The sequence below is a fragment of the Populus nigra genome, chromosome 1 (assembly GCF_951802175.1).
Source record: "Populus nigra chromosome 1, ddPopNigr1.1, whole genome shotgun sequence".
In the NCBI taxonomy this organism is placed as follows: Eukaryota; Viridiplantae; Streptophyta; class Magnoliopsida; order Malpighiales; family Salicaceae; genus Populus; species Populus nigra.
The window spans coordinates 3,594,297-3,665,540 of NC_084852.1; the positions used below are offsets into that span (position 1 = coordinate 3,594,297).

Here is a 71,244-nt window from a genome sequence, read left to right on the forward strand (position 1 = left end):
CACAAAAAAATAAATTAAAAATACCTTTCCCAATCCATATCTACTTTTTTTTTTGGCTTGATTAAATACCCAAACAATCTCAATCGAACTCCTACTTTCAATACAAATTTATTAATTTCAAGATTGATAGTTTTTTATGGTGGAAAGATGGTAAATCAAAACTTCTCTCTCCTCTCTCAACTCTTACGAATTAAAATAAATAAAATAAAATTTTAGAATCAAAATATCAAAACCCAACATCATAGAGATCGAAAACAAAAAAATAAAAAAAATTAAAGAATCAAACAAGTGAAAAACATACAATAAATGTGTTAGTCCTTTTAATTTATTAGTTATTGTCAAGAAATGAGTTTGCAATATTTTGAGGTATTTAAGCTCAACATCCCAACACAAACTCAACTTGAAATTGACATACGTTACTGTTTGTTTATATAATTAGACTGTGTTTTTTATTTTATTTTTGATTTTTTTATAGTTTAAATTAGTGTTTATTGTATTTTTGAATTATTTTGAGTACTAATATTCTATATAAAAAATATTATTTTAATATATTTTTAAATATAAAATATTTTAAAAAATAATTTCCATCACAATTTCAAAGCCATAGAGTTACAATAATTATGTATATAAAAAAGAATGTAAGGCTCGAACCCAAGTATTGAAAGTGGGAATTGAAAGTTTTTACCTCACACGCTTGCATAAGGGATAAGGAAAGTGAGTGTTTTAAAAAACTATAGAAAGAAGTAGAGGTGTTCAAAAAAAATTAAAAAACTGATTAAATGGACAAAACTGGAAAAAAATAACTAAAAAAACTGAACTGTGAAAAAAATTGATTAAAATTTTTAAAAAACCGACCGGTTCTGTTTTGGTTTTTTAAGCCTGGAACCGGAAAAACCAAATCGAACCGAACCCGAACCGAACCCGAACCGAAAAAAACCAGGAAAAAACTGAGCCAAACCGAGCTCAAACAAAAAAAACCGAGCCAAAACTGAAAAAACCGAGCCAAAACTGAAAAAAACCGATCAAAACTAGTTTGAACCGGTTTTTGCTCTAAAAAACCGAACCGAACCGAACCGAAACCGGTCGGTTTGAACCGGTTTTGGTTCTGTGAACCGGTTTCGGTTCTGTTTCGTTTTTTTTTTTAATTTGATTTAATTATTTTTTTTAATAAAAACTGAATCAAATTGAAAATGAAAAATCCTGAAAAAAGTATTATAGAAAGTGAAATTGGAGAAATATAAGAAAATATTTTCAATGAAAAATAATTCGAAGGGCATTATAGTGAGGGAATTGTAACGGCTAGTTAGTCTAGTACCGTTGGAACTTGGATGAAGATATCTGTTAAAAAAAAAAAAAAACGCAAACAGCACGCTCCCCAAAGCAGCGGCTTCTCTCTCGTTCTCAATCTTTCTTCCCATTTCTTAACGGAGAAAGAAAAGAAAATTAAGCAAAAAATGGAAAAAAATCTACTTTAACTACATTTTCCACTCCTTTCTTTAACTTAACACACATTTCCCATACATAGAAGAAGGGAACCTACTGGCGTGCTAGGGTTTTTTCTTTCTTACAGGACAACACGGGTTTGTTTTGTGTACCAGGTTCGGTATTTACAACAATGAATATCTTCAAGAAAAAAACTTCTCCTAAAGGTACTTTTTTATTTTGTTATAAAGACATTTTTAAGTGGGTTTTGTTTAAAATTAGTGATTGTGTTGTAAAATCTTAAACTTTTTCAGTTTTGATGGAGTGGAGGGTGCTCTTGTTTATTTGGGTTTCAAGGGCTGCTTTGAATATGTTGCTGGGTGTTTATATATTATAATCTATTGTCAATGATTTTCTTGTTTAGTTTAAGTTTTTGAATGGAGGATCAGAGTTTAATTTGTTTGCTTTGCTAGTTTTGATGCTCAATTTGCTTGTTTTGGGTTTTGAATATATGTTGTAAGTTATTGAAAAGTGAGATTTATGAAGGCTTTTTTTTTTTTTTAATTCAACAGAGGCTCTCAGGACTAGCAAGAGAGAAATGACTGTTGCCACAAGAGGTATTTTTGCTGTCATAATTTTTTGTAGTCTAATGTTACCAAGGAGAATGCATGATTACTTCGGTCAATTGATTTATTAGCATGGTTGGAAACATTCTTTGTTAAAAGAATAACAAACCCATCATGGGTTTTTGATTTCCAGGGATTGAACGTGAAATTGCATCTCTTCAGTTGGAGGTATGTCGCTGTTTCTAGAATGGTTTGGGATAAAATTTTACTACTGGTCTCTTTATTTTTATTTTCTATTAGCTGAGCTTTGCAATGCATTTTCAGGAGAAGAAATTGGTGGCAGAGATAAAACAAACAGCAAAAACTGGAAATGAGGCAAGTCTGTTAAATGTTCTTTGTAGTTATGAAATGGACAACGGATGCAGATAGTTATAATCATGGGCTGGGGTTTGCATTATTGACCTACTTTGATCAGGTCTCAATCTTGGGCTACTATTATTTTCTAATGAAACTCATTTGATATCATGGAAAAAGTGCTCACTATAAGAAGTTGCAGATTTTAGGGAATGAAATGGTTTTTGATTTCAAGACTTGTTAGGAATCAGGTTTTACAAATTGGAGTTTGTCTGTAGTCACTGCAAAATAAAAATTATTGTAGATTTAGGGAATAAGATGGTTTGCGATAATCAAGGCTTTTTGGTAAAAATTGTTCAAGAAATTTGAGTAGTCTGTAGTTACTGCATGATAGTGTGCGTGTGATCCATCAAAAGTAACTTGGTTTGCTAGAAATCTTAGCTTGATTCAGTTTTGAGGATCTCTTCTTGAATAGCTTCTTTATAATTTAAGACTATCGCTCAATATTTGTATAGGCTGCTACTAAAATCTTAGCTCGGCAACTTGTTCGACTTCGGCAACAAATAACAAATTTGCAGGGGAGTCGTGCCCAAATCAGAGGCGTTGCTACTCATACACAGGTCACTTTCTATCCACAAAATCTAGTTAGTGAGATTAGAAGGATCTGCATTTTGTCCTTGTTTATCTGATGTTAGTGCCTTGATCGATGTTCACAGGCTTTGTATGCCAGCACTTCAATTTCTACTGGGATGAAAGGCGCAACTAAGGCAATGGTGGCTATGAACAAGGTATCATATTGATGCTATTGTAGCATAATGGTTTTTATCATTAATCCCATCTTATTTATGAGAAAGACATTCATAAAAATGCATAATGTGATAAAAATGTTGCAAGCTTTGGCTGCTAGAGTTCAAAGAAACGTTGGAAATGTATGAAGAATCAAGTACTGTTAAGTTATGATATGTCCTGTGCTACTTCTTGGATAGAGGCATTTTAAAATGGAGTCATTCATACGCTATGAGTGCTTGATACAGTATAATGTTCAGCAGTGATGTACCCTTGAATTTGCTTTTAGTGTCGGCTATGGTTTGTTAGAGATGATTAAGGAAAAACCAAGTAGTACAAGTTATGATCTGGTTTTTAGCTACTTATTGACAGAGACATTATAAAGCTCAAGTCATTTATACTCAATTGTTGTCCTGGTAACATGTTCAATGGCTACATATCCATTGTTTGGTTTGTACTGTGTTGATAGAATGAGAATGTTAAAAATAACATAAAAATATAAATGAGAGTATTAGATGAGCTAATGTTGTGTCCCAGTGCTGCTTTGCAGTAGTAAGGCGTGAAACGGAGCTGGTTGCCTAGATTGCAGTGTGTTCATCAAAGTGCTGTTATAATTCATTGAGCTTGTAGTTCTTATTTTGAAAGGCTAAACGTTAAATATAGCATAAAAATATAAATGAGAGTATTAGATGAGCTAATGTTGTGTCCCAGTGCTGCTTCGCAGTAGAAAGGTGTAAAATGGAGCTGATTGCTTAGATTGCAGTGTGTTCATCAAAGTGCTCGCATAATTCATTGAGCTTCTAGTGCTTAACTTGAAAGGCTAATCTCCTGATATATGTTAAACCATTCTGTTTAGTCGACTGAAATAATATCAATACCTTGTTTTTTTACAGCAAATGGCTCCAGCAAAACAAGCTAAAGTGATCAAAGAGTTCCAGATGCAGTCAGCAAAAATGGACATGACGGTAACTCTGTTTCTTTCCTATAACTTCTTCCTTGTATAGTTGGTGTTCCAATTCTTCTTCTAGCAATTTAATGATTATTCCAATATTTTTTGGACGGATCATTGTGACAATGTGCGAGATGTCCCTTGGCATCCAAAATGTTGAATGGATTTGAGTCATTGTATAAACTGAAGTTTTCTCTATGACTCTGATTTTGTTAGATAGTTCTTTATACTGGGAATTCCTAATATCTTATTGAATATTTTGCAGATTGAGATGATGTCAGAGGCTATTGATGAGACTTTAGACAAAGACGAGGCTGAAGAGGAAACAGAGGAGCTCACTAACCAGGTGAAATATCAATAGCAACATTTTACTTTGTTCTTAGTTTTATTTTTAAGGGGACTAGTTCACCTCTAATTCAACTATCTCTTGTAGGTTCTTGATGAGATTGGTGTGGACATAGCATCTCAGGTTTGTTTCTTTGGGATTAAATTGTCTCATATAATTTATGCTTTCTTAATTTCTGGGATGTCCAATCAAATGTGTGATTTTGGTCCTTGTTTTCAATAGTTATCTTCAGCTCCAAAAGGTCGGATTGCATCAAAGAATGCTCCTAATACTGTTTCAAGGTATGATGCAACACTTCACTTTGAAGTAACGTCCATTATTTAACCATGTTGAATGAAAAAAATGGTCCAAGCAAAATTAGTATGTGGCATTGCTTCCTGAGTGAAACTCTCAAGTTGGTGATATTGTATGTACCTTACTCCTCAGTCCTCAGTACACATGAGTCTGTGGTAAGCATGTGTTGAATTCCAAGTTATTTTATTTTAAATTAATTTAAAATATATTACATGTATTATTTTATTAAATTCTAAAATTAATTAAGGATATATTTCAAATATTATTTTATTAAATACCATTCAATTTTTACATTGTTTTTTTTAATAAGGTTATAACAGTCTTTTAAAAATATTAGTAAGCATTCTTTTCTGCAACCAACCATGATTGTTTTTCTTTAGTTTTATTAGTTTTTTTTTGCGAGCATCTATTTTATTATTATATAATTAAATAAAAAATAATTTTTTAAATAAATAAAATTTTACCCCACGTGGATCTACCTAATTCGCAAGTTTGACGAGTTAACACAAATCGATTCAAGATATCGTCATATCAATATTTTTTAAAAAAACTTCATCTTGAAATCTCATTTTTAAGCCAAATAGGGTTTTAAACTATTGTTTGGGTTATTTTTTGATCTCTTAAGTTATCCGTTCACATCAGATTGAATATCTAAATTTGTGTTTGTTTCTCGGCTTCATAACTAAGTATTTTGTTAGCATTAACAATTATTTTTTAAACATTTATTAGCACATATGATCCCCATCTATTTAACTTGCACATCAAGTTTTGAGTTTGGAATTAATATTTTGTTGTTGCTAGAAACACATCAATGATGCATAAGTATTATTTTTTGTTGATGTAAAAAAAAACCCTTTGTTGTGACCCGCAACATAGCACAAGCTAGTTAACTAGTAGACAACCAAGTTCCTTTTATTAAAAAAAGAGCCAATACTAAAGTTAGGCTGTTAATGACTTGAGTATTTGATCCAACCCTTTGTAACATTTTGAATAATCCATCATGACATGCCTGCAATTTTCAATTGGTTTTAGGAGGATAATGTTCAAATATAAATTTTATCATGATATAATCTCTAACATTAAATGCATTGCGATGCTTATGTAAATCAACTTGAAGTTTGCATTGTGCATTACTTGCTTGAACCTGTTATATGATATCAACATGCAAATCATGAACTGTATATGTAAAAAAATAAACATGGGAAGGTCTAAAGGCTTTCCAGATTTATAATAGTGAACAACTTCAAATGAATTCATGCCTATAGACCTATTGACCGAGTTATTATAGGCAAACCATAGGTAGAACTAAATCTCAATTTTTATTATAGTAACTTACCAGACACCTTAAAAGGTCGACTAAGTTTTGATTGAACTCTTTAGTTTGACTATCTATTTCGGGGTGGGGCTCACATTAGAGAATTTCAACTTGGTATCGACAATATATCAAAGGGTCTTTAAAAAATAACTCATAAATTACACATCCTTATATGAGACTATGGTTTTGAGGAGTCCATACAATTTGATGATTTCATCAAAATAAGATTTAGCATCTTTAGAGGTATCTGTGGTCTTGGTACAGGTAATTAAGTGGGCAAGAAATGAGTAACAAACACAAATATATACCTGTGGTATAGGTAATTAAATGGGCAAGAAATGAGTAACAAACACAAATATAGAATCATGCTAACATCTATTTAGGGGTGGTGGGCATTGGAGAATTCCAACTTGGTATCAACAATATATCAAAGGGCCTTTCAAAAGTAATTGCACATGTGAGACTATGGTTTTGAGGTTTCCATACAATTCAATGATTTCATCAAAATAAGATTTAGCATCTTTAGAGGTATCTATGGTCTTGGTAAGGAATTAAATAGGCGAGAAACAAGTAACAAACACAAATATAGAATCATGCTTACATCTTCCAAGGACAATTAGGTACAAGAAGAGATTATTGTAAAGACTAGTTTTTTTTTTGAACGTTTGACATTGATTAATCGACCTGATAGTGTCTTTTTTTAACATAAAAATTGATGTTTCCTCTCCCAAAAGATCTCCTCCATGAGTCTCCCAAATCACTAAGTCACGAACTAATATTTGCTGGATACAAAAGTTTGTTATCCTAAAACAAATACTCTTAGAGGTAGTAACTATTTACAACAAGGTGATGTCTTTCTTTTAGAGCTATATATACCTCTCTAAACTCTAGATATGATTCATATCCCTATTCAAGGCTTTTAAACTCTTTAATTTGAATGCCTTTTCAAATTAACATTCCCTTTCTTATATGGTCTTATTTCTCCCAAATCAATATCATGCACATCACGTACTAATATTTGCGAGATACAAAGTTTGTTATCTTGAAATAAATACCTTTATTGGAGTTTGACTCGTTCATTTGAAGAGTTCTTGCAAGGTTCCTCTTCAATTTGTTCTTCTTCTTTAACACCCACACTTGTCCCTCAAGCTCCTCTCCTCTAAAGCAAGCGTCTCATTGTCATCCTAGTGTGTTTCTCTCCTAAAAAATCATTAATATGCATCATTTTCACAAGTTTTGAAAGAATTTCTCAAGTGATTAGAGACAAGAATGAAGTCCCTCTTCCTTTATTGGCTGTTGTTCTGCATGAACAATAGCTGCACAATAGATAAGGTTTAATTCTGGATCAATTATCATTTTACCCTCACTAATGCTCCCCCAATTCTAGTTTGTTGTATTGACTCGTCAATGCCCTCAAATTTTAACCTAAGATGAAAAATATGTCAAAAGACCCCTCGTAAAATTTTAGTTTGATCCAACAGTCGGATTTGGAGATACGCTCAATATCATAAAATTGGATATCATATAATTTTACGCCGAAAATCTAAATTTCGCATGCCATATAATTTACTTAAATCATTATGGGTCTTAGACTAATTTGTTGGAGATTTCTATTCATAAAATTTTCCTCAGAGGTTTTTTTTACCGCTTTTGGTTCCAATAGCTTGATTGTGCTCGAGATTTATACCGGAAATTAATGTTTCTCACGTAGAATTTATTTGAAACTTCCTTATATTTTATAAATAATATCACCAAAATTTACAAAATTTTCCTCTTTAAATCATTGTTTTATCCGATCATGATTTACAATATGCACTCAACTCTCTTAGTAATGTTGGTCATTTAGGCTTGCATGAGTTGTGCTTGCTCCTGAATGGTTTTAAATGCATCATTTAAGGTCAGGTCCATGATAGATGTAGACTCTAGATTGGACATTAAAAAGTATAACTCTTGTTGTCCTCGTACTCTTTTAGCCCGCTTTAGATAACCACTATGCAAATGCATGCAACACTAGTTTAAAGACGCAATTAAGATGACAACAATTCTTATCAAGTGAAACTCAATAAAAAAATAAAGTCAAATTTGGTTTTTTTAGATTAATCAATACCAAAATAGATTGAGTGTAAATGGGCAATCAAACAAAAAATCACAACATTTTATAAGTTTAGGCGATCCACATTTAATAAAAAAAACTATATACTAAATATGAATGACAAAGTTAGATGATGGACAAAAATATAACAAGAGTGAGAGGGCAAGATGAGATTTTTTTGGATTGCTAGGTACAAAAGTAATAATAATGACAATATTGAACAATAAGTGAAATACTAGAGAAATAAAATTCAACAAATCAAAATGTTGAGTGATTAAGGTGAATATGAGACCGCTTGGATCATGAAAATTGGGTTGTTTATTGCTGCTGCTTGTGTTGTTTCTGTTGGGCCCGATGTGGTGGTTATTGCTTCTGCAATGGGGCTGCCGGAGTTGGTGTTTTTGCTGCTGGTGCTGTCAGTCACTGCTGCTATGGTTTGGGTAGCTAGCTAGAGTGGCTGTTCAGAGGGGGGTTCCAGGGGTGAGATAGGCAATTTTATGGTTTGTTTGGGCCTGTTGTTTGTGGCATATATGGCTGATGTTGCCGATTGTTTTATGGCTTGTTTGGGTGGCATAGATGCTTTTATGGTGACTGTTCAGTGGTTGGATCGTTTGATTGTTAGAAACAACCAAAACTAGACTTTGATACTAAAATTAATGCGGGACAACAATGAATTGAAGAGGAGAACCATAATAAGATGAGAGGAGAGGAGAAAGTGTCTATCGCAAAAGTGCAATTTTTTTAATCAATCATTAAAAGAAATGTCAACTTCATAATTATAAGCCCTAATCAAAACATTATCGATGATTGAGCTAACAATCCATTAAAATAAAATAAAATCTAAAATAGGATAAAACAAAGTCCAATTACGAAACCAAATAAAAATCTAATAAAATCAACTTGGATATGCTCAATCTACCCCAACGAGTGACATGTTGGATAATACTCTGTCGCCTTTGACTATAATGTGTGTGCACAGGTCTGGTGTCTCCACCAATCCTTGTATTAACATATTGTCCGCTAGGATCATGGTGCATTGGGATGATGCTAGTTGTGTTGGTGGTTATGGTGGGGTGTGAATGTAAGGAAGTGATGTGGTGCAATTCGTTGGGAGGTGATGTGGCACCAGTTTAGCTTTTATCATGGAACATCGCCAAGGGTATCTTTCACGGGCTAAGTATCTGAGATAGGTGTTTATTGAGATTTGTCCAGAAATTTGTTCAATTGAACTTAATCAGATGGGGTTCGGATGGGGCATTGTGATGATAAAAACATTCTCCGTTAACAGTAGACTGTTGAGAAAGCTTCAAGCCAGCACCTGAATGCAGAAGTTCTGCAAAGCTGAAGTTTTCCATTGACGGCAAGGAGATGTAAATGAAGTCTTTGCTCATCACTAATGATTTGGTGTCCTGGATATGTTCTTTGATGGAAAAAAAGAAAGAAAAAACTTAGACTAATAATTTTGACATTTTGGTATTTGTTTGCTGCCCACCACAAGTTTGGTGTCCTAATGAACTCCTTTTATTTGAATTTGAATGCAGCCCCGAGCCTCCCAATGTTGATGATCTTGAAAAAAGATTGGCCTCTCTCAGACGCGTTTAATTAGGAAAACTTGGAGCAAAATCTTGTTGGGTGTAAATTCTTACAAAAAGTCATATGCATGAAAATGCCAAGAGTATTAGTAGCATTGTTTGTGTTATACATATTCTACTTATGAGAAAAAAAGTGTGTATATTGAAAGATATTCTGATTTTGTACTTGCAAGTTGCAATTGGTTCTCTCTGCATCATTTTTTAAGCTGAATTCTTTCTTTTACAGTACTCTTCTGGGCTAGAATTGGGTTACAGGAGTGAGTGGTCGAAAGGCCAAGAACGCTTAAACTGCCTCCATATCCCACTGGAGAGGCAAACACCACCTCAATACATGAAGAGAACAAAAAAAGTTTTAAGCATGGTATAACTTGTAGTCTCCCATTTATGCATTTTAAATTGTGGTTTGATAATTTTTGTTTAAATATGTTGGTATTAAAAATAATTTTTTTAAAATAAAAAAATATTATTTTGATGTATTTACGAGCGAAAAACACTTTGAAAAATAATTAATATTACATTTTCAAACAACTAGGACACTAAAGTAGTCGCATTTAGTTAGTGATCAATAACAAAATAAATATATATAAAAAAGATAAAAAAAAATGAATGTTAGTTGAAGCAACAGACATAATATAATATAAGTTTGTTTTTAGAACAGTTTTAGAGTTAATTTATTTAATTTTAAAATATAAAGTACTTATTATTTTTATCTTTTATATTTTTTTAAGATAGTAATCTGTATATATTAGGAATTAAGTACAAAATTAGCATGTTAATTCATCTTTTCAAAGCTCGGCTAGTCCTAACAATGCCCTTTTTCGTCAACATATTTTATGTGTTAAATGCAAGCTGGAAACCAGAGGAGCTTTATGCACAAAGCAAATTCTTTTAGTGGAACGTAATACAATCGGCTTACACAGAATTTAACTCAGCTTTTGATAACATATATATATATATATATATATATATATATATATATATATATATATATATATATATATATATATATATGTTAGGTGGGGTGTGGAGATTTTGGTATTGTAGAAAATTATTTGCCTTAAAAGAGTAGGTGTTTCATGTGCTTGATTGGCATTGTTTGACATTAGAAAAAAAAAATATCAATACAATTAAAATGGATGAGGTTGGTTTTAACTGTTTATATAAATAATAAATTAGGTTAATATATTATTTTAATAGTTTGACAACAAGTTTCATGTCGTAGCTCATTTGTTGAGAGTTGGAATCTTAGTGGAAGCTAATAAATAAATAATTTTAGTTTATAAACAATATGTGGTTCATTTTCTTATAAAAAGATTAAAAAAATAAAAAAATAAAGGCTCAGCCTCTCTCAAGCCCACGTATCTAACCTCTTAAAACAACCTCATGGCTTTTTCTTATTACCCATTTGAGTTTTTTAACCTCCTAATTTATTTTTATTTTTTAAAAATTTTATTATTTAATATGTAATATTTAATTTTTTGGGTCTCCTGTTTTTTTGTCCATCCTTTCTCTATTATTTTTTTAGGTTTTATTTAATTTTATCATTTAATATTAAGTTGATGATAAATTAATTTTCATTTTTTTTTATCATATAATAAAATTTTTTTAAAATTTATTTTATTTATTTTAATTTCATTATTTAATATGAAGTTTTTTTTCTAACCTCTCTTTTGTTTTTTTTTTCTAATTTTATATTTGAAAATGAAGTTTTTATTTAATATTATCCTTTTATTATTGAGGTGAATTTTTTTTTTAGACTTATTTAGCAAAAATTTGTTTCAGAATAATTTCTATATAATTTAATTTAAAAATTATGTCAAATAAATAGTCAGGTCCCAACTTTTCAGGATTAAACAGTTGTGCTAAATTTTATAATATTACTGGAAAGTTTCCAACCACTTAAATATTATTTTTCTTACATTTGTTTTTATCCAAGCCGCAAGAGTGTGATAAATAACCGAAGTCTTTTTTTTTGTTTGGTCTTGGAAAGTCTCTAGATAAGTTCTTCATGGAGACTCTTGTACAATTTTGCTTAATAAATTTAAATCCTTTATTCCACCACGCTAATCACATCTTTCTGTTATTCTTCGTCACTTAACAATGATTAAGAAATTTTATCATCAATGATCTGAAAATTTAGGAATTTTGGAGAAGATTATTCAAATAATTAGAGTTTATGTTGTTGGAAGCCCTTTATTCCTATTAAATCATGATAATTTAATTGATGCAAAGTCTCATATAATTTATACACTTATATCCAAACTTTTCAATATAAAAAATATATTTAAGTTTTATTATTTCATAGACGTTGACTATTGATATAAAACATAATAATATTTGTAGATAAAATATACTATTCTAACTTTGAATACATAGACTCGGTTCACCAATACTAATCTATATAATATATAAATTGTTTTTTATATTATAATTTTGAATTCAAATTCAATAAAATATTTCAAGATTGAAATTTCTTATGAATGCATAATTAGCACACATATTAATAATCCATCTAAAATCTAATGAGAGAGTCTAATAAGATTCTGATTGAGAGTATACTTGTGGTTGTTTTTTAAAATATTTTTTGTAATGAAATATATTAAAATAATATTTTTTTTATTTTTTAAAAATTATTTTTAAAATTAGCACATAAAAATAATTCAAAATATATATAAAATTAATTTTTAATAAAAAAATTAAATTTTTTAAAAATATGAATTGACTTGTGTTTTTAAAAGTAAGTTTTCCCACCAATTGCTTCTCTATTGAAAAAAAGAAGGAAAAAGAGGTTAGTTCTTGAAATAAAAAACATTGGGGCTTAAAGAGAAAAAATGAGAATTCATACCGTTGACAGGTTCTATTTTCTAACTACAGTCCTCAAATATTTGACCAATTCTTCACAACAATTACCAAAACCTCCTCGATTTCTTTCCTTTTTTTTTTTCCTTACCCAAATCCGAAATTAAAATCAAAATCCATTCAATTCTCCGTCCTAAACATCTATATCCTCGATTTCATCAATCAATAAAAAAACCCATTTTGTTTTTTCCCTCAAAAAATCTAATTTCTTCATTTTTTTTTTAAGCAATACAGGTTTTTTTTTTTTTTTTAAATTTTGACTGCCAATTTTAATTGATATTCTTGTTTTTAATGTTAAATTCCCGCCTTACCTTTATTTTTTTGCTGTTAATTTTCTTTTTTGATGTCAAAGTTTGGTTCTTTTTAATGTCTCTGACATGGGTTTTTTGATGTTTTGTTGTAGAGAGGAAGAGGAAGATAGACAGAGAGAGATGCAAAGCCAGGTGGTGTGTAGAGGGTGTGCAAGTGTATTGTTATATCCAAGTGGAGCTACTAACGTTTGTTGTGCTTTATGTAGTTCTGTTACTTCCATTCCTTCTCCTGGTATATAATTCAATTCCCTCTCTTTTTGCTTGTCTGTTGAACCCGTCAATGTTTATGTTGTTATGTGAATGTTTTTAGCTTTTTTTAATGTTCACCGCAGGCACAATGAATGTTGGTTATTTTGAAAATTTGGTTTTTTGGGTTTTGTTGTTGTTTGTTAATTGGTAGCGCTATGTTAAAATTTTTCCCCTTTTTTCTGAAATTTTGTTTTAGTGTGTGTGTTCTAGGAGATGGTTGTTTTGAAGAATTGTTGATCGAAAAGGTGGGAGTTGTGGGTTTTAGATGAGATAGTTGATTTGGGCTGGTTTTGCAGTCGATGTTTTTGAAGGCTGATTCAGATTTGAGTTGATGATTAACTTTGGAGTCTAGAGTTTCGTCGAAGTTGTTGCACTTAATGTAGTTTACCACAGTTTGGTGGACAAATTGGATTGTTTCTGCATGGTGGAGTGCCATCTAAGATATCATCATAACCTTCTTCCCTGATTCTTGATATGAATAGACAACTTGTTACCTATATATTGTTAGAATTAGTTATGAAAAACAACCAATCCCCCAAAATGTCCACATTCCATATGTAAAAATTAAAATAGTTATGAACCGCCCCCCTCTCTTTTTTCATGAGAAAATGCCTCAGTTTTGTTTCATTCTCTTTTGGGACAAATCAAAAAAAGAAAAGTAAAACAAATCAAGATGTGGAGAGAATTTTAATTTAGCCTGGATATAATCAAAATGCATGGTAATAAGATATTTGGGTCCAACTGCAATCTTGCAGGGATGGACATGGCTCAACTCATATGTAGAGGTTGCAGGTCATTGCTAATGTATCCACATGGAGCAACAACTGTGAGATGCTCCTGCTGCCATGTAGTGAACGTTGCACCAGGTAAAATGCAAAATTTCATGAATAAGATATGTAAAATTATCTCAGGACATTTGGCTAATTTGAATTGGTAATTTGCAGATTAACTTATTTAGTCTGCATCATAACAACAGATAGTCTTGCCCTGTTTTTCTTTCTATGGTATAAAGGTGTAGGTTGGTAAGATGTTTGAATTTCTCTTTTCCTCAGTGGACATTGTCTGTGCCTTAACAAAACATTAAAAAAAAAACACTAAAAGAAAATGTTATAGAACTATCAGCTGGGCAGTGATCTTAGTTAATTATATGAGCTGACTTCAAGATGTAGTGGGAGGAATGGTGTCTTTTAATTGGACGAGAATGTGTTTTTAAAACTCTACCTCACTTGATTGCTCATTATGCCGTATGCATTTCTAGCACTGGCTTTCTTTTAATAGTTGTTGACAGTATTTTCTAGATTCTTTTTTATCAGGTAACTGCTATTGAGTTTTTAAAGTTGATAACATTTGGAAAGATTAGTAGCTGTTGCATTTATGGTTATTAAGAGTGGTGGCAGGGATTTACTATGATATCCAGTTTCTACCAATTTACCTATTGTCATTGAAACTGGAAGCTGTCTGATAAATTCTCTCTGACATGCACTAGATTTTGGGGAATGGGCTCAGGAAACATTGCTTTTATTGGCTTCATTTGCTTACTTTGTATCATTTCATTTCTAAATTGCATATGCCGATTCTACTGAGTTTCCTTTATATTTCACCTGTTTGGTGCGCACTGATTTGTTCTCTCTGATTTTGTGGCTATGTGAGAAGGATATAACCAGGCCGCTCATGTCAACTGTGGGAACTGCCGGACTGCTCTTACGTATCCAAATGGATCTCCATCTGTCAAGTGTCCTGTCTGTCACTATGTTACTAATGTTAGTGTAAGTGCATCGACGCATCGATTATATTAGGGCACCAGTCTTTACCTGACGAGTGGTTGTGAAATCTTGAAAATTATCACTAGTTTTGGCTCAAGTTTTGAGCTTCTGTTATTTAAGTGAATTTGATTCTCCTGATATGAACTTCAGTACTTCACACACTAATCTTCCATGGAAAATTGCTCAAATTTATGAAAGCTTAACAAGTGAGCTCTGCCCTGGAATTTGTGCACATTGAATCAAGATTGTCTCCTGTTAATGTTTTCTCGTGAACAAATAGTTTATCTAATAATCCAATGCCTACAAATTATACGGATCTATATTTAGATTATACTTTTTTTTTAATCTCTGGATGTCTGTAATGATCTGTACTGTCTGGTTGAGATATTTGAATTCTTAGGTCAACCAAGATATAAAGGGAATGGATGGATAGTGGATTATGTCCTGTAGTCATAAGGAGTTTATCTAACATGATTATTGCCACTCTTTTTATGGATTGCCTTTACCATCATTAGATTTTACAAAATTTTTCCCATCCTTTCTACATCCTGCTACATTGCATTATTCATTTCTTGGCAGTTGTTGCCAACCATCAACTCTCATTATGAAGCTAAAGCCTAAAGGTATATATGCATATGAGGATCAGAAATCTTTTATTTTGTTAGTTGAGGACACGTAACAAGTTTCAAATGGGCTTTTCACATGCCATTGCAATTGACTTATAGCTCCTCATTTTCCAGTTCTCTTTGCTATGCCAATATCCAGTGTCTTCACAACTTAACTAAGTTTGTCCACATTGACCCAACTTGGAAATCTTTCAATGGTTCTAAGTGTTTGCTGATACAGTTTGCTTAGTGCTGTGTTGCACAGCTAACCTTGACATTTTCTTAGTTTAATTTTTTTTTTCCTGCAACGATTATAAATGTGTTTTATTCTTTGAAAAAATTGTCTCTCGACTGAATGGATGTTAGCTCTTTTTACTTGCCAGACACCTCTTGATTCAGTTGGAATAGTCTGAAAGAGCTGTATGTTTTTCTAATTCTCGACATGGATTAGTTCCTCTGTATTTCTTGATTTAAGATCATTATAAATATAAACAAAGGAGCAGGATAGCTGGCTTCATGAAATTCAATTATCTTCTCTTGGGGTGCGTTTAAAGAAAAGACTTGGGATTGTATTTCCATGAACTAGACAATTCCCTGGAGTGTCCATGTTACCATGAACAGATACCATAGCTTTGCATGTACATTTCTGTTTTTGGCGTCTGAATGATTTATTTGATTGCATCACTTTTTCCTCCTTTGGTCATTGTGTGAGCAATAATCTTTTCACTCCCTTGTTCTATATTATGTGTCTTGCAGATGGCTAACATGAGAATTCCGCTTCCAGCAAACAGACCTAATGGTATAGGTGGAACAGCACCATCTACTTCAGTGGTAAGCAACTGGACTTTCTTTTCTTTCCTGGTGGCAAATGCCTCAAATCTTGGTTATTTTGTATCTGGTGCTAAGTAAATCTGCTGTGTTCGTTCTCTTACCTGTAGCCATTGCCCCATTCTCAGACTCAAACTGTCGTTGTGGAAAACCCCATGTCTGTTGATGAAAGTGGCAAATTGGTATAGCTCAGTTTGATTACTCCGACTTTTCTTCTTAGAAAAATCTGTTTTATTTTTCCTGTCCTTTGATTTTCCATTCATTCCTTTGGAGTAGAATATGTGCTGATAAGATCTCTATCAATTGCAGGTCAGCAATGTTGTTGTTGGTGTCACTACAGAAAAAAAATAACCCGGTGAGATTTTGAAATCTTGCTGTATATTTGGTAGGTAATGGCCCAGATTCATACTATCGCTGTGAAGAAGGATACGCAAATTCATTGTGTATATATTTTTTTTAAAATAGCCATGAGCAACATTTGTTCAAAAACCATCTTGAATACGCATACTGTTGGAGAAATTTGACGTGTGGATGTGTGTACATTTTGAGGATATGAAGCGGAAAGGGCATTGTTTCTGTCTCCTTGATTATTGAACCAAAATATTGTTAGGTTCATACTAATATGAGTAAATGTGCTTGTATCTTTTCAAAGTGAACTATCAAATGCTGTATGCAGGGAAAATATGCTTATTTGTACTTCTGGAACCCTAGATTCTTGAAGATAAATTCTGTATAATTGAATCTAGTTCTATCATTAGAATCCAGTTTGAGACTTTCCAAGTAAGTTGTATAAGCATTATGGTTTGTTTCTCAACAAGGTAATGACTTCAACACAGTACAGCGTAAATTTGTCTGGGAAGTTATATTCACTTACCTAAACTCTTCGAGAAAAATGGCTGTGATTGTTCCTGTTCTTTAAGTAAGCTGATTGGACTGGGTTTTATTTCATGAATGGCGAGCCAATGTTTCTCTAGCTTATGCTGAAAGAAAAATGAGAAGACAAGCTCTCCATTAAGAAAAAAATAAAATAAAATTGAAAGAGAGCACCATGGATAACATCTCCGGTTTTTTTTTATGTTGCAGTGCATAATAATTTTTAAAAGTATTTTTTATTTGAAAATATATTAAAATAATTCTTTTTATTTTTGATATCAATATATTAATTTAATAAAAAAATACTAAAAAAATATTAATATAATATTTTTTCAAATTAAAAACTTAATATATCATAGCTTGAAACATAATAACCAGACAAAAAAAAAGAAACTGGACCTATCTACATGGAGTCCATTTCCCCTCTGAAGAGCGAAAGCGATCCCTGTCCATGTATAAATAATTAAGCCACTGACATAACCCAGTTCTTCTCTTGGTTAGCCCCCAAAGGCATTCTTGGGATTTGTTGAGAAGAAGAATCCTCCACAATTCCAACATAAGCAAGCAAGTGGCATAGAAAATTATGAATCTTACCTTTGGTGAACAAAACTGATATCTACTGAAAGGGAAAGGAGACTTCCTAACCACCAAAACCAAAATGTGAGATTAAGTTGATGGTTAGACCAACCAATGAACGAAAGCAGTACCTGTGGCTTACTAGACTCAACAAAAGAATTTGGTCATCCATTTTTGTTCTCTCTCTTAAACTATATATAATGCCTGCCTTGTCTAGGCCTGACATCATAGTTGCTCCATTCATCCTATCCCAATCTCTATATTCTCTTTTGTCAGCATGGCTTTGCAAAGTGAAGAAAAACTTGAGGTTGGATACTCTAGCTTACAGCCAAAGACAAGGAAATGGGTTCTTTTGATGCTAAGGGTGCTTGCATTTTTTGCCACAGCAGCTGCAACAGTTGTGATGGGACTCAACAAAGAAACTAAAACTCTTGTGGTTGCCACTGTTGGGAGTACCCCGATAAAAGCCTCTCTTACTGCCAAGTTTCAACATACCCCAGCATTTTTGTAAGCCTTGTTAACTCATTTACTTTGTAAGTACATAAGCATAGGAATTAGGATGGAGATGTTCAATATTCCTAATTAAGTGTCTAAGATATGGTGTACAGGTTCTTTGTGATAGCTAATGGATTGGCTAGTATCCATAATTTGGTGATGATTATGGGGGACCTTTTTGGACAGAAGCTTGATTACAAAGGGCTGCGCCTTGCCATGATTGCCATCTTAGATATGGTAATATTCTCAGAACATTTCTCCTTCCAAAAAGAGAAAAACTGTTTATTAACCAAAATATATCTTGCCTAAATGTTTGCAGATGACAGTGGCTCTGGTTTCTGGAGGGGTTAGTGCTGCAGCTTTCATGGCTGAGCTAGGCAAGAATGGAAATTCACATGCAAGGTGGAACAAGATCTGTGACAAGTTTGAAACCTTTTGTGACCATGGTGGTGGCGCACTCATTGCTTCCTTTGCTGGTCTTATTCTTATGCTGATTATTAGTGTGATGTCTATCATCAAGCTTCTAAGTAAACCAAAACCAGATAGTACCATTGTAGTCCCATAATGTAGTGGACTAAGTGAATCCTTTCACTTTGCATCATTTTCTGTTGTGTGTGTATTACTCTTGAGAATAATCAAGAATGTAGCCTACAACCTTCTTTAGTTCCAAGAATTGTTACATTGGCCAGAGAAATGCTATCTAGTTGCTTTTAACAACCATGCGAAAAAGAGAATTCCGTTGGAACATGAAAATGGCTTAATTCTAAGGCTAAGAAAAATCTTCTTATAACGAGCTCTTGGACTTGCACTTGTGATACGCGTCTGCGTCAATAAATATTACTGGAATACAGGTATGAGGTTGAAGATTTGTTTGAAGTTATAGCTGGTCGTCGCTGAATCGATCACACAGTTATGTATTCATTCGATAGGTGCAATTATTAATTCTTGCCTAGCATTTCTCCAAATCCCATGTTCTATGTGGCATGCAGATGAGTTGCGTCTGCGGCTCTGGTATCTAGAGGGGCTAATGCCTGCAGCTTTAATGCAGAGCTAGGGAAGAATGGTAATTCGCATGCAAGGTGGAAGAAGATTTGTTGAGTTTTGAAACCTTCTGTGACCTTGGTGGTGGTGAAGCCATTGCTTTCTTCGCCGCCCTTCTTCTCATGCTGAGCATTAGTGAATGTTATACATGATCAAGCTTCTAATAAACAAAATTCTGAAGTAGCTTTGTAATAATTAAAGAATAAAGAACGTTGTCCTCCCAGCCTTGTTTTTAGTTTCAAGAAGTATACAGTGGGCTGAAATGCTTAGTTCCTTTAAACAAAAATGTCAAAAAAGTTGAATTTGCTGGTACGAAAAAATTCTCTGGTGCTAAGACCAAGAAGAATCTTCTCTTATCTACTCTGTACAAGTGAGTATTTCAGTACTCTCACTTGATAAAATCTTTACCTCTATCGTGCTTCCATAGTCGACATAGATACGTAATTTATGGAATTCCCTTCTGCCTTGTCCTCTGCCTTGCCCTCTTCCTTGCCCTCTGCATGGCTTGAATTCGATTGATTGTCCGTACTATATGTTGCGCATGAAAATGCTGGCTGTTTGAGCAATGGTAATTGTGCATCACTAGTTAACATCGATAGAACATCTGACATAGTAGGCCTATCGTTCACATTATCTTCTACGCATAGCAAGCCCACATGAATGCATCTCAACACTTGGTCTTCAGAGCAAGAATCCCTCAATGTTGAATCCACTAGCTCAAATTGGTTACCTTCTTTCCATAGCTCCCATGCCTGAAAACAAATTTAGTTGGTGCAGACATTGAAAGCTTACATGCAGAATTACTATAATACCATATGCTTTTGAACAACATGAAATGAACTTACATATCCCACAAGGTTGAGAGGGGGATCCATTTGAAGAAGGCCACGATTTTTCCTACCGCTCACAATTTCCAACACCAAAACTCCAAAGCTGTAGGCATCAGATTTCACAGAGAAAACGCCTTCCATGGCATACTCAGGGGACATATAGCCACTGTGTTTGCCAAACAATTGAATTGTTAATCTACTGAAGAGTGAAGATAACTGAATGTTTTCAGTTTAAAAAAGAGCGGAGAAACATGGAGTTGTTGATTCATTGCTTACTAAGTTCCAACGATGCGGTTTGTGTTTGCTTCCAATTCATTAATCTTGAAAATTCTTGCCATACCGAAGTCTGAAATTTTGGGGCTAAGATCTTCATTTAGTAGTATGTTACTGGCCTTCAAATCCCTATGAATTATCTTTAATCTTGAGTACTTATGAAGGTATAGGAGACCTTGAGCTATCTCTTCAATGATTTTAAAACGTTTCTTCCAGTCTAACAGCTCTCTCCTTGATTGATCTGTATTCCAAAATAAAGGCAAAAGTTAGAAGATTCCAACAAGCATAAGGATCAACGTCTAAAAGCTTGGAATTTTATATTTTGAAACATGTGAAAATGCTCTTCGTAATGCTGCTTACCAAAGATAAATGAATCCAAACTTTTATTAGGCATGTACTCGTACACTAACATTTTCTCTTCCCCTTCAACGCAGCAGCCTAGGAGCTTGACAAGATTCGAATGTTGCAGATTAGCTATGAGTATAAGTTCATTTTTAAATTCCACAAGACCTTGTCTTGAAGTTCTTGATAGTCTTTTTACGGCTACTTCTCGACCATCTGGCAATTTCCCCTGAAATAAAATAGATCATTAATCCTACTTCAACATAAAATCAACAAGGTTTTCTTAATCCATTTCTTGGATGTTTTTTTTTCAAGACTACCTTGTAAACAGGTCCAAAACCACCCTGTCCAAGTTTATTCTTTGCTGAGAAAGAATTTGTCGCGGCCATGATTGTTGCAACACTATATACTTTCAAATTATGTCCCTTGTTTCCATCACTTTCGAGCTCATGCGTGTCATTCATCGCATCCAATGTCATTAATTCATCCAGATACTTCTCTGCTTAGAATGATATGATAGATTAAGTTAATCTAAGAATTCATGAAGTTATAATGGCTATAAAAAAAACTTGAGTAAATTTGTTTGTTGTTTAAAAAAGGTTACCTACCTCTGAGTCTTTGCCTTCTCCTGTACCACAAGATACCTGCTAGTGTCACTAATAGAACAAATGCCACAGAAACTACAATCCATATCCAGATCCTTTCCCCTGATTTCACTGGAAAATTGAAGAAGAAAAATCAATGAATTGTACTATAAAAGTCAAAACAACAGCGAGGAACATGTATGGGGATTAAAAAATCTTGCAGACAAAACAAAGTCTGGACTGGTCTGAAGAGCATTACTTGCAGCTGGTTGTGTGTCTTGCACAATTACAAAGTATTGAATCGAACTGGCACTCAGGTCTGCCGTAAAGTTTCCATACCAAAATGTGCATCCAGTATTGTTGGCATTACTGCCTCTAATATTAATGCCTGCACACGTACAGTCTTTCCAGCAGATTTCCCTGCAATCACTAATGCTGAGACTAGCATTATTATCATAAACTGCATGACCTCCCTCTACCAAAAAGTCACATGCTCTCAACTCATATCTGTCCCTACTACGGCATGTAGGTTCTGAATCCCATTTCACACATCCCATTTCTATGTTGTTTCCATTACAAAGGTTGCCTCCAGAAATTTGTTCATTGCTTTGCTCTTCTAGCCCCCCACCAAATTGCAGCAGCCACTTTGAAAATCCCGTCTCCGGAGGAGTTAATTTGTTTCTTGCCACCGTGAACATAAAGTATTCCTCATCAATGTTTGAAACAATAAGAAAAGTATAGTCGAGTCCGGGATTGGGCCGAAAAGTTTCAAAGCTGCCATTGCTCCTCAATGGTCCACTAGTCCAATAAATCTCAGTTCGTCGCTTAATAACTAATTCCTGTCTTTTGGGCTCCCACTCAAATGTGAAAGCACCCGAAGCTGGGACTGAGTCACTCATCCATGATGTAAGGGACCGGACTTTACCAGTTTTATGGTTGATTCCTAACTTCATTCCAGGCATGAATGTGTCGGTAGGATCATCAAAGCTTTGCCATAAAATCTGATCGCTGCGAGAATTTGCATCTTTCAGAACAAAATTACCTGAATCTTCTAACGTAGCTGTTAACTTTGTGGTGGGAGATTGAGTTGAGTAAAAATCAACAAGGTTCCCACCTGAGTATGCAACTGTCATGGTTCCTGAATCTCCATCTATTTCAAGAACTCCCGAATCATCTGCTATAGGTTTGTCTCTATTAGCTATCCAGATGGGGTGGCTTGTATCATTTTGGTACCATATTCCCAAGTAGCTAGCATTGTACTCAGTAGAGCCAAGTCTTACGAATCCTAAGGTGAAGAGCCTATTTTTGGAGACAAGTCTACTTGAAGAATTGAGGGCATCTCCACCTTGGTAGAGTGTGTCTGCTGCTAAAGAAAAGGTGGGACAAAAGCAAACCAAAACGATCAAGAGGATTTTGGAGGAAAGAAGGCTTCTGTTAGCCATGGAGGAAAAAAAAGAACCAGAAAAATCTAGACATATGATAGGATTAACATGTCTTAGTTTATGAGTATTATGTTTACATGTGGTTCTGGAGGGAAGGTTGAAATTTCCTGAGTCAGTCGAATGGCCTAGTCTCCCCTCTGGTTCAATTTTTCCTAGCTAACAAAATTGACCTTGGGATCCTTCTACGGTGATACCTTCTTTTACTGGATTATGAGTCCATGAATGAGTCCTTGTTGTAGCTCGACTATTATTTTATGGAATCCAATCATGGTCTAGAATGGTTAAAATCCTATGCCGCGGAATTGAATGGGCAGTATTTTGGAAATATTACACCCATTTCGAGCTTTTTTATGATTTAGAAACATTGCAAAATATGTTTCAGGAAATTTCTGTATACCATTTTAGAAAATGACTAGATTGTTGGCAACGGGTAGGATCAAAATTTTTTGAATAAAAAAATGTTGAAGTGTTTCTAACTTTTTCTCCGGTAGAAAAAAATTAAAATACAGGGAGGTTGATTTAATGTGACGTGATTAACTTGATAAGTTTAAAAATAACACGGACAACAAGTAAAAACTTAGCTTAGCAAAATAATTTTATTTTATATATACATCGAGATGACAATATATTGGATCAATAACTTGGGTTAAATAAGGTTACCCTGTTAAATTTACGAACTAGACATGAGACCATAAAAACTCCATATAAATCAAATCAAAATAAATTAAGAAACTCAATTTCCAATCAACCCAATGTTTTAGGACAAAATTGAAAAAAAAAACTCAATTAAAAAAGGACAAAAAAAAACCAAGCCAACTCGTGTTAACCTACCAAATTCACAACATGAGTCATGAGATAGATAACCCCATAAAAAAATAAAAATAAATTATTTCAATTAACTCAGTGTTGAAGGATGAAATTAAAAAAAAATCAATTAAAAAAACACAAAAAATATTGAAGTCAACTCAGGTTAACCGTCAAACCCATGATCGGGGTCATATGACTAGGATAACCTCATAAAAAACAAATTAAAAAATAAACTGGGTTAAACCAGGTTACTATGTCAAATTCATGACTTGGGGTCATGAAACTTTAATAATCCCATATAAAACAAATCAAAACAAATTATGAAGCACAATCCCTAATCAACCAATTGTTGAAGAATAAAATTTTAAAAAATCAATTTAAAAAAAGAACACAATAAAACTACCCGAGTAAACCCAAATTAACCTGCAAAACTCATGATCCGGATCATGAGATCGGAATAACTTAATAGAAAGTAAATTAAAACAACATAAAGTCTAATTCTTAATTAACCTAATGTTGAAAGATGCAGTTAAAGAAAAAAATAGTAATTAAAAAAAAACCTGAGTCAATTGCATTAACACATTAAACCCATAATATATGTTATAAGACTGAGATAATTATATAAAAAACAAACCACAACAAATCATAAAACTTAATCTCTAATAAATCAAATATTAAAAAATATGTTTTTTTTAAACAAACCAAAAGCAAAATAATAATAATAATAATAATAATAATAATAATAATAATAATAATACAATAAATAGTATTTTATGAATCACCACCTCTTTTACTTTTTGTTAATTAATTATAATCAAAGTTCAATATCGATCTTTGGTTCAATGTTTCTGTAAAAGCATGCAAGAATTTTGCCTTCCACGCGATGAATTTGTAGCTCAACGACACCACGTGTCGTTATCATGTTCTTCTAATTAAGTCTCATGTTGCAGTTTAAAAGAAACTTGACTTGTTCCCCTATATTATTTGTTTTCTTTCCTTAATTTTTCTTACACGTGGTTTGGTTTGGTAATCTTCTCTGACATTTCAGTCTTTGAATAATCCATGAATTGTATTAATCCAGATTATTTTCTTTGGAAAAGATGAATGCTTGTACAGTGTCAATGTTTATAAGTTAATTAATTGTCTGAAAATATTATCTGATCATTGCACAAAAAATTAAAAAAACACAAAAAAAGAAGAAAAGGAAACGACAATTTTGTAGTCAAAGCATTCACCGCTTTCTAAATCATCTAATTATCATACCCGGCTAGGGGTTAACCCGATTAAAGAATCAGGTTGAAATAGTTTAATTTAAAAAAATTAAAAAAATATATTTGAGATTTTAATATTTTATATTAAAAAATAAAAAATAAAAAATATATTTATAATTTTTATTTTATATTAGAAGGATAGTATTTTCTATTTTTAAATTGAAGTATTTAAATTAAAAATATTTTTTTTACATTTTAAAAAAATATAATTTTTTTTATGAGAACATGGATTATATATATTAATGTCCACATTAAAAAAAATAAAAACTTTTTTAAATATTTTTATAATAAATTTTAATATAAGTTAGTATGATAATATATATATATATATATATATATATATATATATATATAGTACTTCTAAACAACGCCTATTCTCTCCCGAGTCCCAAGCTTTATTTGTTGCCCCTACTTTGATATGTTAATCATTCCTTTAGTTTTTTCGGGTAGTTAGTAACAATCCTAAGCTCTCTCAACCTTGATTTTCGCGCCTCCTTTGGCTGCAACCTTTCAGTTTTCCGTTTTTTAACATGCTTCGAAAAAAAAAAAAACTAACCTCCCTATTCATTCATTTTTTCATTTGTTTATAGGAATCATGATCTCGAATTGTTCAAATTCTTTGTCGCGGTATTTAATGAGCAATGTTTTGGAAATATTAGATCCATTTCGAGCGTTTTACATGCTTAGAATAAGTGGCGGAGTTATGATTATTTATTAGGAGAGGCTAAAATTAATATAATAAAATATAATATTTGTTTTAATTTATTGTACATAAATTGTAAAACAAAATCTGTATAATTTAGTTTTATTCAAATAACTTCCTACAAACATATAATGATCTTTGTATAAGGTAAAGGAGTAATATCAAATTGAGTTAAAGCAATGAAGTTAATTTCATCTTTATAATGTATCCATCACTTTAATGTTGTTGGTTTTTATACCTATCAAATATAAACATACAAAGTATATAAGAAACACTAGCTAAAGTGAAGCATTATTTATGTTTGATAAACTTTTAAATAAAGCAAAAAATAATAAAGAATGATTTTTATATATTTATTTTAATTATGCTCGTCATTCTTTCATAGAAGAGAAATCATCGATTATCATATCAATTGTGAATCTTTCAACAATTTCTTTTTCTATATAGACAATCAAATAATTTGCAAGAAAATCATCCTCCATCCGATTGTGAAATCTTGTTTTTATAATCTTTATCACTGAAAAAACTCGTTCAATAGGCTGTGAGTTATCAATATATTTTTTTTTCAAAAAAAATCAATTCTTCTTATTTTGTTCATGGTTCAACCTAAAATCAAAACATATATTGTAGGAAAAAATTGATAATTTTGATGGCTCTGCTAAAAACAAAAAATATATAAAAAATCCAAGCATAATAAAAACAAACCAATAAAATATATCTAATTATTTAGAAAAAAATCACTATAACAAGAATTCAAAAAAATAATTGGTAGAACTAGCAGATCTGAGAAAAAAAAAGAGCAAAAATATTAGAGTTATAAAAAAAAACATCATCAAATTATTAACAAACATCTCAAAACAAAATAAAACTAGATTTTAAATTTAAGTTACCTTGTTTTGTTTGATGAAAGATAAATTAATTGGTGGCTCTGCTTTAATCTTTTTGTAAAAAAATTTGCTCGTAATTTGTGTTTTTATTTCTGTATTTGATCGGATGCAGAATTTATATTAGGGTAAATTGATGGATCTGTTTTTTATTTCACAAAGTAATGCTTTTATATTTTTTTCTTTTCCACGTAGATCAAGAGTAAATTCAAAAGAAATCAAAAGGAAAGTCACATTTAATTCAAGGCTCACCTCTTTAAAATAAAAAATATAACATCTCCTCATTTAATTACCCAATAATACCCAGCAATTAAAAAAAATATATCTTGCAGGGGGGCCGGCCCCTGCTTGCCCCCCTTCCTTCCACCCCTGCTTAGATTCATTGCAAAATATGTTTCAGGAATTTTGGTATACCATTTTAGAAAATGATGATCAAAGCTCAATAACGATATTTGGTCCAATGGTTCTGAAATATCATGAAAGAATCTTGCCTTTCACTTAATGAATTTGTAGCTCAACCGACGCCACGAATCCTTCTCCTGTTCTTCTCATTAAGTCTCATGTAGGAGTTTAGAAGAAATTTGACTTGTTCTCCTATATTATATGTTTTGTTTCCTTAATTTTTCTTACCTGGTGGTTTGGTTTGGTAATTTTCTCTGACATTTCAGTCTTTGAATGATTCTGCATGCATAAATTGTATTAATCAAAATGATTTTGGCCTGCCTGTTTCTTTGGAAAAGATGAATACTTGTACAGTGTCAATGTTTATAAGTTAGTCACTTGTCTCAAAATATTATCTGGCCATTATACAAGAAGTTAAAAGAGAAAAAAGGAAAGGAAACGAGCAATTTTGTAGTCGAGCAATTTTGGTCTACTAGTTTCATTATATATATATATATATTTTTTTTTCATTTTTATTAAAATAGTAATGAAAAGGGTCTGTAAATCTCAATTTCATCTCCAAAATTAATGGAATATATCATATTGAATTGAGATCCATTGATCACGTAGAAGATTATGCAGCAACTAAAAATCAGGCCAAACCTCAGCAAGCAGAGAAGACATAACAACAATCCTGGACCTTTATTTTCGGTTCTCTTAAATGTCTTGATTTAAGTCTTCAGATTCTACTTTTGAGTTTTGTATAGCAAATTAGTAGAAGTAATTTGCTCACAGCTGTATTATAAATACTTAGACTCTGTACACAACAAACACAACAGAAAAATAAAAAAACCATTCTACCTCTTCTGTCTTTGTTAAATTCTACATGGTATCAGAGCCAACGACTTATATCCTTTCATAAAGATTCTTCTCAGTCCATTCCTTTCATCTCTTTCTTTTGAACTCCTTTCTCATATTATTCTTAGCCACCATGGCCGCCTCTCCCCATTCTTCCCTTACTTTTGACAACACTCTACCTGTCTTCAATCCTTCTTCCAGCTTCAATATCACCAAACTTAACTGCACTAATTTTCCAAATTGAAAAGCAACCATGCTTCTCTGTTTCAAAGGTCAAAAAGTGTTTGGCTATGTTGATGACATTATTAAAATGCCCGCAAAAAAAATTCCTCACAGTGATGGCTCCATGCAACCAAACTCAACCTTTGATATATGGGAAACCCAAGACAATCTTTTTCTCAATTGTATTAATGCCTCTCTTAACCTTTGATATATGGGAAACCCAAGACAATCTTCTTCTCAGTTGTATTAATGCCTCTCTTACCGATGATATACTGATGCAAGTAGCACAATGCCCTACTTCTCATGCAGTTTGAACATCTCTTCACACTACTTTTGCTACACAATCAAAAGCTAAGGCCATCCAAATCCATTCGCAGCTTGCTATTGCTCGTAAAACTACTCAGTCTGTTACAGAATATTTCTTGTATGGAAAAAAAGCTCTCTGATGAACTTGCTATGACAGATCAGGCACTCAAATGTGATGAAATTATTACATACCTACTCACTGGTCTAGGACCCGAGTATGATTCTCTTATCAACACCATTTCAATTAAAAAAAATGTCATAATAGAAGAGGTGTACTCTATGCTACTCACTCGTAAGGCATGTGTGCAGCATCATCAGCAAGCTCTCTTGTCTGTATTATAAATATTTAAGACTCTATACACAACAAACACAACAGAAAAATAAAAAAACCATTCTACCTCACCTGTCTCTGTTAAAGTCTACATATCAAAATAATTAAAAAACTAATAATGAAAAATTAAAATTAAAAAATTCATTTTAAAAGATATTTTTTCAATCATTTGACTGTTAGTACAAGAATAACATCAAGCTAAAATAAATATAATAAGAAGATTAATATTTTATATTCAATATTAACCATCACAATTCTTGTCTATCGTACGCTTTCTCACTAGGATATCATATCTATATATTTTATTCAGTTTTTCTTTTCAATTCCGAGTTGGGCAATATTTTTTATTTTCTGATTTTTTTTGAAATAGGAATATGACTCGGTTCTTAACAAAATTATAGTGATCTTTTCAAAATATATCAAGTCATATTTTAAACACAAATAGCACATAATTAGCTGATGTGTGACTTTTAGTCTCCATGAGGGGAAAAAATCAAAGAAAAACACTCCTTGCTCTTTGATTTTAAATTCTTAGTTTTGTTATTTATTATATTATATTATAAATTATCACTTTATTTATTAAAAAAATAAAAAATATTATGGTGCTTCACAGTTTATATGAACAGTGAAGCACCTTATTTTTGTTTTTAATTTTTCAATTTCCCCCCTTTTAATTTCTTTTCAGTTTTTTTTTTATAAAAATTATACATTCCAATTTTTTTTTCAATTTCATGCTTTAATATTTTACTAATTTTGAATTGATCATAATAATTTGTTCTAATTTTCTTTCTATAAGGTTATTACAGTCTCAAATAAATATCTATGTATTTGATTGATATTCAATTTTTACAAATGTCTGTTTTTGTTATCATATCACTAAATAAAAAATAATTTTTTAAAACTCAATGGAGTCCATGATCCGTATCATGGGTTTTTAAAGCTAAGTTGCAAAAGCCTAGGTTAATCTAATATGTCGTTATCTCAATATTCAAAAAATAAATGTCATCTTGAAATATTTTTAAAGTCAAAACCATGTTTTTATTGATGTTTATGTTGCTTTTAGACCCATTAAGTCAACTGGATCACCCATGCAAGTTAATTTTAAACCCGAGTTTGGAAATGAGTTGGGTTGAGAAGTTTTAAAGTTAACATGTTGGGTCTGGTTTAATAACAATGCTAAATAGTTTTTTTTTTTAAAAAAATTCATGAATCCTTTGTCTTTTTTTTTTTTATCAATTTCATTCTTTAATATGGATTGATTTTGAATTGGTCTTCATAATTTGTTTCGATTTGCTTTCTATAAGATTATTGTAGACTCAAACAAACATTGTGATATTTGGTTGATGCTTAATTTTGCGAGCGTCTGTCTTTGTTATCATATTATTTAGTAAAAAATAGTTTCAAAATACAAATTTGTTAAACTCAATGGAGTTCATTACTTGAGTCATGGGTTAACACACGAAGCCCGAGACGATCTAATATGTCGTCATCTCAATATTAAAAAAAGATATCATCTTGATTTCTTTTTAAAGCAAAACCATACTTTTTACTGATCATCTGATTTATCTTTGGACCCATCATGTCAATTGGATCACGTTAGGACAAATCTCATGGGGTTAAATTTAATCTCACTTGGTTAATTTTAAATCAAGTCAATTGGGGCCAAAAAATTTTTTAAGTTCAATTGTTTTTTTTATCTAATAGTATGGTTCATAAAACTAGTTAACAAAAACTCTAAAAGGCATTAAAGAAACCTTTTAGCAAATACTATGGACACACACTAATTTATATCGGATTTTTTAAGCTATTAGGTGAGGGTATTTAGGGTGCTTCTGCCATGTTGATGGAAATGTCACCATGTCCTTATCCTCCTAGTGCGGCGTGTGTTGGAGAAGATGCGATGAATTGTCATTGGCAAGCGTTTCTTTCTTTTTTTCTCTTCCTCCCACAAAAAAGCACAACTTAGTTATCTTTGTTTTTGTTATTTCAATTCAGTCCTTATTCTTTTGATTTCTAATTTTTATTCATTGACCCTATTATACAAGTTTTATTTGTTTTCAATTTAGTCATTCAATTTTAATTTGTCATGTTTTATTTTTTCTATTCAAGTTCTTATTCTTTTGATTTCTAAACTTCTTTTATGGCCTTTTTGTAAAAGTTTTATCGGTTTTCAATTTCATACTTCAATCCAAGTTTATGGTCCATTGTTTTTTTTTTCAATTTGGTCCTCATTCTTTTGATTTTTTTTCTTTTTGTTAAAGTTTTTTTCTTTTCAATTTAACCTTCCAATGAAAAATTTTGGTTTCCCTCTAATTTATTTTTTATTTTGATTTTAACCATCATTATTTTAATTGTCATTTTTTTTAAGCTTATATCTTTTTGTGTAATTGATTGTTTTTTTTTCAATTTCATCCTTTAACGATGATTTTTTGAGGATTGAGTATAATGCTTTTGGTCTAAGAACTTGGATCACAAGTTTGAAAAATTAACATGGGTCGATATTTTTTTTTGACTTATTTTCTTTTCTGATGATTTCATCGTTCGACGTTGATTTTTATTTTTTAAAAGATTGGTTTTGTAGTTTTTTTCATTTTTTTTATCAGGTTATTTCGATCTCATGACCTGGACCTTGAGGTTTGCGGGGTTAACCCATATTGACTTGCCTCTTATTACCTAAATTACATGTCTACCATGCTATCTCGGGTTGACTTGAGCTGATTTTTTTGTTTTTTTAATCCAATTTCATGCTTCCAATGGCTTTTTTCCAAGTTACTGTGATACTTGTTTTTTATTTATTTATACAAATAATTTTTAATTTATTTAATTAAATGCTTGCATAAAATTTTCAATTAAAATTTATATTTTTTTATATAAACAATATGTTGGAAAAGCCATCGTATCTAATTCTGTTTCTAGAAAAAAAAATATAACCTACAACAAAGAGTACAGGTCGGGGTCGAATAACAAGTATCAATACTGAATTGTATTGGATGTTTCATTGTACACTTTCATGAAGTTGTATATAATATTGATCTCCAGAGAGAGAAAAAAAGCACAAATTAAGTGAAGAGGCGAGAGAGAGAGGAAAAAAAAAAAACGTGTTCATCAGAGGGTTTTATCTATAATTTTTATAAGATATGGTCTAACGTGTTAATCTGTCTTGCTCGTATCAAAACAAGTAAGTTTTGATTGATTTTAGAGTTTAATAAAAAAATTATTTTAGTAAGTTTTGATTATAAATATTTCCATAAGGTTTTATATATATATATATATATATATATATATATATATATATATATATATATGAAATATATTTTTAAAAACAACTATAATTTATAAATAAAAAAATTAAATATTATTGAAGCAATGTGATCAAACATAATTCGAGGTTTAAATTCAATCATCTACTGTGTTATTAGTATTGTATCTATTACATTAGAATTTATTATACAAAATACTGATGGAGAATGAGTCCGCTCCAAAACGACAGAAGACATGCAAAATCTGAGGAGAAATAAACCATCTAACGCTCTAACCTCTATCTCACATCCATTGTTGACATAGAAACATAATTTATGGAACCAGTCTCTGCAGGCTTGCTGAAGCTCTTTTCTTCCGCAAGACTTCTTGCATTGGAAAATGCAGGCTGTTTGGGAAGAGGTAATTGTGTTTCACTTGTTAGCATTGATATAACATCTGACATAATCGGCCTATCCACTGCATCGTTTTCTACACATAGCAAGCCCACATGAATGCATCTCAAGACTTGGTCTTTAGAGCAAGATTCTTTTAGTATTGGATCCACCAGCTCAAATGGGCTACCTGCTTTCCATAGCTCCCATGCCTGAATCAAGTTTGCGTTTAATGTTAAAATTAAAAGCTTATGCGGCTAGCAATGGATAATTTATGAGGTTGCATGAAATAAACTTACATATCCCACAAGATTGAGAGGGTGGCCGTCTATGTCAAGGAGGCCTTGGATCCTTCTACCACTCACAATTTCCAGCAGTAGAACTCCAAAACTGAAGACATCAGATTTCACAGAGAAAATGCCCTTCATGAAATACTCAGGGGATATATAACCACTGTATGGACAAAGTGAATGTTATGTTATTTTTAAGCACTTAACAGAGTAATGACATATAGAACTGTAAATCTATACTTACCGCGTCCCAACAACTTGGTTTGCATTTCCTTCTAAATCATTGATCTTGAAAATTCTTGCCATGCCAAAATCAGAAATTTTGGGGTTCAAATTTCCATCAAGTAGTATGTAACTTACCAAATATAAATGTATCCAAGCTTTTATTAGGCATGTATTCGTACACTAACATTTTCTCTTCCCCTTGAATGCAGCAGCCTAGGAGCCTGACAAGATTCATGTGTTGCAATTTAGCTATGAGTATAAGCTCGTTTTTGAATTCCACAAGCCCTTGTCCTGAACTTGTAGACAGTCTTTTTACCGCTATCTCTCGCCCATCCGGCAATTTCCCCTGAAGTGAAACAGCTCTCAATTCAATACTTGGTCTGAGATATAAGTTAATAAGTTCTTCAATCCTTTTCTTGAAGTAATTTTTAACAAACTACCTTGTAAACTGGTCCAAAGCCACCTTGTCCAAGTTTATTGTCTGCAGAAAAGGAATTTGTAGCAGCCGTAATTGTTGCTGCACTATATACCTTTAAATTATGGCCCTTGTTTCCGTCATTTTCGAGTTCAAGCGTATCGTTCGTTGAATCCAATGTCAGCAACTCATTGAGATACTTCTCTGCTCAGATTGATATGATAAAGTAAGCTAATCCCGGAATTCAACAAGTCTTAATGCTTATAAAAGCAAAAAAAAATAAAAAATCAGTAAATTTGTTTGTTATTTAGAAAATGTTACCTCGAAGTCTTCTCCTTCTCAGATACCACAAGAGTCCCGCGAGCCCCATCATTGAAACAAATCCAACAAAAGCTAAAATAATCCATATCCAATTCCTTTTCCCTACATCCAATGGGAATTTATTTAAAATTAATTACATTGTTGGGTTATAAATTGATAACCAGAAAACGAAAGAACAGCTAACCTGAAGAGCCTTGAACAATGATGTGGTATTGAATTTCATTTCCACTCAGGTCTTGTGTAGAGCTTCCATAAAAAAACGTGCATCCAGTATTGTTGGCATTATTGCCTATGGTACTAACACCAACACATTGACAATCTTTCCAGCAGATGTCCCTGCAATCACTAATGCTAAGACTAGAATTATCGTCGTACTTCCTAGGAACTGTGTTAACAAAGGAACCTGATCTCAATTCAAAACTGTTCCTATTGCTCCTGCATGCCGGTCCTGACCACCTCTCGCAACCACCATCTGTGTTATTTCCTTTACATGCTGTGCCCCCATATGTTCGTCCAGTACCTTGATCTGCTATGCTCCCATCATATTCCAACTGCCACATTGTAAAATTCCTTTGACCCTGAGCAGTAAATTGATTTGCAGAAACTGTGAACATAAAGTAATCCTCGTCTGCGTTAGAAACTGTTATAAAACTTTGATCCAGAGAAGGAATTTCGAAACTTGTATTGCTCCTGGATGGTCCACTAGTCCAATAAATTACATCTCGCCGCTTAATGACCAACTCCTTTCCATTAGTATCCCATTCAAAAGTGAAAGCACCAGCTGGTGTTGGGACTAAGTCGCTCAACCACGACATGAGGGACCAGGATTGGCCAGTTCTATGGTTGATCCCTAACTTCATTCCAGGCAAGAATGTGTCAGTAGGAAAGTCAAAGCATCTATGACAACAAAATTGCCTGAATCTTCTAAAATAGCTGTTATATTGGTTGTAGAAGATCGACTTGAATAGAACTCAACAGGATCACCTCTAGAGTAGGTGAGTTTCGTATTTCCTGATCCATCTATTGCAAGAACCCCTGAATTGTCTGCTATGGGTTTGTCTCTGTTGGCTAGCCAAAAAGGGTGGCTTATGTCATTGTTGTACCATATTCCCAAGTAGATAGCATTCGATTCAGCAGAGCCAAGTCTCGTGAATCCTAAAGTGAAGAGCCCATTTTTGGAAACTAGAGTATTGGAAGAATTGAGGGAATCACCACCTCGGTACAGTGTGTCTGCTGCCAAAACGTGAGAGGCACAGAAGCAAAACAAAAGGAACCGGTAGATCCTTCTAGCCATGGAAGGTAACATTCATGAACAAGGAAGAAAAAAGTAGGAAGGATTCAATAGATGATGAGCCATGTTTCATGATCTACCTGAAATTTAATAAAAAATGAAGCCAACAATTTTGATCTGCCAGTTCGTTAATCAATGAAAGTGACCTTTTCTCTTTTCTAATTTCATAAGAAATTGAAAGAAAAATAAAAATAAAAAAGCAAAGAAGGCAAACAAGAAATGGTTTTGTTGTAATTGGTCAACAGAGAGAACACATTAGTACATATTATTGATGAGTCATGTGCATAAACAAGTACTAATAAATGATAACCCAAAAAATGATTGAATGAGATCGCTTCCTCCTCACATTCCATTGTATTTCTTAGCAAACCTGTTCACAGTAAGATGGTGTGCATCCTCGAACCACCTTTTACATATATTTGTTCCCTTAACTTTTTAAATCATAAACTATACGTACATAAAAATTCATAAAATTCAATTTTAATCCCATACTTATCTTTTTTTATTTTTTAATATCCAGTTAGAAAGATGAGAGATAAAACAACTGAATTCTAGTTGTAGAAAGAAAAAGTCTCAGTTGAGATCGATTCTAACCACAAAAAAGATGATTTCAGTTTTAATAAGTTTTTTTTATGAAGAGAGTTTAGCCTAGGTGTTGTTTTCTTTTAAACTTGTCTAAAATAGTAGATTTGAGCTCGAATATAATTTTAGTTTTGGATTGATTATGGGTTTTGGAGTCAATTTTTAGATTGTTAGAGGCTATAGATATGATTTATAAAGTGTTTAGTTTTTTTTTTGTCAAAATATGGTTGAAATGAGTTTTTTATTTTTTTGTTTGAAATAGCCTAGCTTGATTTTTCATGGATCTGAGGTAACCGGAATTTAGGTAGGGCAGGCAACGTGTTATCTATGATTTTTCTCAAAGAATTAATTAAGAAATTTTTTTAAAAATAAGGCTCGAGACCTCTAGTTCATTCAAGCTTGAGAGCCCAGGTTTTTTTTTTTCATTTTTATCCATTATAATTGGTTTTTTTTAAATATTGTTATTTTTTTAAAAAATTTCATCACTTAATATTTAATTGATTATTAATTAGACAACTTAATTTGTTTCGGTTTGATTTTTTTTCCAAACACCTTGATATTTGATCAGTTTTTATTTTTATAGATATTTATTTTAAATAAAAAATTATAAAATAATGTTAAACCCAATTAAGTTAATAATCCAAGTTACGAGTTTAGCTGGTTATCTAGGTAAGGATCAAAATTAATTTTTTTTTATTGTATAAATACTTCTTAATTTATTTAATTAGATTTATGCATAAAGTTTTTAAATTTTATTTAAGATTTTTTTACATAGAAAAAAATAAATAGCCTAGTCTCCAAAACCTATTAGGTAACATCTATAGGGTAAGACTTTTCAGTTTTTTCTGCTGAAATTGCAGCACAATCCCCTTGGTTTCTCATCTTGTTCGATTAATATTTATAAAGTCTATTGCATAATTGTCTTATAACTCATTTTTTATTTCTCATAACTCAGTTTTTATCTCTAGCTATTCTTCAAATATAAAAATTTTCAAAAAAATTTTTCTCAATACAATTAAGAAGGTTTATAGTCATTTATTAGTTTTTTTGTACTTTCGTTTATTTTATTTTCTGTGACTAGTTTTTATAAAATAAAAATAGGAATGAAAAATAAATAAATAAATAAATAAAAATAAAAAGGTTGGGGAGTGAGATGATAATAAGCAAGAAAAATGGAGGATAAAAAAAGGGATAGATCCTGCACATTTCAAAAATGAAAAAAATTAACATTTATGGATCTTATTAATAAAAAAGATTTTTCCATTAATTATTGAGTTTTATTTTCTAGGATGCTCAACACTATAATTCTAGGGTGCTCAACACTATTAGAGACAAGAAAAAGAAAAGAAAAAGAAACCCTCTTTGTTTAAATTTACAATCTTGTCCCAAAACATGAAAGATAATTTCAAGAAAAATAATGTGTTTTATTAATTCAATGATAATTTCATTTTAAATATCCATTTAAATCTCGTGTCGAGGTTGGTCGCTTCTTGAATTGTCTCATTTAAGTTTTGTGTTGAGGTTGATCACCTCTTAATTTAATCCATATTAAGTTTAATGTTAAGGATGCTTATTTTTTGATTTGACTCCTTTGAATTTCACACTAAGGTTGGTTGCCTTTCTATTTGACCCTTTTAAATTTTCATGTGAATGTTGGTCACCTTTCAATCTGACTTTGTTTTATTTTATTTTATGTTAATAAAAGTTACATTTCAATAGGTTAATTTTTTTTTGTTAGTGATATATTTCTTTTGTTTATAAACTTACCATGTAAAACTAAAGAATAATGATTTCTTCAATGCCTTTGTACCATAATAATTGTAAAAAAGAAGCAGTTGTTATAACCTATTTTGCCCCCTATCATCATATTTTTAAAAATATTAAAAATTTCAAAAAAATATTTTCCTGATGCAATTTGTCAATTTATTAGTTTTTATCACTTTCACTTATTTTATTTTGTGTGACGAGTTTTATAAAATAAAAATAGGAATGAAAAATAAATAAAAATAAAAAAGGATTAGGGAGTAGGTGAAAAAGAAGAAAAAATAGAGAATCAAATAATATAATACTAGATCATGTAAACGAAAATTGAAAGATTTAAAATAAAAAGGAATCATCTTCCATAAAGTGGAGATTGAAATAAAATTGGAAAATTTATGGTTGATCTAGACTACATGGAAAGGTTTTAATGAGGATACAAAGAAAATCCCAATTATGGATCTAAACGAAGTCAAAGAGGAAAAAGAGAGATGTTGCATGGTTCAAGAATGGAAAAATTAATCTTTGACTATAAAATGCATGGATCTCATTAATAATAATAAAAATATCTTCTTACAAATTAGATACCTTTGAGAGGAGACAAAAGAAAAAAAAATAAAAAATAAAACAAAAAGGAAAATTATAAAGAAGAAAGAAGAAAAAGAAACTCTCTTTACTCAAATAATAATAAAAAAAACAAGTCATGACCGATAGCTTCCCTTGCCGGATTCTAGCTACAAGTACAGCCGCACACCACATGTTAGCCTCTATAAGTAGCCTTCACCATCACCAAACAACACCGTCCTAGCCATACACCAAGGGAAGTTTGACATTCCCTGAATCAGCAGAATGGTCCTAGTATTCCAAGCTCAATTTTGCCTAGATATCAAAATTGACTCTAGGATCCTTCAAAGTGCCATATATACCTTCTTTTCTCGGATTATGGGCCATGGATGATCCACTCATGTCTTCACTATTATTTATGGAATCCAATCATGTCGCAGAGGGTTTTTAAAAATACTGTAACAGTTGTTTTTTAATTTAAAATAGTTTTGGAAATTAACTTAAAAAGCATAATATTCTCTATATAAGACAATTCAGTAATCTCAAGTCTAAAATCACTTGCACAACCGTTACGTGAGCCTTTCCACAAGCATATATGACCTCTTCATGTAAAATTCTCATGTGGGTTGGTTCAGTATATATGCCTTATGACAAGCACCTACATATTAATTTTAGGTATCCTTTATACCTCGATTTATGAGAACAACTACCTCTTTTCATAAATGAAAAAACATAATATATATCAGTTTCTACAATTCTAATGAATATCTAGTATTTAAGAGAACATCAATCAGGTACATTTTATGAATAATACTTTGATGCAATAGAAATTCCATAATTGTAATAACTTTATAATTTCTCTTGCAAAACATTTTTGTTTCATGTACTTTATCTTTACTCTAAATTCATTAATCTAATATTATATGAATATTAAAGATAAATTAAGCCTTTATTAATAATAAATATATATTTACATGAATATAATAATGTCACTTGTAACCAATTGATTGATTATAAAACATATTTAAACTAAAAGAATACTCGTACAGTGTCAATATTTACAAGTCACTTGTATGAAAATATTATGTGACCATTATACAAAAAATTAAAAGAGAAAAGGAAAGGAAAATAGCAATTTTGTAGTCAACCATCCTTTCTACTACTTTCTAAAATCATCTACTAAGAAATCGATATACAAAAAATTTGAATTTAGTACAAGATATAATACCCAAATCTTTTCAATAAAACTTGCTGCTCACTGTTAAGTTAGTGATGGGAGATTGACTTGAGTAGGAATCAACAGCAAGGCCATTCGAGTAGGTGCATAAACCAACATGTGTGGCCCTGGTGGATAGAATTCAGCGCGTCGCTTCAGACGCCATCATGGATGACTATGTTTGGCCACTAAAGGATGCAACACACACCGCTTGAATGCGATGAGCCTTCTCCATATGCTACTGCATGCGATCCAAGGGTCGGCCTAGTTGCCTTACCCATCCACCCTAGTCCACTATATTTGTTTTACTTTTACTTTTGATTATTTAACACTTATTTTTTTACATCAATGTAATTTTAGTTTATTTTTTCAAACTGATGATTTTCAACCAAGTGCTAGAATTTTCACTCAACATTGCGAGAACCTCGTATATAGGCAACCAAAACAAACTACAACGTCAAATCATAATAAAATTAATGTAAATAAATCAAATTTAAAAACAAATTGAGTGACAAAAAACATAAATTCTTCTCTTGAATGTACAAAATGAGTTACCAAAAAAAAAAAGAACTTAATATTTTTATAAGCTTCAAATTAAAAAAAAAAACAACATAAAAATCTCCACAAACTACCTACCAACTCAAAACCACTCAAAATAAAAATAATTTTTTATATATATAAATAGATGAGCTTTTGAGCTACAACAACTCAAAACACCATAAAGATATTTACATTAAAATATTCTTGACAAGATAGCCGGGAAAGGACTTAATTGAAAGCAAATTAAGTTTGAAAGACAATTTGACCCAAATCGAAAGAATTAATTAAGTACAAGAGATTAATTAAAATTTTAATCAGTTTAATTGACTTAATTAAGAATTTCATTAAAGAAAAATTAATTAAGCTAGAAGGCTTAATTAAACTTCTAATGGGTTTATTTGAGTTATTTAATGATTTAATTGAAAGAAAATTAAGTTTGGAGGCCTAATTAGGGTTAATTTGCAATAATTGAAAGATAAAGGATCTAGTTGAACTTTTGAGAGCCTAATTGGTCTAAAAAGCTTAATTGGATGAAATTAGAAGTCTTGATGGCCAATTGAGGATGAAATTGAAAATATCCAGCACCAAGGACTATATAAAAAAACGTGCTAAAGTTGGAGGATCTGAGTGAAACATTCTAGGGATGAAATTGAAATGATTCCTAAAATTCTGGATCAATTGAGGGTTTAATTGCAAAAATCCAAAAATTTAAGAGCTGTAATAAAAAAAAGAAGGATTTAAACTAAAAAGGACTATATAAAAAAAACGTGCTAAAGTTGGAGGATCTGAGTGAAACATTCTAGGGATGAAATTGAAATAATTCCTAAAATTCTGGATCAATTGAGGGCTTAATTGCAAAAATCCAAAAATTTAAGAGCTGCAATAAAAAAAAAGAAGGATTTAAACTAAATTAACCTAGAGTTGCCAAAACAGCACCGTTCCATTTAAGGATAACGATTTGTTTTGTTTAAATCTAAGATTAAAAAAAAAAAAATTAAGGCCGAACAACATATTATTTAACCACTGTTCATCATCATTCCCGGAAAAAACCTGAAAATCGTGGTTGAATTGTGATCATACCCAACCAGCTATATCTACCAAAAATAACAGAAACAACTGGTGTACTCCTCCCTTGCGAGCTCTCTTACAATATATGCAAAGGCTGATCCTTAGCCTCAATGAATGATTATGATCTGTTTTGTACTATCAAGGGATGAGATTTTTCCCAATATTGTTCTATAAAACTCCCACCAAATATTAACCAAAGTGGGGGAGGATAATTAAGCTGTGACACATAAAAGCAAGAGCCTGGAAAGGAGGGCCGATAACCACACTGTCGTTACTTATTTCAAGCCCTAGTTCCTAGTTTTGGAAAACCTTTACATCCTTCATCACTGAAACACCAGATCACTGAAACACCAGTGCACACCACAGCCTCCATATATATTTAACTTCACTTACGGGGAGGGCACTTCAGACGTATAGTCGGGACCAAAGAGAAGTTCTGTGTTTGTAACAAGGAGAAAAACAAAGTGTTGTCATTACGAAGCAGAAAACATTCATTATTTCCAGTTTCTTGAGTTTAGCAAGGGTATCAAGCTGGTACATAGTTTTTCCTTCTTCTCTTTTTGTTCCTGTTCAAGTTTTCCACTGTAAAGTTGGTTTTTGCATATTCTTGCATGCATCTCTGCCATTTGTCAAGATGATGGTGTAGGGAGCATGCTTTGCTTTAAATCGTAGGATTTGCAAATGAAATATCATTTTTTTTTTTTTACATTGGGCAGCAGGAAATGATGTTGGTGATGGGTAAGGTTAATGTAAAATGTTGGTTTTGATCCTTGAAACGTGAAGCTCTTGTTTTTTGTTCTTTTGTTTATGGATTGGGTTTCCGAAATTCCTCTGTTTTGAAAGAAAAAGAAGGTTGGGCCATTCATTTCCTTCGGACCAGGCTTCTGATAGTTTTGGACTAGGCCAGGGAGTCCAGCTCATGTGGCTGGGCTGAGCCTTTAAAAACCTTAAGGCTGTGTTCGGCCTCATAGAAATTTACCAAACAAAAAATGCTTTTTTTTTTTTTTTTTTAATTTTAAGATGAGTTTGGAAAACACAATCTCAAGATAAGTTTTTAGTATACAATTTTTAGTCAAAGAGTGTGTTTAGCAAATATGTCATAAACTATTTTTCATAATATTTATTTATTATGTTTTGTCAAATCTTATTTTAATTTTAATTATTTTTAAAATTTTGATGAACTATTTTGTAATTAATTTTGAAGAACTATTATTGCAATTAAGCAGGAAAAAAAATAAAGATTCAATGCAAAAGATAAACATTTGCCATTATTATCAAAATATATCTTCACAATACTCCAAAAACATCTCAATGATCTTATTTGTTAACAAAATAAAAATTAAATGAGCATAGGATAATTTTATAGAAAAATAAATAAAAAAATAAGACAAAAAAATTAATTACTGTTAACTTTTTAAACTATAACCTTAGTTATAAGACAAAAAGCACTATGTATGAAAAAAACCGTTTTCAATCCTAAACATCAAAACAACACAAAAATATCCAAAATAAAAAAAAATAAAAACAATCAATGTTAAAATTGCAATAAAAAAAATAAATGATAATAATAAACATCACATCCTAAACATCAAAATATAATTAAAAAAAAAACAGAATATACAAAATTCTTTAACATGTTTTTCACACTAAAAACAACTCCTAAATATAAATAAAAAAAACTTATAATAACTATGAAATAAATAACCTTTTATTTAGGATTCTGTACATTATCATAACGAACAATGGTACATATTCCGAATGAAATTTGAAATTTTGAGAGCACCAAGAAAGACTAAGCATTGAAAAAGCAAAATACTGATGGAGAATGACATAAAAAATGTGAGGAGAAATAAACCATCTAACGCTCTAAGTAACCTCTATCTCGCATCCATGGTTGACAGAGATACATAATTTATGGAACCAATCTCTGCAGGCTTGCTGAGGCTCATTTCTTCCACAATACTTCTTGCATTGGAAAATGCAGGCTGTTTGGGAAGTGGTAATTGTGCTTCGCTTGTGAGCATTGATATAACATCTGACATAATCGGCCTATCCACTGCATTGTCTTCTACACATAGTAAGCCCACATGAATGCATCTCAAGACTTGGTCTTCAGAGCAAGATTCTCTTAGTATTGGATCCACCAGCTCAAATGGGCTACCGGCTTTCCATAGCTCCCATGCCTGAATCAAGTTTACGTTTAATGTTAAAATTAAGCTTATGCAGCTAGCAATGTATAATTTATGAGGTTGCATGAAATGAACTTACATATCCCACAAGATTGAGAGGGTGGCCGTCTATTTCAAGGAGGCCTTGGATCCTTTTACCACTAACAATTTCCAGCAGTAGAACTCCAAAACTGAAGACATCAGATTTCACAGAGAAAATGCCCTTCATGACATACTCAGGGGACATATAACCACTGTATGGACAAAGTGAATGTTATGTTATTTTTAAGCACTTAACAGAGTAATGACACATAGAAATGTAAATCTATACTTACCGCGTCCCAACAATTTGGTTTGTATTTCCTTCTAAATCATTGATCTTGAAAATTCTTGCCATGCCAAAATCAGAAATTTTGGGGTTCAAATTTCCATCAAGTAGTATGTTGCTAGCCTTCAAATCTCGGTGAATTATCCTCACTCTCGAGTACTTATGAAGGTAAAGGAGCCCTTGAGCTATCCCTTCAATGATTTCAAATCGCTTCTTCCAGTCTATGAGCTCCCTTTGTGATTGATCTGCATTAAAAACATAACAGTGAATATTCCAGCAATGTTATTCATCCAAGTCCAAAACCTTTCAAGAACAGAGATCCATTCACTTTATAGTATGATGGCATAATTAACTTACCAAATATAAATGTATCCAAGCTTTTATTAGGCATGTATTCGTACACTAACATTTTCTCTTCCCCTTGAATGCAGCAGCCTAGGAGCCTGACAAGATTCATGTGTTGCAATTTAGCTATGAGTATAAGCTCGTTTTTGAATTCCACCAGCCCTTGTCCTGAACTTCTAGACAGTCTTTTTACCGCTATCTCTCGCCCATCCGGCAATTTCCCCTGAAGTAAAACAGCTCTCAATTCAATACTTGGTCTGAGATATAAGTTAATAAGTTCTTCAATCCTTTTCTTGAAGTAATTTTTAACAAACTACCTTGTAAACTGGTCCAAAACCACCTTGTCCAAGTTTATTGTCTGCAGAAAAGGAATTTGTAGCAGCCATAATTGTTGCTGCACTATATACCTTTAAATTATGGCCCTTGTTTCCGTCATTTTCAAGTTCAAGCGTCTCGTTCGTTGAATCCAATGTCAGCAACTCATTGAGATACTTCTCTGCTCAGATTGATATGATAAAGTAAGCTAATCCCGGAATTCAACAAGTCTTAATGCTTATAAAAGCAAAAAAGAAAAAAAAATCAGTAAATTTGTTTGTTATTTAGAAAATGTTACCTCGAAGTCTTCTCCTTCTCAGATACCACAAGAGTCCCGCGAGCCCCATCAATGATACAAATCCCACATCCAATGGGAATTTATTTAAAATAATCCATATCCAATTCCTTTTCCCTACATCCAATGGGAATTTATTTACAATTAATTACATTGTTGGGTTATAAACTGATAACCAGAAAACGAAAGAACAGCAAACCTGAAGAGCCTTGAACAATGATGTGGTATTGAATTGCATTTGCCCTCAGGTCTTGTGTAAAGCTTCCATAAAAAAACGTGTATCCAGTATTGTTGGCATTATTGCCTCTGGTACTAACACCAACACATTGACAATCTTTCCAGCAGATGTCCATGCAATCACTAATGCTAAGACTAGAATTATCGTCGTACTTCCTAGGAACTGTGTTAACAAAGGAACCTGATCTCAATTCAAAACTGTTCCTATTGCTCCTGCATGCCGGTCCTGACCACCTCTTGCAACCACCATCTGTGTTATTTCCTTTACATGCTGTGCCCCCATATGTTCGTCCAGTACTTTGATCTGCTATGCTGCCATCATATTCCAATTGCCACATTGAAAAATTTCTTTGACCCTGAGCAGTAAATTGTTTTGGAGAAACATTGAACATTAAGTAATCCTCATCTGCGTTAGAAACTGTTATAAAACTTTGATCCAGAGAAGGAATTTCGTAACTTGTATTGCTCGTGAATGGTCCACTAGTCCAATAAATTACATCTCGCCGCTTAATGACCAACTCTTTTCCGTTAGTATTCCATTCCAAAGTGAAAGCACCAGCGGGAGTGGGTACTATGTCGCTCAACCACGACACGAGGGACCAGGTTTGGCCAGTTCTATGGTTGATCCCTAACTTCATTCCAGGCAAGAATGTGTCAGTAGGGAAGTCAAAGCTTTGCCATAAGACCTGTTGGCTGCCAGAATTTTCATCTTTGAGAACAAAATTGCCTGAATCTTCTAAAATAGCTGTTATATTGCTTGTAGAAGATTGACTTGAATAGAACTCAACAGGATCACCTCTAGAGTAGGTGAGTTTCGTATTTCCTGATCCATCTATTGCAAGAACCCCTGAATTGTCTGCTATGGGTTTGTCTCTGTTGGCTGGCCAAAAAGGGTGGCTTCTTTCATTGTTGTACCATATTCCCAAGTAGCTAGCATTCGACTCAGCAGAGCCAAGTCTTGTGAATCCTAAAGTGAAGAGCCCATTTTTGGAAACTAGAGTATTGGAAGAATTGAGGGAATGACCACCTTGGTACAGTGTGTCTGCTGCCAAAACGTGAGAGGCACAGAAGCAAAACAAAAGGAACCGGTAGATCCTTCTAGCCATGGAAGGTAACATTCATGAACAAGGAAGAAAAAAGTAGGAAGGATTCAATAGATGATGAGCCATGTTTCATGATCTACCTGAAATTTAATAAAAAATGAAGCCAACAATTTTGATCTGCCAGTTCGTTAATCAATGAAATTGACCTTTTCTCTTTTCTAATTTCATAAGAAATTGAAAGAAAAATAAAAAAGAAAAAGAAAAAAAGGCAAACAAGAAATGGTTTTGTTGTAATGGGTCAACAGAGAGAACACATTAGTACAATGAGAAACTAACTACGAAATTTATCTGTTTCAAAGGGAAGTTTGGACCTGGCATATTATTGATGAGTCAAGTACTAATAAATGATAACCCAAAAAATGATTGAATGAGATGGTGTGCATTTGTGTGTATGTCCTCCTCACATTCCGTTGTATTTCTTAGCAAACCTGTTCACAGTAAGATGGTGTGCATGTATGTGTATATCCTCGAACCACCTTTTACATATATTTGGTACTTTAACTTTTCAAATCATAAATTATAAGTCCCTAAAAATTAATTCAAATCATAAACTATAAGTCCATAAAAATTCTTGAAATTCAATTTTGATCCCAGACTTCATCTTTCTTACTTTTTGATCTCTAGTTAGATAGAGCAGAGAGAAAACAGCTAGATTCTGGTGATAGAGAGAAAAAGTCTCGGTTAACAGTGATTATAGCCATAAAAATGGTGATTTCAGTGTTAATGAGTTCTTTTTTATAGAGAGAGTTTAACCTAAGTGTTGTTTTCTCTTAAATTTGCCTAAAATGGTATATTTGAGCCCGAAAATAATTTTGGTTTGGGGTTAATAATGGGTTTTGGAGCCAATTTTTAGGTTGTTATAGGATATGGATATGATTTGTATGGTGTTTAGTTTTTTTTTTTTGTCAAAATATGGTTGAAAATGAGTTTTTTTTTTGTCTGAAATAGCTTAGCCTGATTTTTCATGGATTTGAGGTAACCAGAATTTGGGTAGGGCAGACAACGTGTTATTTATGATTTTTCTGAAAGAATTAATTAAGAAAATTTTAAAAAATAAGGCTCAAGGCCTCTAGGCCATTCAATCATGAGAGCCTATGCCTTTTTTTTTTTTTTCATTTTTATCTGTTACAATTGGGTTTTTTTATTTGTTTTTAATTTCATCACTTAATATTTAGTTGATTATTAATTGGGCAACTTAATTTGTTTCGGTTTGATTTTTTTTCCAATCACCTTGATATTTGATTAATTTTTAATTTTATAGGTATTTATTATAGATAAAAAATTATAAAACAATATTAAACCCAATTAAGTCAATGACCCGAGTCACAAGTTTAGTTGATTACCTTCTGCTAGGTAAGGATTAAACTTAATATTTTTTTTGTATAAATAGCTTTTAATTTATTTAATTAGATGTGTGCATATACTTTTTGAATTTTATTTGAGATTTTTTTATGTACAAAAACATATTAAAAAAAACATTTGAACCGCAACGCCAGGTGTATTTGTATGCAATACTAGCCTAGTCTCCAAAACCTATTAGGTTAACATCTATAGGGTAAGACTTTTCAGTTTTTTCTGCTGAAATTGCAGCATAATCTCCTTGGTTTATCATCTTGATTGATTAATATTATTAAAGTCTATTGCATAATTTCCTTATATCTCTCATAATTCATTTTTATCTCTATTTTTCAATATATTTTTTAACATATAAAAAATTTTGAACAATGTTTTCTCAATACAATTAAGAAGATTTATAGTCATTTATTAGTTTTTTGTACTTTCACTTATTTTATTTTCTATGACTAGTTTTTATAAAATAAAAATAGGAATGAAAAATAAATAAATAAATAAATAAAAATAAAAAGGTTGGGGAGTGAGATGATAATAAGCAACAAAAATGGAGGATAAAAAAAGGGATAAATTGCACATTTCAAAAATGAAAAAAATTAATTTTTTACCATAAAATTTACAGATCTTATTAATAAAAAAAGATTTTTCCATTAATTATTGAGTTTTATTTTCTAAGGTGCTCAACACTATAATTCTAGGGTGCTTAACACTATAGATTAGAGACAAGAAAAAGAAAAAAAAAGAAAAAAGAAAAAGAAACCCTCTTTGTTTAAATTTACAATCTAGTCCCAAAACATGAAAGATAATTTCATGAAAAATAATTTGTTTTATTAATTCAATGATAATTTCATTTTAAATATCCATTTAAGTTTCGTGCCGAGATTGGTCGTCTCTTGAATTGTCCCATTTAAGTTTTGTATTGAGATTAGTTACCTCTTGATTTGATCAATATTAAGTTTAATGTCTAGGATGCTCGTTTTTTTTTTTTTTGATTCACGTGGGGTGTCCGGGCCAGCTTGCGCGCACCACGACTATTCCCCACGGCCCACTGGACATCCTGCAAGCTCAGGGACAGGTTAGGCACCGCGGGGATGCTCGTTTTTTGATTTGACCGTTTATTGCCTCTCTGACCCCTTTAAATTTCATGTGAATGTTGGTTACCTTATAATTTGACTTTGTTTTATTTTATTTGAATGGAAGTTACTTTTTAATGAGACTATTCTTTTCATGTTGAGCTAAGTTCACCTTTCAATAGGTTAAAACAAATAAAAAATTGCGAGTTATATATATATATATATTTTACAAACTTACTATACAAAGCTAAAAAATAATAATTTCTTCAATGTCTTTATACCATAATAATTATAAAAGAGAAACAACTATCATAACCCATTTTGCCCCAATGTTTCAATATATTTTTAAAAAATATTAAAATTTTCAAAAAAAATATTTTCCTGATGCAATTTGTTGATTTATCATTTATTGGTTTTTATCACTTTCACTTATTTTATTTTGTGTGACTAGTTTTTATAAAATAAAAATAGGAATGAGAAATAAATAAAAATAAAAAATGATTAGGGAGTAGGTGAAAAACAAGAAAAATAGAGAATCAAATAATATAATAGAAGATCATGTAAATGAAAATTGAAAGATTTAAAATAAAAGGGAATCATCGTCCATAAATTGGAGATTGAAATAAAATTGGAAAATTTATGGTTGATCTAGACTACATGGAAAGGATTTAATGAGGATACATAGAAAATCCCTAATTATGGATCTAAATGAAGTCAAAGAGGAAAAAGAGAGATGTATAAAATTCATGGATCTCATTAATAAGAAAGGAATCTTCTTACAAATTAGATACCTCTGAGAGAAGACAAAAGAAAAAATTAAAAAATAAAATAAAAAGGAAAATTAGAAAGAAGAAAAAGGAACCCTCTCTGCTCAAATAATAATAATAAAAAGCCGTCACCGATAGCTTCCCTTGTTGGATTCTAGCTACAACTACAGCCGCATACCACATGTTAGAAACTATAAGTGGCCATCACCATCACCAGTGCCAAATGCACCTTCTTTTCTCGGATTATGGGCCATGGATGAATCCACTCATATCTCTGCTATTATTTATGGAATCCAAACATGTTTAAGAGGTTACTTGAGAAAATGTTACCAATTATTTTTCAAAGTATATTTTTTAATTTAGAACAATTTTAGAAATTAACTCGAAGCATAACATTCTTTGTATAAGATAACTTAGTGATTTCAAATCTAATGATCATTTACATGGCCATCAAATGAGCCTTTCCATAGACATAAATGACCTCTCCATATGAAATTCTCATGCAGGCTAGTTTAATATACATGTCTTATGACAAGCACCTACAAATTAGTTCTAGGTATCCCTTATACCCCGGCTTATGAGAACAACTACTTCCTTTCATAAAGAAAAAAAATATAATATGTATCAGTCTCTATGACTTTAATGAATATTCAATATTTAAGAGAGCACCAACCAGGAACATTTTAGGAATAATGCTTTGATGTAATAGAAATCTCATAATTATAACAACTTTATAATTTCCCTTGCAAAACATTTTTGTTTCATGGCCTTTATCTCTACTTTAGATTCATTAATCTAATATTATATAAATATTAAAGATAAATTAAGACTTTATTAATAATAAATATATATTTACATGAATATAATAATATCACGTGTAACCAATTGATTGATTACAAGACATATTAAACTAACCGAATACTTGTACAATGTCAATGTTTACAAGTCACTTGTATGAAAATATTATGTGACCATTATACAAAAAATTAAAAGAGAAAAGAAAAGGAAATGAGCAATTTTGTAGTCAAGCATCCTCTATACTACTTTCTAAAATCAACTACTAAGAAATCGATATAAAAAAAAATTGAATTGAGTAAAGGATATAATACCCAAATCTTTTCCATAAAACTTGATGAACTTCAAGTCATAAAGTTGTTTGGTAAAAATGATTTAAATTAACTTTTTTTAATGAAAAATGTAACACAAGTTATAGCTCAAATTTGTAATAAACTTCTGATTTCCAACTAAACATACTTATAACTTTTTTAAGTCAAAAATTGAAAAATAACTTAAATCAAATTATAAAAGTAATACCAAATATAACTTAGACAACAAAGAATTCGGACCTGCACTTGCTAACCATAGTAGTATGTCTAGTCCTTAATGCTTTGAACTTCTTTTTTTCCCAACAATTTATTTGACACAATAAACTGGACTTTCATTGAAATTAGGCTCTTTAAGTTCAAAATTACACCATTATAGATATTTACATAAAATGGCCCACTCAATCATAGCTTTTAAACTTGATATGATGAAAGAACCCAGGGCAAGTCCTGGGCGAAAGTATTTTTTTTATTTTATTTAAAAAAATTATATAATTTAAAAAAATTTTAAAAAAAATTAACGAGTTTTGATTGAGTATTTTCAAACTGATTGGGACACGGGTCAACTCGAGTTTTTAATCAAGTTAACATGGGATCAATTTTTTTTCTATTTTTATTGAAACTCAACCCGATTTAAACCCTAAATTACCTGGGTCATGAGTCGATCTATCATGTCAAGTCAGGTTTTAAAACAATCCACTTAATATGTCTTTTTAAAAGCCTAACAAGTAGCTAGCAGTGGCTTAATCGACAAAGGCTCTCAATCGAGTAATTAAGTTCGGTGTTTCAGTTAAGCTAGAATTCAATTACTTAATTTTAGAAAAAGAAAAAATAATGAGTTTTTCCTTTATATTACTCTATACTGAAAGAGATCAGTCTTTCACCATGAATTCGCATAATGAAAGACTGATTTTATCCTTTGATGGGCAAAGTAGCATGCCTTAAGTCTAGAGGTATGATGGTTTTTTTCAGAGGACACATTGGTTATTACTGAAAGGGGGGCTAGATGATATTTTTACATTTTCTTTGCACAATATGATTATTTAATTATCTTTTGGAAACAAAAAAAAATCACTTGGGTCTAGAGGCTTTTTAGTCGTTGACTTGATTTTTCATTACCCTTGAAAATTTAAAACAATTGTCTTTGAGGCTCATTTTTTTTTTTAAATTTAGAATACTTTTATGATATCATGTGATTTTTTTAATTTTATCATTGTTCTCTTTGTTGCATTTTTTTTATTTAGAATAGTCTATTAAATTACTTTAGATGGTTTTCACAATTGTTTTTTTTTTTTTTTTGCAATTTCATCATTCTTTAGTTTTTTCCTATCAAATATAATCTTTTTTTTATTATTGTATTTTTTTTTTACCTTGCAAGATCTGTTTTGAATGATTTTTTTTATTTCATCCTTCAATATTTAATTAGATGAGTCTTTAGGTTTTTAGTTGAGTCCAAGTCTAGAATTTAATGGTTTGCAGGTTTAAGAGATTGACCTCGGTTTCTTTGTTTTTTTTTTCATCCTCCAACATTTTTTTCTTTTTTCATTCACTTTATATGATATTTTTTAGTCTTTTTGAAAATAACATAGGTTGCCTTGGTTTTTTTCTTTTGTTTTCGTCTTTGTTGAATTTAGTTTTTTATGAAGGAATTTTATTTTTAAGCTGAATTAAATTGATTGATTTCATCCTCCGACATTTAATTTTTTAGGTGTTGAGCTCCTAAGTTGAGTTGGGGTCAAGAATTTAATGTATTGCCTTAATCTCATAACTCGTATTACGGGTTTGACGGGTTAGCTTAGTTTTTTTTTATCTTTTTTTAATTGGTATTTTTTTTAATTTCATAATTTAACATTAAGCTGATTATAAATTAGACTTCATGATTTAATTTGGTTTGTTTTTTATGATGTTATCTTGGTTTTATGGTTCATGTCACATGTTTTGCGAATTAAGCCATGTAGACTTAGGTCGTTTTATTGTATAATGTTTTTAGATTGATTTTTTTTTCAATTTCAACATTTAACAATAAGTTTATTAAAAATTGAGTTTCATAATTTATTTTGATTTACTTTCTATAGAGTTATCATAATCTCATGATCTTAGTCGTGGATTTAACTTATTAACTTAGGTTGACTCATGTTATTTTTTTGTTTACTTTCTATTAGGTTATCCGAGTCTCATTACTCGGGTCACAGGTTTAACGAGTTAATCTAAGTTGAATCTGGTTTTTTTTTTTTTATCTTTTTTAATTTTATCTTTTAACATTGGGTTGTTTTGGAATTAGACTTCATATTTTATCGTATTTGATTTCTTTCTATGAGGTTATTTCAGTCTCATATTTTATTTTATGGTTAACTTAGGTTGCCTCACGTCTTTTTTTAATTGCTATTTTTTTCAATTTCATCCTTCAACATTTGATTAATTGGGGATTAAGCTTTATGATTTGTTTTGATTGCTTTATATGGAGTTATAACAGTCATATGACTTGGGTTGCAGTTTTGATAGGTGAACCCTAGCTGACTCAAGTTGTTTTTTTCTCTCGTTTTAATTATTTTTTTTCAATTTCATCCTTTAACATTGGTTTAATTGGGAATTGGGTTCATATTTTGTTTCGATTTGCTTTCTATGAGGTTATTCTGGTCTCATAATATGGGTCGTGGATTTGACATGTTAACCTGAGTTAACTTAGATCGATCCAATATGTTTGTCTCAATTTTTTTTTTAAAAAATATGTTGTCTTGAATTTTTTAACTTAGGGTTGCCTCGGGGTTTTTTTTTATCATTTTTTTTAAAATTTTATCCTTTAATATTTGATTAATTGGGGATTAAACTTCATAGTTTGTTTATATTGTTTTCTATGGAGTTATCCTAGTCATATGACTTGGGTTGCAGTTTTGATAGGTGAACCGGAGTTCACTCGAGTTATTTGTTTTTTTCTCTCTTTTTTAATTGTTTTCTTTTTCAATTTCATTCTTCAACATTGGTTTAATTGAGAATTAGATTTCATATTTGGTTTTGATTTGCTTTCTATGAAGTTTATTTTAGCCTCATTACTCGGGTCGCAGATTTGGCAGGTTAACCCGAGTTAACCTAAGTTGATCAAATATGTTTGTCTCAATATTTTTTTTTAAATATGTCGTCTTGAATTTATTTAGTCAAACTATATTTTTAACGGTTGTCTGATTTGTTTTTGGACTTGTCAAGTTGACTAGGTCATATCGAGATAACCCTTACTCGATTTATTTATTTTTTATTAGAAAGCACACTTAGCAAATAATTAATAATTTAGTCTTGATAAAACTAATTAATCAATTCCATAGTTTCAATAACTATATGTTTAATTCTTATATTTTTAGTTATATATAGTTTAGTACTTTCCATTTCAAATTCTTTTACAAGTTTTTTTTTTTTTTGCTTCCTTCTTGAAAAATAGAAAAAAGAAAAGAGAAGCAGGCAGTTGGGGAAATTTCATTAGGAAGGAAGGTATTTTATATATATAGTAAATTGAGGGTGGTTAACACTAGTTAATGGGATGTTTCATTATTTATGCTACTACAAGGACTGGATAATTAATTTTAATAAATTACAGCACTAATTAAGTTATAATTAAATCTTCATTGACATATAGGATTTTATTATTTGTTTTTTGAAGGAGAATATGTACATGCAACAATCTTTACTGTTCCTTCATTTAAGAATATAGAATTCAAATATGGTTTTAAGAGTAAATATTTATAGGGTACAAATCTGTTTGTATAACCAATATTTTCATAAATTTATCAATTCTGCAGCTGGAAAAAAGAAATAGACTCAATATTCCACATGAGAATGTTTTCGGTTCTGTCTCAGATCTCTAATTTGTTTGCTGCTTGCAAATCCATTCATAAGCTGGATGTCTGATTTGGCAGCTATTGTAGGGAAATACAAATCCCATTCATACGCTCTTTCCCGAGGCATAGGCTGACAGATTTTAAACCCCAGAACCCGAACACAAGTTGTAGGATTTAAGTTTTGCATTTTTTATTATATAATTAAATAAAAATAGCATTTGCTTTGTTTTCGAGTATTAATTTTTTTATTATATAATTAAATAAAAATAATTTTATAAATAAATATTAAACCAAGCAGAATTCATGATCTAGATTACGGATTTGGTAGATTAACTTGTATTGATCTAGATCGATTCAATGTATAATTGTCTCAATATTTTTTTAAAAAATTAATTTTTAATTTTTAAAAAAGTTAAACTATGTTTTTATCGGTTTTAGATTGCCTTTAAAAAAATCAAGTGAATTGGATTATATCAAGAAAATTCTCAAACAATTTGATTTAAAGCCCTAGCTAGCTAGCTAGACAAAGAATTAGATTAAAAGATTTTAAGATTAACCTACTAGACCGAGTTTAATAATTAGTCAATAAATTTTTCATTACTTGAACATTATTTTTTTATGTTAAATTTTTTTTATCCAACAAACAATGTAATGTTAACTAGTTCTATTTCTATTAGTTGGAAAACAACGCTTTTCTATGGAAAAAAAATATTTTTAGGTCCTTGGGATCCCCATAGTATACAGTTCAAATTTATCATTTATCATTGTTATAAGAAAAAAATATTAAAATTATTGCTCAATTATGTATAGTTGTTTTAGTGTTATCATCAAATATATATATATATATATATATATATATATATATATATATATATATCAGATTTATCTTTTAATTTTCAAAAAAATATTAATGAAGGACTTTCATCTATTTTAATGGCTTTCAATCCATTTTACCATTCAAACATTTGTTTTTGGTAATAAACGATATTAATTTGTGAAAAAACTTAAATTTTTTAGGTAATTGTAACAAAAATACTTAATTGAAAAATCAAAATAATTTAGTAATAAAATTGATATAAAAATAAATTGGGTGCAAAATCGATAATACCCAAGTAATTTAATGGTATATTTAATGTTTGGCCCCGTTGAGATTACGAAGAGACCAAATATAAAAGTATTTATAAAAATATTTTAGTTTTTAAGTTTGATTTTATTCTCTTTTTTTATTATTTATTTGGATCATATCAAACCAATCAAATTTTGTTTTTAAAATTTTTCATACTAAAATTATCTAATAAACTCAAAATAAATCATTTGATTTGACTGATTTCAAATCAATTTTTATAAATATTAATTTACTCAGTGATTTTCACCATTTTTGGTTATTATACTAAGAGTTAAAACAACACAAATTTAATGGTATATTTTCACAAAACACTTTTAGTCTTGATAAAACTAATTAATAACTATATGTTTAATTCTTATATTTTTAGTTATATATTGGTTAGCACTGACAATTTCAAGTTCTTTCTTTCTTTTCTTTTCATGGAGAAAGAGGATTGTGCTTTTTTTTTTTCATTTTCTTGGAACCAAATAGGAAGTTCTTGTTTTGTTGATTGATTTCTAGCTATTAATCTTTTTCTGTCATGGACAAAGAGGGTTTCTGTCATATAATAATCTCATTTTTTGTTCTACGTACTGAAATTGTTGATGTTTTGGCCGGGAATAAATTTAGCTCCTCTTGTTTACGTACGTAGAACTTGTGGATTTTTGTTAGTTTTATTTAGTAAAAACGAAGATTGTTTCATTAAATGATGACGAGCATATTAGTTTAAAGAACATTATAGTTCAAGTATACATATGCAACTTTAAATATTTTTTTTATATTTATACTAAGATTTTGAGAAACAACAAGCAACAATAGAGAAAAACATGATGAATAGGAAATTTTATAATATGATCAGGTTTGAGTAAAACATGATGATTTGGGTTTCAGATTAGGAAGGGATTCAATGACCTAAAATACCAATTCATTCCCCCATTTGAAACAAAAATCCAATATTTAACAAAAAAAGAAAGAAAAGAAACTGACTCTGAAATCAAAAAACAAGAAGAACCCACAAATTAGAGAGACCCAAGAAGAAGAAAAGAACAATCCATTTTAATAAAAAAATAAAACGAATAAACATGTTCTTGAAAGGTCCTGGTAAGAGCGAAGCCAACACCAGGTTGACTAAGATTAGTGAATTGAGTTCTTAAAAGTTCGACTTTGAGGACCACAATATGATGGTGTATCTTAGAGCACCACAATATTCTGGAGGACCACAATATGATGGTGTATCTTAGAGCACCACATCAAAAGATAAGAAATTCTTCTAAGATCACCATATCATGGTGTGTATCTTGCACAAGCGGAAAGCACTTGTCCCCGTCTTGCCTTTTGAAAACTCCAATGCTCCAATACTTTCGGTGGAGTTTAGCTTCTTTTTTTTACTTAACCTTCAGCTCTGCTACAGTTCAAGGATATCTATCCCTAAATGAAAAAAGAATTTTTGGGCATGAAATACCCCAAACCTATTCTGGTCATTAAATTCTGAACAAGCAAACAACGCATCATTTTTTAATATAGTTATAGCAACACATTATTTATGTTTTTTTAAATAAAAAGTAGACGACATGTCTGTTAAATAATATTTATGTAGTCTTATTTATTAATGGTAGAATAGTACTTTCAGTTTAACCTATATATACTTTATTTGTATTTAGGTTAAGACTAAGCATTCATAATATACAGATTATTCAGAATTCAGAATAGTACTCAATTATTTTAACATGGTATCAGAGCTGGTTTTATGGAACGAGGCTTAATCCCGAACACAACTTCGCGGATCCAACTTTTGCAATTTAGAGTGAGATTTTGTCTTCCGCTTCTGCAAAATTTGGTATTTCGTCAGTTTCTGCAATTATTTTGGTATTTCTTCTTCCCTTCAACTTTTGCAATTTGGTATTTCCATTCAGTTTCTGCAAATTTATTTTGTGTTTTGGAGTAATTGTATAATTTTGAGAAGATATTTGTTTAGTTTCTGCAATTTCTGTTCAGTTTCTGCAATTTGGTATTTTGTTTTTCGCTGCTTTTGCATTCTGGTTCTCTGTGATTGTTGATTATGGCTACTGAAAGAGATATTCATTTTAGTCTATGAGTGTGAGGTTGGATGGGAAGAACTATTCGTATTGGAGCTATGTAATGAGAAATTTTCTTAAGGGTAAGAAGATGTGGGGGTATGTTAGTGGAGCTTATATGATACCTAATAATATTGAGGAGGGGGATGCTGTTTTGATAGATACATGAGAAGCAAATAATGCAAAGATCATTACTTGGATCAACAATTCTGTTGAGCATTCGATAGGTACGCAGTTGGCAAAGTATGAGACAGCAAAAGAGGTTTGGGATCATCTGCAAAGGTTATTCACGCAATTAAATTTTACAAAACAGTATCAGTTATAAAATGACATACGAGCTCTTCACTAGAAGAATATGAGTATTCAGGAGTTCTATTCTGCCATGACAAATCTTTGGGATTAATTGGCTTTTACAGAATCTGCAAAATTAAAAGCATGTGGTGCTTATATTGAACGTAGAGAGCAGCAACGATAGGTACAATTTTTAACAGCACTTCGCAGTGATTTCAAAGGACTTAGAGGTTCAATTCTGCATCATTCTCCACTGCCTTCTGTTGACTCTGTTGTCAGTGAGTTATTGGCTGAAGAAATATGTCTTCAGTCTTATTCTGAAAAGGAAATTCTTTCTGCTTCAAATCCTTCTGTACTAGCAGTACCTTCTAAGCCATTCTCTAGTCATCAGAACAAGCTTTACACAACGGTTGGCTTCGATGAGTGCAGTTTCTGTAAGCAGAAAGGTCATTGGAAGGCTCAGTGTCCTAAGTTGAGACAACAGAATCAAGCTTGGAAGTCTGGCAGTCAGTCACAATCTAATGCTCATCGACCACCTCAGGGTTATAAACCACCACACCACAATACTGCAGCAGTAGCTTCCCCAGGCTCTATTACCGATCCTAGTACTTTAGTTGAGCAATTTCAGAAGTTTCTCTCCTTGCAGCCATAAGCAATGTCCGCTTCTTCCATAGGTCAGTTGCCTCATAGTTCCTCAGGTATGTCACACTTTGAATAGGTCTTGGATTCCGGTGCTTCCCATCATATGTCTCCAGATTCCTTATCTTTTATCTCTATATCCCCTTTGTCCTCCATTCCTATTATGACTGCTAATGGCACTACTATGCCCTTAGCAGGTGTTGGTTCTGTTGTCACACCTCATTTGTCTCTCCCTAATGTTTATCTTATTCCAAAACTCAAATTAAATCTCGCGTCTGTTGGTCAAATATGCGATTCTGGTGATTATTTAGTCATGTTTTCTGGTTCCTTTTGTTATGTACAAGATCGGCAATCTTAGAAGCTGATTGGGACAGGCCGTAGGGAGAATGAACTATATATTTTGGATGAGTTAAAAGTGTCAGTTGCTGCTGCTGCTACTACTGTTGATTTGTCTTCCTTTCGTTTGAGTCTTTCATCTTCTAGTTTTTATTTATGACATTCCCGTCTAGGTCATGTTTTCTGGTTCCTTTTGTTGTGTACATGATTTGCAATCTCAGAAGCTGATTAGGACAGGTCATAGGGAGAATGAACTATATATTTTGGATGAGTTAAAAGTGTCAGTTGCTGTTGCTGCCGCTGCTGCTACTACTGTTGATTTGTCTTCCTTTTCTTTGAGCCTTTCATCTTCTAGTTTTTATTTATGACATTCCCATCTAGGTCATGTTTCGTCTTCTCGTTTGAGATTTTTGGCATCCATGTGAGCTTTAGAAAATTTAAAAACTTGTGACATTTCAGATTGTAGTGGATGTAAACTGGCAAAATTTTCTGCTTTACCTTTTAATCGAAGTATTTCTGTTTCATCTTCACCATTTGATTTGATTCATTCTGATGTATGGGGACCTTCTCCTGTTGCCACAAAATGAGGGTCTCGATATTATATCTCTTTTATTGATCATCATACTCGTTATTGTTGGGTTTATTTAATGAAACATCGTTCTGAATTCTTTGAGATATATGCAGCTTTTCAAGCTCTTATCAAAACTCAACATTCTGCTGTGATCAAATGCTTTAGGTATGATTTGGGTGGGGAAGACACCTCTAATAAATTTTGTCAAATGCTAGCCTTAGATGGAACCATCCACCAAACTTCATGTACAAATACTCCTGAGCAAAATGGTGTTGTTGAAAGAAAACATAGGCACATTGTCGAAACTGCTCGTTCTCTCTTGTTGTCTATTTTTGTTCCTAGTGAGTTTTGGGGAGAAGCTATTCTTACTGCTATAAGTTTGATTAATACAATTTCATCTTCTCATAGTTCAGGTCTATCTCCTTTTGAAAAGTTATATGGGTATGTCCCTGATTATTCCTCATTTAGAGTCTTTGGTTGTACTTATTTCGTTTTTCATCCTCAGGTAGAATGCAGTAAGCTATCCTCTCGATCTGCTATTTATGTCTTTTTGGGTTATGGCGAAGGTAAAAAGGGGTATCGTTGTTTTGATCCAATAACTCAAAAACTTTATGTGTCTCGTCATGTTGTCTTCCTTGAGCATATACCTTTCTTTTCTATTCCATCCACTACTCATAGCCTGACAAAATCTGATCTTATTCGTATAAATCTTTTTTTTAAGGATTCTGGTAATGATACCTCTTTCTATGTTCAATCAATTTGTACTCATAACTCTACAGGTACTGGTACTTTACTCTCTGACACACTTGAAGCTCCATTCTCATCTACAGCCCCTCAAGCTTCATCTGAGATTGTGGATCCACCTCCACATCAGTCCATCCGCATTCGTAAGTCCACAAAACTACCATATTTTGCTTATTCTTGTTACTCTTCATCATTTACTTCCTTTTTAGCTTCTATTCATTGTCTCTTTGAGCCCTCTTCCTATAAAGAGGAAATTCTTGATCCGCTTTGGCAGCAAGCTATGGATGAGGAACTTTTTGCTTTGCATAAGACAGATACTTGGGATCTGGTTCCTCTACCTCCTGGTAAGAGTGTTGTTGGTTGTCATTGAGTGTATAAGATCAAGACTAATTCTGATGGGTCTATTGAGCGATACAAAGCTAGGATGGTTGCAAAAGGATACTCTCAACAGTATGGTATGGACTATGAGGAGACATTTACCCCAATTACAAAAATGACTACTATTCGTACTCTTATTGTCGTAGCTTCGATTCGTCAGTGACATATTTCTCAGCTTGATGTTAAAAATGCCTTCTTGAATGGAGATCTTCAAGAATAAGTTTATATGGCACCCTCTCCTGGTATTTCACATGACTCTGGATATGTTTGTAAGCTTAAGAAAGCATTATATGGTCTCAAACAAGCACCCTGTGCTTGGTTTGAGAAATTCTCTATTGTGATCTCGTCTCTTGGCTTTGTTTCTAGCAGTCATGATTCTGCTCTTTTTATTAATTGCACTGATGTAGGTCGTATCATTCTGTCTTTATATGTTGATGACATGATTATTACTGGTGATGATATTGATGGTATTTCAGTTTTGAAGATAGAGTTGACTAGACGATTTGAAATGAAGGATTTGGGTTATCTTCGATATTTTCTGAATGTTAAGGTAGCATACTCACCTAAAGGTTACCTTCTTTCTCAGTCGAAATATGTTGCAGATATTCTTGAGCGGGATAGACTTACTAATAACAACACTATAGATACTCCTATTGAGGTTAACGCAAGGTACTCTTCTTCTGATGGTTTATCTTTGATAGATCCTACTTTATACTGCACTATTGTTGAGAGTTTGGTATATCTCACCATTACTCGTCTAGATATTGCATATGTTGTTCATGTTGTTAGTCATTTTGTTGCTTCTCCTACTACTGTTCACTGGGCAGCTGTTCTTTGTATTTTGCGATATCTTCGGGGTACAGTTTTTCAGAGTCTTTTACTTTCATCCTTGGAGTTGCGTGCATACTCTGATGCTGATCATGGTAGTGATCCCACAGATCGCAAATCTGTTACTGGGTTCTGTATCTTTTTAGGTGATTCTCTTATTTCTTGGAAGAGCAAGAAACAATCTATTGTTTCTCAATCATCCACCGAAGCAGAATATCGTGCCATGACATCTTCTACCAAAGAGATTGTTTGGTTACATTGGTTACTTGCTGATATGGGAGTTTCCTTTTCTCATCCTACTCCTATGTATTGTGACAACTAGAGTTCTATTCAAATTGCTCATAACTTGGTTTTTCATGAGCGCACTAAGCACATTGAGATCGATTGTCATCTTACTCGTCATCATCTCAAATATGGCACCATTGCTTTGCCTTTTGTTCCTTCTTCCTTGCAGATTGTGGATTTATTTACCAAGGCACATTCCATCTCTCGTTTTTGTTTTCTGGTTGGCAAACTCTCGATGCTTGTAGCTGCCGCATCGTGAGTTTGAGGTGTGATGTTAAATAATATTTATGTAGTCTTATTTATTAAGGGTAGAATAGTACTTTCAGTTTAACCTATATATACTTTATTTGTATTTAGGTTAAGACTAAGCATTCATAATATACAAATTATTCAGAATTCTAGTTTTCTTTTTGTTTTTGATCTCAATTATTTTAACAATGTCATCCCACGTGTCTAAGTTCTTTTACTTTCCTTTTTCCTCTGCGTTTTACACTTTAATCATTTTAAAGGATCAGTTAAAAAACAATTAGAATTTTTTTATCGGATACCATTGAAATTTCAATTTTTTTAAAGATTGTAACCTTTTTTTCATATTATTTTAGCAAGCTTTCCTTCTTTACACCCTTTCATGGTGTTTTTTTCTTTTTTATATAAAAACGTATATGTTATTGATAAAACTTTTTTGTTTGTTGTTTGATTAAAAACCGCTTGATTTTTTTATTTTTTATAACATTTGAGGGCACTTTTTTTTTTGTTACAAACCTCCGGTATGGTTTTCTCACTTGAACTTTATTTGATTGCTTTCCTTTGCACGTCAACTTTTATTATCATACAGTTAGAAAATAAATACAAAAAAATAAGTTATTGATCACGTCCATGCCCATCACCCAGTTTGTGGATTTAGGACTTAGCACGAAATAACCCAAGTTAATAAAAAATATCATTATCTTAATATATAAAAAAAAATTAAAAAGATACCATTTTAATTTTTTTTTTAAAATCACATCAAGTAGGCTCCTGCTCTGTTTAATTTAAAACTCAATCCATGTAAGAGCTCAGTTTGGGAGGTTTCTTAACTTCTCAACTTGGTCTTTTGTTATCGTTAACAATTTTTTTTAATTTTTAATTATGCCTTGAATATTCCATATGTTTTATTAAATAGATGTGATATATTTATTGTTGATATTTTTTTTAATTAACTTTTTCTTCTTGGTCTTGTCATTTAATATTAGGTTGATTGATAATTAGGTTTCATAATTTGTTTTATTTATTTTTTATTGGGTTATTTCGACTTCATGATCCGAGAATGGTGTTCAATAGATTAACTGGGGAAATTGATTAAGACTTAAATTTTATAATTTAAAAAAGGTTATTTGACTTGTGACAAATTACAGGTAAATAGAATAGTATAATTTAGATCTTGAGATACTAACCTTAGTTGAACTACTTCATGATTAATGTGCTTTAAATAAGCAATTAAAATATCAAAGGATTTCTTTCTGAGACACTCCCAAGATGTTTTTTCCAGATTGGTGATATCTTCTGATTGTTGCTGGTTGTAGATTTCCCTTCTTCATGCACCTAGACGACTGCTACTAATATCAAAGGATTTGCAAAGTAACTTCATGTTTTTATTTTTTGTTTTTTTAAATTGAATTAGAAAAAAATTAATCCATTAAAATTCAGCTAAATCAACCAAATCCTATCTAGATTTGACCAAGTTAACATTAAAAATCTTTTTTTAAAAAGAGAAAAATATACTACTTTAATAAAATCAATTAATCTAAATTGATGTAATAATCCAATATTAATCCATAAATTAGAAGTATGTTAGTAATTAATTTTTAAAGTGTTTTTTATTTTGAAATGCATTAAAATATTTTTTTATTTTTAAAAAAATATATTTAACATCAGCATATCAAATGATAAAAAATACTAAAAAATATTAATTTAATATATATAAAAATTAAATAAAATTTACATTTTTAAAAAAATTATTTTTGAAATACCTAAGTAATCATTCAAACTACAGAGAATTGAACATTATTATTTTCGCGAAAATCACCACTAATATTTCGATTATTAATATCATATGTAAAGTTTTTAAAACAACATTATTGTACTCGGGAAAATGACAGGGAAGTGACCTCTTCTCACCATTATTTTCTTCCTTTCGTCAGGACCGCTGAAATAAGGTAAAGTGTTTTTTAGGTCTATATTCCATCTCGTGCTAAGAAGAACAGGATAATGTTTTGAAAAGCAAGAACATGATTTTATGGCCTCAATCAGAGAGGTAATGTGTGGTGCTAAAAGACAAGGCAGAATAAGGTGTATGGTGGAAATAGACTCTCCCTACCTAGTTAATTTCTATATTTCCATCAAACCTATTTTATGATTTGAACATTAACCATCTGTAGAGGATATTATTGTTGTTTTAATAAAAATAATAAAAAAGAAGAAAAGGATAAAAGTAAAACCAGAGAAAGATTAAGAATGCCAAGAGAGTGTGGGATTGGTAATGTAATGTAAGATGTTTTTTAAAATTATTTTTTGTTTAAGAATATATTTAAATAATTTTTTTAATATTTTACATCTAGAATCATAGAAAAAAACACCATGTAAACTATTATTATTGTATTTGTTTATCATTATCTTTATATTATATTATGCGCATGCTATCTTAATTATGTCATCAAATTGCATTTTGTTTTTTGGGAATTGCTGCTCTAACTCGTAAACTATTTTAGAGCACCACATCAAAAGATAAGAAATTCCTCGAAGATCACCATAATATGATGGTGTGTATCTTGGACAAGCGAAAAGCACTTGTTCCCGTTGTCTTTTGAAAACTCTAATGCTCCAATACTTTTGGTGGAGTTTAGACTTTTTTTACATAACCTTCAACTCTGCTACAGTTGCTGTGGGGGGTCAAGGATTTCTATCCAAGGGCATCAAGGTTTTAAAAAGAAAAGGCAAAGAAAAACTGGCCCGACCACCATTTCAAAAGATAAGCTTACTTTCTTTTTTTTTCCCCGTCTCTCACTTGTCCCTGTTTTGTATTTTAAAAACTCTATTAATTAAATATTAAATTAACAAAAAAAAAACTAAATGAGAAGGGTTTTTTTATTATACCCTTCCTCACAAAAACCATTCACTATGAACCCTCTCACATTTTATTATGAGCGGGAGTAGTGATTTTTTTCTTTTAATGCTCAAACATTTTTTTCTTCTTAATTTCATCATTTTATGGTCAAATTGATGGTCAATTGTTTTGGTTTGTTATGAAAGGGTAAGTTTAAAAGATAGGGGACCAAAGAGAAAAGGGTAAGTTTAAAAGATAGGGGACCAAAGAGAAAAGGATAAAAAAAAATAGTTGGCAATTTCAAAATTAACATTAAAAGTTCACTTTGTTTGAATTATAATTTTTCAATCCTTTTATTTTTTGAAATTTTATTTTTATTGAATTTTTTATTTTATTTTCAGTCATTAGTTTGAGAAATGAGAAAGAAGGTTGTTGGATTCCAGTCGAAGAAATAGAAAGTCATTAGTTGTGTCGCACGTGTGCGGCGTTGCAATGATTGTCCTCCACCCTCATTATGTATGGTATGTCTATCTGGTATCTGACAAATATTGGGAGACAATGAAATCTTATCTTTTATTAGTGAAAAAATAGAATGGGAGTCGTCATCTAGTTTTTAGTTACTAGGAACCCTAATCGGTTTCAGAGATCAGGTGCGGAGACTGGTTGCGTAAAGGGAAGGTATTAGCACCCCAAATACATTCTACCTAAGGTAAGCTGCATTATTTAATTGTCTGATATATGCTAAGGTTTCATTGTATTTCTAATTATTGGTTTTTCTACGGTTTAAGAAAAGTTCTTCTTAGTGAGGAGGTCCTTATCTTATCAAGTAAAGCCTAACTATTCTAATGTCTATAAAAGAACTACCTTTTTAATATTGGAAATACATTTTACGTATAAATTCCTAATCCTAGATATTAAAACAAAACAAAATATGTTTTTGGATTTTTTGAAATATTGGTCAAGTTCTCGTGATTTTAATAAACTAGTTATTAAAACCAAAATGCATGCTAAAATATATTTTTGAAGTTTTCTTTGTTGTAAGAAAATACAATATGATTTTTTTTAACTTTGAGAGACTTGGATGGACCCGATCCAAAAAGGAAATTGAGGCCTATCAGCTATGAGCTGGACTCAGCCCAGCCGCATGGGCTGGGCTGATGTTCCAGCCCGACAGAACAAAAGGCTGGTTACTGTGTTGTGCACAGTAACCATCACAGTAACTAGCTAATTAAATTTCATTTGCTGCAGAACGTGAATTGCTCACGTTCTGTATGCAAATTTTGGTGAACAAATAAAAAGTGGCAGGACCTGGAGTGGGGAAGCACGGTTGTGGTCGTCAGTGGTGGTTGAAGGTGGTGGTGGCAGTGGCTGGGAAGCCCAATGACAGCGGTTGTGCTTCTTCTCCGCGGTGCAGAGACACCGATGTCAGTGTCTTCTCTCCCTCTCGTCGGTTTGCTCTTCCTAAATTTCCTTCCCTGCGCCTATCTCCCCTTCTGGTCTCTGTTTTCATCTGCTTTCTACTCTCTCTTTAGTTCTTTTTCTTTCTTTCTCCTTCCCTTTCCCTCCTCTATTCTCCCCTGTTTTTCTTCCCTTTCGTTTCTGTTGTTTCGGTCTTCTTGGTGGTATGGTTTGTCTCTCTCGAAACCTATCGTCCCTGTCAATATCTCCTCCTTCTCTGTAATATTTCTCTTCGGTCGTTCCCTCTTTTCTCTTCTCTATTCTTTCCCCTGTTTTTTTTCTCCCTCTCTGTGTTTTCGTTCTTTTTTTTTTCTTCACCCCTTTCTCTCCAAGAAAATCCTCCCTTATTCTCTTCTCTGCCTCTCTATTTATAGGCATAGAAGAGAGGAAGATCACCCTGTCCTGTCCAGTCGTGGGACAGGGCAGTGTGGCTGGGGCGACCTCTGTGCAGCTGCCCCTGAGCCGCTTGAGGGGCTTGTCCCCTCTGATTTTTCGTCCGTGGTAGGCCATCACTCAGAGTTTAGGCAAGTGGGGGTGCTTCTGGGCTTTGGGGGAGAGAGAGGGAGAGAAGCAAAACGCAGGGGAAAGCAGCTCCTTCCCCTGCGTCTACGTGTCCAGGGAAAGAAGAAGACATATGGTGCCGTTCAAACCGGCACTGTTTTTGCTTCTTCCCTTTTTTTTCAGTAAAAATAAATGAAACAGCGCTGTTTTTTTAAAAACGTGTCGTTTTATTTAAATGGAAGCTGGTGCCAAAACACGTCAGATTCAAAATCGAGCCTTCAATTTGTATGCTATTTTCATTTTGGTCCTTGGTTTTGGATTTCTTCAATCAAGTTCTTAATTGGCCACCAGACTTCAATATTTATGCATTTAAACCCCTGATTTGACCACATCAACTCTCAGAAATTATAATTTGACCATAGAACTTTAATTTCTTCCAATTAAAGCTCAAATTGACTTAAAAATCAATTATTCTTGCGATCAAACCCTTCATAAATTTAATTAAACCTTACATAAAATTTAATTGAGTCCATAAACATCTGATTTTGAACTTTTTTTCCTCAAATTGAATTTTCTTCATCAATAGGGCTCTCACCAGTCAACAATATACTGTCAAATTCTAATCTTTGTACTTTTTAACCTCCTCAACCAATTTTTGACCATAAACATCTGATTTTGAACTTTTTTTTCTCAAATTGAATTTGCTTTATCAGTAGGGCTCTCACCAGTCAACGATATACTATCAAATTCCAATCTTTGTACTTTTTAACCTCCTCAACCAATTTTAACCATTTTCTGGACGCTATGGCATCCTATTTTCACTGCTATTATTTTTTTGATATATTTTGATTTATTATTATTATTTCTTCTTTTTTGTGTGGGGACCCAAAAATGGGTTACAACAAGTTGACATCGATCTTAGCCATGTAAAAGGTTGATTTTGGTGTCAATGAGGTTCATTCTATGATGAGAGTTTTACTTAGGTGTTCTTTGTCTTTCCTAAAAGCAAAAAAAGGTTAATTCAAGTTGCTTTTGGGTTTTTTGACTGCTTACTAGGTTATTTAAGGCTATAAATAGATTTATCAAGGCTTTTAGGGTGTTTTCTAGATGTTAGGAGTTAAAAATAAAATGAAAAAAGAACTTTTGAGTATAAAATACCCTTAACCCAATCCGGTCATTAAATTCTGAACAAGCAAATGATGCGTCATTTTCTAATATAGGTGTAGCGACGCATTCTCCATGTCTATTTTTTTAATAAAGAGTGAACAACATGTCATCCACCCTTTAATATGAGAAATTAAAAGAGTTTAGCTTTTTTTTTTTGACATAACCTTCAACTCTGCTACAATTCAAAGATTTCTATCCAAAGGGGGCATCAAGTTTTAAAAAGAAAAGGCAAAGAAAAACTAGCCCGACCACCATATCAAAAGATGAGCTTACTTTCTCTTTTTTTCCTGTCTCTCACTTGTCCCCGATTTCTCTTTTAAAAACTCTAATTAATATTAAATTAACAAGAAAATACTAAATGAGAAGGGGTTTTTATTATAACCCCTCCTCACAAAACACTATTTATTGGATTAATATTTTTTCTATTTTTTTAATTAATTCTTTTTTTAGAAAAAAAATTCATTTTTTAATATTAGATTTGTATTTTATTGAGTTATCTTATTCTCATTACAAGAATCACGGGTTTAGTGGGTTAACCCGATTGACTCGGGTTTTTGTTTTCTTAAGTAATGTTTTCTTCTTAGTCTCATCATTTAATGCTGAGTATATTGATAATTAGGCTTCATGATTGTTTTATTTGCTTTCTATTAGGTTATTTTAGTCTCATCATACATGAATAGTTCTTAACGAGTTAACCCGAGTTAACTCAGTTTGTATTTTGTGTCTTTTTTAATTGATTTTTTTTTTTTAACAATTTCACCATTCAACATTGGATCATTTGAGACTTGGCTTCATAATTTATTTTAAGTTAAATTTTACAATGATATCTTGGTTTCATGATCAAGGTTGTGGGTTTTAATATTTTAAATCGAGTTTTTTTATTTTTTTTCTAAAAAGTTGTCTCGGTCTCATAACCTGAGTCATAGGTCCTTCAACATTGGATTTACATTTTATTAGTTTATCCTTGTTTTGTGACTTGGGTAACGAGTTTGTCCTGTAACAACCCGGCTTTTCAAGCCCAAAACAATAGTAATTTTTTTTTTTACTTGACACACATCATGTTGGTAATCGGCGAACCTGTTCCCTCACATCATCAAGATATAATCCATATATCAACAACAATCAACATTGTATTTAAAAGTGAATCTTACATAAACACATAATATTATGTTTGCATGATTAGAAGTTCACGTTAAAAATATACTTGCACAAACATGAGTTTGTATTCTATCTTACAAATAGTCATCATGAATTTAAACAAAAAGAATATAATAACAGTTATACATTTAGTACATTGATTCATACAAAATACATCATGATTTAGAATGCAACTACATGATTCCTCATAAAAGTAGGTTCCCGTGTATTGTGTTTCCTAAGCACCTTATTGGTGTGACGTTGTTGCTGCAGTACAAAACATTTACAATAATGCAATTACTTAATAATACTAATGATAAGAAATGGTCTGGCAGTTTAATGATGCATTAACATTTGAAGCCTGACATTTGTAGTTCCTTCATGTTTCTGGTATAAACAACTTGTAGTACATATAGTGATTAGTACTTAAATGTGCATTTTTATCAAGGTTTTATATCATCATTTTGCACTTGAAGTATCAATAACTCCTTAACTAAAGCATGTTTTATAATAACATATCTAATAATATAAGATGCCTTTAATTTATGGTAAATGTTCATCTTAAATGCAGGCCATCACATAAATAAAAGGATTGATTGATGAGTTTAAGTACTGAAATTGAAAGGACAAAAAGATGACCAAACTTAGAAAAGAGATGCTGGTGCAGTCCAAACTGGAACACTGTTCGGTAATTGGGTCATATCTGGAGCTGTAGATATCGGATTTATATCCACTTTATATGGATGGAAAGGTAAGATATAGGCCTACAACTTTCATGGGAGTACAAGATTTAAAAAGGCCATTTTCAAGTCCAAATTATAGCAATAACGAAGAAGTTCAAATTTGTCCTGCAGCCCAAACATTGTTTAGTGTTCAACCCATATCTTGAGTTCTAGAAGTTCAAATAACCTCATTTGTTTTTTCCTGAAAGCTGAGACAATTTCCTAGAACTTTCATGAGCAAGGTTGGTTTAGATTGTGACGTTATCAATGACATTTGATTCAGACAAGAAGATAAGGATTATCACCAAGTCAAGATGTGGCCACCCACTCATCAATTATTCATCAAATCAATAGTTCTAAATTTTGGCCTATAAAAGGAGGCATTTGTCATAAATTTAGGCATCTTGGTTTTCAGATCAAGATCATGCTCTTACTTTCTCTCTTTGTATTTTTGTAATTCTTAAGTTTTGCTTTCATTAATATCCAGTTTATATCTTTCCTTTCCTTTCCTTTACTTAGTTAACTTCTATCTTATTTATGTTCTTATCTTGTTTATTTATTTTTCTTTCTTTCATTATGTTTAGTTAAGTTCATTATGTCAAGGTGAAAAGGTTACACTAATGGTGTAAGAATAAGTATAGTGTAAACTCAACATGGACCTTAATATTTGATACTAACATGTTTTGTATTTGTTATCTTGTTCACTTTTAATACTTTGCTTGCTAAATGGTTAATCTAGATTTATGTTATATAATACTTGATACAACAAATACTTGGCACTTTCATAGCCCATATGTATGGTATAACCGACACCTATGCTATGAAAGAAACTTGATTTGTTGTTAACATAAATTATAATCATGAATGCCTGACAACATTTACAAGTATTAACATTATTCAAATAAGATAACTAATGTAATCATGTTAACAATTTATAATCTAATTGGAACTTCTTTTGTATTTGGTTTTCAATTGAGTAATAAGAGTTTATTCTATACTTGTTTGAAATACCATTAGTGGATCTTCTAACCTTGACATTTGTTTTTATCATTGTTTAGTTCTTATATCAATATCACATCTCAAGTTCTCATCAACTTCTTCTTCTTTATTATTATTATTATTATTATTATTATTATTATCATTATTAGTATTACTATTATTACTATTATTATTATTACTAGTACTAGTACTACTACTACTATTACTACTAGTATTATTATTATTGTTATTACTACTACTACTACTGTTGTTGTTGTTGTTGTTGTTGTATTATTGTTATTGATAATTTATACAATCAACCTCCATGTGGTTCGACCCCAGTCTCGCCGAGTTATTTATTACTTCGACACTCTTGCACTTGGGAGAAGACATCAATCTTTTGGTTGTGTCAAGTTTTTGGCGCCATTGCAGGGGAGGTAATTCTAGTATAAATTATAATATTTATTTTATTTTCTCTTTTCACTTTTCTTGTATCTAACTTTGTTTCTTTTGTTTTGTTTCCTTTCCTTTTGTTTTCTTCTTTCTTTTATTCTATTCTTACACGTGCATGAGATTTTGATCACGTATATTAAGTGGTAGAATTTGTAAGGTATCCTCATCATTTTCATAAATGATGGCCGAAGAAGATAATTAGTCGCTTCATACTGAGAATAATGAAAATAATGAGAATAACCGTATGAGAATACTTAGAGACCACATGAATCCTATAAGAACAAGTGCACCCTTATGTATAGTTTTTCTTCTGATGCATCTCATTTTAATTTTAAGTCAGGCATTATTCAACTTTTACTTTCTTTTCATGGTTTAGATTTTTATGAATAAGATCCATAAATGTTATGGTAAAAAATTAAAAATTTTTCTTTTTTGAAATATGCAGGATGTATCCCTTTTTTTTATCCTCCATTTTTCTTGCTTGTTATCATCTCACTCCCTAACCTTTTTATTTTTATTTATTTATTTATTTTTCATTCCTATTTTTATTTTATAAAAACTAGTCACAGAAAATAAAATAAGTGAAAGTACAAAAAACTAATAAATGACTATAAATCTTCTTGAGAAAATATTTTTTGAAAATTTTTATATTTTTAAAAATATATTGAAGAATAGAGAAAAAAGAAAAATGAGTTATGAGAAATAAAAAATGAGCTATATGGCAATTATGCAATAGAATTTAATAATATTAATCAAACAAGATGATAAACCAAGAAGATTATGTTGTAATTTTCCGCAGAAAAAACTGAAAAGTCTCCATGTAAAATTTTCAAGCGAGTTAGTTCAGTATATATGTCTTATGACAAGCACCTGCATATTAGTTATAGGTATCCCTTATACCTCGACTTATGAGAACAACTACTTCCTTTCATAAAAGAAAAAACATAATATGTATCAATCTCTACAATTCTAATGAATATCTAGTATTTAAGAGAGCATCAATCAGGTACATTTTAGGAATAATGTTTTGATGCAATAGAGATTCCATAATTGTAACAACTTTATAATTTCTCTTACAAAACATTTTTGTTTCATGGATTTTATCTTTACTTTAGATTCATTAATCTAATA

At 31.5% G+C, this 71,244-nt stretch overlaps 5 protein-coding genes and 1 pseudogene across 10 annotated transcripts; 3 read left to right on the plus strand and 3 right to left on the minus strand.

Moving 5' to 3' along the window:
- The first annotated feature begins 1,336 nt into the window (after nt 1-1,336).
- LOC133674137 (vacuolar protein sorting-associated protein 2 homolog 2-like) lies at nt 1,337-10,192 on the plus strand. 3 transcript variants are annotated; one of them, XM_062095139.1, is made up of 11 exons: nt 1,337-1,649; nt 1,995-2,039; nt 2,182-2,216; nt 2,313-2,363; nt 2,858-2,962; nt 3,059-3,130; nt 4,022-4,093; nt 4,343-4,423; nt 4,511-4,546; nt 4,646-4,704; nt 9,943-10,192. In XM_062095139.1, the coding sequence occupies exons 1-11, from the start codon at nt 1,616-1,618 to the stop codon at nt 9,956-9,958; spliced, it is 606 nt and encodes a 201-aa protein (XP_061951123.1). In that variant the 5' UTR covers nt 1,337-1,615; the 3' UTR covers nt 9,959-10,192. The 3 variants fall into 3 exon arrangements, with proteins under 3 accessions (XP_061951123.1, XP_061951118.1, XP_061951127.1); XM_062095134.1 differs by lacking the exon at nt 9,943-10,192 and adding an exon at nt 9,666-9,888 and having other exon boundaries at nt 1,338-1,649; XM_062095143.1 differs by lacking the exon at nt 9,943-10,192 and adding an exon at nt 9,666-9,888 and having other exon boundaries at nt 1,338-1,598.
- Nucleotides 10,193-12,600: 2,408 nt separating this feature from the next.
- On the plus strand, nt 12,601-17,027 carry LOC133674156 (protein LSD1-like). 4 transcript variants are annotated; one of them, XM_062095178.1, is made up of 7 exons: nt 12,601-12,809; nt 12,979-13,118; nt 13,891-14,001; nt 14,789-14,901; nt 16,260-16,334; nt 16,442-16,513; nt 16,641-17,027. In XM_062095178.1, the coding sequence occupies exons 2-7, from the start codon at nt 13,007-13,009 to the stop codon at nt 16,680-16,682; spliced, it is 525 nt and encodes a 174-aa protein (XP_061951162.1). In that variant the 5' UTR covers nt 12,601-12,809; nt 12,979-13,006; the 3' UTR covers nt 16,683-17,027. The 4 variants fall into 4 exon arrangements, with proteins under 4 accessions (XP_061951162.1, XP_061951156.1, XP_061951170.1 ...); XM_062095172.1 differs by lacking the exon at nt 12,601-12,809 and having other exon boundaries at nt 12,822-13,118; nt 16,460-16,513; XM_062095164.1 differs by lacking the exon at nt 12,601-12,809 and having other exon boundaries at nt 12,828-13,118.
- Nucleotides 17,028-18,009: 982 nt separating this feature from the next.
- Nucleotides 18,010-18,992, plus strand: LOC133674147 (CASP-like protein 1B2). Its single transcript, XM_062095153.1, has 3 exons — nt 18,010-18,287; nt 18,389-18,512; nt 18,595-18,992. The coding sequence occupies exons 1-3, from the start codon at nt 18,058-18,060 to the stop codon at nt 18,838-18,840; spliced, it is 600 nt and encodes a 199-aa protein (XP_061951137.1). The 5' UTR covers nt 18,010-18,057; the 3' UTR covers nt 18,841-18,992.
- A 497-nt stretch (nt 18,993-19,489) lies between these two features.
- On the minus strand, nt 19,490-22,907 carry LOC133674130 (G-type lectin S-receptor-like serine/threonine-protein kinase CES101). The gene is made up of 7 exons (XM_062095121.1): nt 21,605-22,907; nt 21,370-21,477; nt 21,082-21,260; nt 20,780-20,990; nt 20,423-20,660; nt 20,162-20,312; nt 19,490-20,068 (listed from the first exon to the last, which is right to left on the minus strand). Exons 1-7 carry the CDS (start codon nt 22,785-22,787, stop codon nt 19,727-19,729), a joined length of 2,412 nt encoding a protein of 803 aa, XP_061951105.1. The 5' UTR covers nt 22,788-22,907; the 3' UTR covers nt 19,490-19,726.
- A 9,181-nt stretch (nt 22,908-32,088) lies between these two features.
- On the minus strand, nt 32,089-34,727 carry LOC133675377 (G-type lectin S-receptor-like serine/threonine-protein kinase CES101; annotated as a pseudogene).
- A 7,230-nt stretch (nt 34,728-41,957) lies between these two features.
- Nucleotides 41,958-45,481, minus strand: LOC133690032 (G-type lectin S-receptor-like serine/threonine-protein kinase CES101). The gene is made up of 7 exons (XM_062110179.1): nt 44,103-45,481; nt 43,907-44,020; nt 43,611-43,789; nt 43,306-43,516; nt 42,956-43,193; nt 42,721-42,874; nt 41,958-42,635 (listed from the first exon to the last, which is right to left on the minus strand). The coding sequence occupies exons 1-7, from the start codon at nt 45,256-45,258 to the stop codon at nt 42,330-42,332; spliced, it is 2,358 nt and encodes a 785-aa protein (XP_061966163.1). The 5' UTR covers nt 45,259-45,481; the 3' UTR covers nt 41,958-42,329.
- Nucleotides 45,482-71,244: the final 25,763 nt, after the last annotated feature.

What these genes read in the sequence shown, in the direction of transcription:
- LOC133674137 (XM_062095134.1), top strand. Translation starts at nt 1,616, where the DNA reads ATGAATATCTTCAAGAAAAAAACTTCTCCTAAAG. An exon ending in AATGACTGTTGCCACAAGAG is followed by an intron (nt 2,040 to 2,181) that starts GTATTTTTGCTG and finishes TTTGATTTCCAG; the next exon opens with GGATTGAACGTGAAATTGCA. An exon ending in GTGTGGACATAGCATCTCAG is followed by an intron (nt 4,547 to 4,645) that starts GTTTGTTTCTTT and finishes TGTTTTCAATAG; the next exon opens with TTATCTTCAGCTCCAAAAGG.
- LOC133674156 (XM_062095164.1), top strand. Translation starts at nt 12,953, where the DNA reads ATGGGTTTTTTGATGTTTTGTTGTAGAGAGGAAGAGGAAGATAGACAG. An exon ending in ACTATGTTACTAATGTTAGT is followed by an intron (nt 14,902 to 16,259) that starts GTAAGTGCATCG and finishes TGTGTCTTGCAG; the next exon opens with ATGGCTAACATGAGAATTCC. An exon ending in TTGATGAAAGTGGCAAATTG is followed by an intron (nt 16,514 to 16,640) that starts GTATAGCTCAGT and finishes TATCAATTGCAG; the next exon opens with GTCAGCAATGTTGTTGTTGG.
- LOC133674147 (XM_062095153.1), top strand. Translation starts at nt 18,058, where the DNA reads ATGGCTTTGCAAAGTGAAGAAAAACTTGAGGTTGGATACTCTAGCTTA. An exon ending in CAACATACCCCAGCATTTTT is followed by an intron (nt 18,288 to 18,388) that starts GTAAGCCTTGTT and finishes TATGGTGTACAG; the next exon opens with GTTCTTTGTGATAGCTAATG. An exon ending in TGATTGCCATCTTAGATATG is followed by an intron (nt 18,513 to 18,594) that starts GTAATATTCTCA and finishes AAATGTTTGCAG; the next exon opens with ATGACAGTGGCTCTGGTTTC.
- LOC133674130 (XM_062095121.1), bottom strand. Translation starts at nt 22,787, where the DNA reads ATGGCTAACAGAAGCCTTCTTTCCTCCAAAATCCTCTTGATCGTTTTG. An exon ending in AGACACACAACCAGCTGCAA is followed by an intron (nt 21,478 to 21,604) that starts GTAATGCTCTTC and finishes TCAATTTTCCAG; the next exon opens with TGAAATCAGGGGAAAGGATC. An exon ending in TTTGGATTCATTTATCTTTG is followed by an intron (nt 20,661 to 20,779) that starts GTAAGCAGCATT and finishes TTTGGAATACAG; the next exon opens with ATCAATCAAGGAGAGAGCTG.
- LOC133690032 (XM_062110179.1), bottom strand. Translation starts at nt 45,258, where the DNA reads ATGTTACCTTCCATGGCTAGAAGGATCTACCGGTTCCTTTTGTTTTGC. An exon ending in GAGAAGGAGAAGACTTCGAG is followed by an intron (nt 43,790 to 43,906) that starts GTAACATTTTCT and finishes CAATCTGAGCAG; the next exon opens with AGAAGTATCTCAATGAGTTG. An exon ending in GTTTTGGACCAGTTTACAAG is followed by an intron (nt 43,517 to 43,610) that starts GTAGTTTGTTAA and finishes GTTTTACTTCAG; the next exon opens with GGGAAATTGCCGGATGGGCG.